The following is a 62,823-nucleotide window of genomic DNA, read 5'->3' as shown; positions in this document are numbered from 1 at the left end:
TGCCAGCCCCTGGGTTAAATGAAGCACAAATGCTTCAAAGACTTACCTTTTCTCTAAGCAATTTTGCATGCTGTCTGCTACCTTGATATTTCTCTTTTGGCTTTCAAATCCCACTGAAAATAAAAAAGTTATAAAATATAACTTCAGATACATCCATAATAACCATTTATTAAAGCTATTAAAAAAAACAAATAAAAACAACACCAAGTATCCACCACACATATGTGATGTGATGTGTTTTAGGTGCGGAGAATCTTAATGAGCACTTTCCCTGGAACAATTAATTTTAATGGGAATCCATTCGCTGACTGACTTCCTCCATGGACATGAATGGGAAGCCCCACTTCTATAGAAGCTTCATATACACACATAGAATTCTGGATCAATATGTCTCTCTGTAATCTAATTCTAAATGCAACCAGATAACCAGCAGTGATAATTGTTGCATCTCCCCAAAGCTCCATGACAAGAACAGTTATGCATGCTGTTAATCCACTTCCAAATTTGGCAGGAAGCCAATGCACTGCACATATAATGATGATATTGGTAACCTATTTTAAAATACAAGGGTATTGGTAATAAGCTTAAAAGCCAAGAAGTATTCTTTACAAGGAAGTGCAAGTGCACAAGTGGGGCTATGCATAGAGGTTGGCTCTGTTCTCTTTCTTGATGGAATCCATGCAGTAATATGGGATAAGGTTAAGTGGGATGCAATGCAAATACATTAGAGAGAAAGCAAATATTGTTTCTCAGTTGGGATTCTGGGCCTAGTGAGGTGCAACTTCAGCACCCACCCTTCCCTCTAATTTCTCCCAGACAAGTGAATGGCTGCCATTCCCTTACATGGAGAAAAAGAAAGCAGAGTATAAGAGACATTGCCCTAGGGCGGGGGTCTGCAACCCGCGGCTCCGGAGCCGCATGCGGCTCTTTTGCACCTTTGCTGCAGCTCTGGGCAGGGCCGGTGCATTTAGCGCCGAAATGTAGGGGGCGCTGCGCCGCGCTGCTGGCCCGCCTGCGCCCACCCACTTCTCTACCTTGCCGGCGGCTGTGCTGCTCATGCATGCCTTGTTTCGTGCCAGCGCAGGCGCAGCAGCAGACCGCAGCAGCTTCCCTCCTTGGCGCCTGTCCCAGTGCTTGTGTTTGACTGCTGCGATTCGACGAGGCGCGACAACTCGACGAGGTAAGGAGGCAGCTGCGGGCTGGGCCAGGGGCGGCGGGCGAGGGGGAAGCCCTCTTTTTAAAAAGTGGAAGGGCCCGGCTCCAGGACACGTGGCAGTCTGGGAAGGAAAAGGAAGCCCGGCTGTTCAGCTAAGGGCGGCCCAACAGGATGAGATGGGCGCGGGGAAAAGCTCAGGGGATGACCGGTCCTGGGCTCTGTTTCGGGGGGCGCAGGAGACTTCCCTTAAGCAGCATGGCGAAAGGGGCCCGAGCATGGGCGTACCGACGGGGGGGGGGCAGTGGCCCCCCCTAGAAGCGGGAGTCCCATGGACTAAAAGAAGGGTTTTATCCATTCTGAAGGAATGTTTTCCCGCGCCTGCAGGGGGGACGTGATCAGCCCCCTGCTTCAGCCCCTCTCAGCTGCCTTGCCCAGCCCCTCTGCTGGCCAATAGTGATTGGGGCAGTGTGCATGCTGTGTGCTTTTGCATAAGTTTGCTAAACTTTTAGGGTTGCATTTGTGCTGTTCATGGGGCGGAAGTATTCTGGGGGGTTGGATTTCCCCTTCTAGATTTGCCCCTGCAGCGTCAGGCGTTCGGACGGTTCCTTTAATACAGTGCTTGTTGTTTGGCTGGGAGGGGGAGCGTTTCGTGATATTTTGCCATTTTGCCTTCATTACCTGCTCTTCATTACCTGTCTAAATTGTGCTATGAGCTTCTGGGTGTTTATATTTTTGTGGGCCGCAATGGTTTTGCGGCTCCCAGTTTTTTTTCTCTTTTCGGAAACGGGTCCAAGTAGCTCTTTTTGTCTTAAAGGTTGCAGACCCCTGCCCTAGGGGATGACATTGTCTCTACCAATAGGACCCTATGGTGAGTGCAGTGTGTCTCTGTGTATCCCCTTCAATATATAGGTCCTCGAGAGGTTCCTTTGATATACAGGCCCTCATATGAAGCACTCATATTAACAAAAGGACATTTTGCTAATTGTATCATTGGGCTCCTTAAATATGAGAAGGCCTCTACATTGTAATTACTTATTCCATCATAGACATTTACCTGTATTTCCAACGTTTTTAGCCTTCTCTTGCTGTTCAGAAAACATTACAGGCTTTCGTTCTTGAATACAGTAATATCCTGGCTGATTAATGGACTCCTGGGTGCTTACATTTAAGCTCTGGCTGTTTGGGAAGAAAATCTGCTCTGGAGCTGTGAAAATGCCTCTGAGGTCTCTTTCAGGAGGGCACCTGTGAGCACAACTTGACATCTGGTGCATTTCTTCCATTTCGTAAGGACTATGCATTCTGGATATTTCATTTGCATTGGCTGAATCTGTAAACAGCTGGTCGATGATGCTTTTGTTACCAAAAAAATGGCTGGAATCGGCAGAAGGAGCCGTTGGAAAGTGTTGTTTCTCCTCTTCAAACAAAGCTGCTATGGGCCGAGAGCTTTCACCAGCAGTAGCTTCTAATATGTTATTCACAAACCCAAACAATGGCTCTTCATTGCGATGGTTTCTGAAATTTGTGTCATCGCTGACCTTGGGAGACTTGCCAAGTGGGTTGTTATAGTCTGGACTTTGTGGGGATGGGATGGGGGAAATGAAAAGGTGAGCACTTAAACAGCTAAGCAACATATAATCTGCTGACATATATTACTAGTATAAATACGTGCATGTTCTTCACTTCAATCATTCTTTCTCTCTCTCTCCCTCTCTGGAATTACCCTTTTTTTTAGAATCCATTATACTTTAAGCATGTTATATCTCGATTATGAAGAGAAACTGGGACCTTGTTTTAGTCTTTTCAGAATCATATGAAACATCTTATTTTAAGCAGTTGTGACTAACTAGTTCAACCACTATATGTCACTGCTGCTCCACTGCAGTAAACTTGTCAGTAGCAGGAGGAGAGGCATAAAGCACTTCTGCATGAAAAGCACAGGGAAAGATGTTAGCAATATGCAATACTGCTATCATGTATACTGTGATAGAATTCTGAAAGCATGTTCGGACCCATAATGACTCTCAGAATACTATCATGCCAAACTTAACAATACATTTTAAATGTATTGTTAAAAATAGGCTGTGTGTTTGCTGAGAGCCACAGTTGTCTACAATCCTATTTGTGCAAGTATGGCTTAATGAGACAAAAGAAGGTAATAATTGTCACGCTGTGTCATTTCAATAGTCCATTTGGCTTTGTTCCCTGTTCTGTTTATGTAATTTATTAGAGCATTCTGATCCTCTTTCGTCATAAGCTAATTCATAAATTAAGCACAGTGATTAATGCAAGAACCTGCAAAAGAAGACTATCTACATTAAACTGAAGGATCATGTAGATGTTTGAGATGCATGGTGTAGGGATCACAAATCTGATGTTTGGTTGCTTATCTGATGTGCCTTACCACCAATGTTGTAATGATCTTATATTGGATCATCCTTTTGCGTATGGGCTTAAGTTTGTACTCAAAAATATCAAGGCCCCAGCCATGCAATCTGTACATGACAAAATTAGAATGTATAGATTGGGCAGCTGTACCCTGCAGGCAATGGGCTCTATGAGCGCAGGCCCTTCTGCAAATATGACAATCCATCATGTGATGCTAGGACTGGAGTTGTGTGCGAGGAGAATCGTGATTCTGATATGCTCACCATGCCTAGTCTCAAATGTCTGCACAAAGCTTCAGCAATACCACAATAAATGTTGTGAAAACAACTCTAGAACCTGAATTCTCAGAACAACAAAGAACTGAATTCTCTGTATATGAAAAACAGAAAGCACGGGAAGCCCAGTACAGTAATATCTTAGAACAAGTTTTATCTTCAAGATGCAAAAAAAGAAAAAAAAGAGTAATATAATTATGCACTTCAGAAGCCATTATATTTTTAAGCAGATAAAAATTCACTCTGCATTATATTTTATTTGCAATATAAAGCCTGTCCCTACCTATTCAACTGCTGGAAATATAGACCAGAAGCTGTGTCTACATCTGGGTTACTGAAATTCCTTTGCCCGCAGGCAGCCTTTGAAAACCAAGGTTCTTCACACATAGTTTTTGCTGGCTGAGAAGACTGTGGGCACTGTCAACAGATTATAAGAACACTTTGTAGCAGACACAGTATGTCCTTGGACACTTGCTTAACTTCTAAAACCCTGGGAACTCTCAGTTTTTTCTGATAGACAATCAAATGAGCCTTGAGACTTTCTACTAGTATGCACTGATTTACTTTGTGAAATGTGTGCTTATGAATCTTATTTTAAAATACTGTTTATGGGTTTATATGCCACCACTAGCACTATTTTGGGAAAGACAACTGTTAACCAAAACTATGCAATAAATGTAAATCACTAGGGCACAAATTTTTATTGTACAAGTTCTCACAGGAATTGTAGCAAGAGCCAGTTGGTGGATGCAAAATATTATGCTGTAACTAGCATAGAGCCAACAGCGACACAACTGAGCGTAACATAAAAAGCTTGGTAGGCATGTTATAAGCATAACTTACTTGGGACTGAATGTTCTGCTTTTCCGATAGATATTTTCTTCTGTTTTCTAATACCTCCTGTTGTATCCTATTATGACAGGGGGATTTTTTAAAATAATAATAATAATAATAAATTTATTTATACCCCGGCCAGGACCGGGCTCAGGGCGGCTAACATCAAATTATATGATATATTAAAAACATAAATCAAACAATTGATTAAAGTACAGCTTAAAATCAGGAGCAGGATAAAATCAGATGGCAACCCACAGATTATAACTATAGGGGTTGAGAGTATTGAGTGCTCACCAGGCCCAACTGTTTGTGCTGGTCTTATATGAGCCAGTGGAAAGGGTCAGGGAGGCCACTTACATACAGGGTCTTATAAAAAAAGAAGAGGGGGTGGGGGTCAGACTGGCCCCCGACCAAAGGCCTGGTGTAACAGCTCTGTCTTGCAGGCTCTGCAGAAAGATGTCAAATCCCGCAGGGCCCTGGTCTCTTGTGACAGAGCGTTTCACCAGGCTGGGGCCAGGGCTGAAAAGGCCCTTGCCCTGGTCAAGGCCAGACTAACCTCCTTGAGGCCCGGGACCTGCAAGGTGTTATCTTTGTGGGAAATTTTGCATATTTTCAGAGGTACTGCGATTTGCATCTTCATCAGACTGAGTAAGGGGCATTTGGTATTCTTAGGTTTTCTTGATGCTGATTCGGGAAAAATTAAAACTCTTACAATGTAATCCTATGCCTATCTACTCATGGCCTTAGTGACAAATTTCAGGTGTATAGAAGCAAAAAGAGGCCTTTGGTCTCCTCAAGGACCTTGAGTCAAAGATAACTTGTATACTGTGGCATAAACTTTCATGTCCCAGACTCCACTTTGTCAAATGGAGAACAAAGGATAGTAATTATAAGACCAAAAGGCCAAGCAATTGTGCCCTCCATCTTTCCCAAAATCAGGGTCTTTTCCAGGGAGTCTTCTCTTCTCATGAGGTGGCCAAAGTACTGCAGCCTCAGCTTCAGGATCTGTCCTTCCAGTGAGCACTCAGGGCTGATTTCCTTCAGAATGGATAGGTTTGATCTTCTTGCAGTCCATGGGACTCTCAAGAGTCTCCTCCAGCACCATAATTCAAAAGCATCAATTATTCGGCGATCAGCCTTTTTTATGGTCCAGTTCTCACTTCCATACATTACTACTGGGAAAACCATAGCTTTAACTATACGGACCTTTGTCGGCAAGGTGATGTCTCTGCTTTTTAAGATGCTGTCTAGGTTTGTCATTGCTTTTCTCCCCAAAAGCAGGCGTCTTCTAATTTCGTGACTGCTGTCACCATCTGCAGTGATCATGGAACCCAAGAAAGTAAAATCTCTCACTGCCTCCATTTCTTCCCCTTCTATTTGCCAGGAGGTGATGGGACCAGTGGCCATGATCTTAGGTTTTTTGATGTTGAGCTTCAGACCATATTTTGCGCTCTCCTCTTTCACCCTCATTAAAATGTTCTTTAATTCCTCCTCACTTTCTGCCATCAAGGTTGTATCATCAGCCTTTCTGAGGTTGTTGATATTTCTTCCAGCAATCTTAATTCCGCTTTGGGATTTTTACAGTCCAGTCTTTTGCATGATGAATTCTGCATGTAAGTTAAATAAGCAGGGAGACAATATACAGCCTTGTCGTACTCCTTTCCCAATTTTGAACCAATCAGTTATTCCATATCCAGTTCTAACCATAGCTTCTTGTCCTACATACAGATTTCTCAGGAGACAGATGAGGTGATCAGGCACTCCCATTTCTCTAAGAACTTGCCATAGTTTGCTGTGGTCGACACAGTCAAATGCTTTTGCATAGTCAATGAAGCAGAAGACAGATACAATTAATCAAAATATTAAAATTCAAAATATTATATTGGGATGTACCTGTGCTCAGTGTCATCTTGGTATAGTTTAGACTGTCTATGTTGTGGTGACTCAGGAAGTTCTACATTGTGCCTTCTCAGTGGGAATTTTACTCCTCTGTTAATATCCACATGAACTGCTTTTCGAACATTTTCTGTAATGAAAATACTTAAAAGATTAACAGTCCTTTGAGTGAATTAAAGAGGGACATCCAATGTTTTGGTAAGAGTGCAGGACCCAAACACTGTAAGGTTACAACTTTTTCAGCATTATGGTTTCATTTTTAGTTAGCAAGACATTCAATTAACACAAAAAGGTTGTGATTCAGATTTGATGAAGTAGGAGTAAATTTGATGGAGTGAATGTTGGAGAACTTAGCCACATTTTTCTTATGGTCATGCTTTTAATGGTAAAAATTTGACAATTAAATTTGCAGTTAAACTCACCAGAACAATCTTTCTTGGTAGATATCTGATTAACAACACACAGATTGAGGAGATCTAAGCTGACAGCTGAGCTTTTAAGGGGAGAAATTCCCAACAGCTTCATCTTTGATTTCAGCTTTTCTTTTTCGAAAAAGTCCTATTATATTAAGAATGACAGAAAAATGTCATAACAATGTACACTTTCTTGCTAAAGAAACAGGCCCTTAGTCATAATATATCCCACCTCAAGGCTCAAGGTGGCAAACAATTACAAACTGCCTTTTTAAAAAAGGAACTTTCCCTCAATCATTCCACAAAGATCCTCAAAACAGCTAGTGCCATTGGCAGCAAAAGAGAAGAGTTAGTTAGTGGTTGCGAAGGAATTCAGCCTGAAAGTAGAACCTTGAAAAGGACACTGACAATATGAACCAAAAAAAACCACATGATTTGGGAATGGCTGACTTGCATGGGTTTTTACTTCCTTATTTCCAATCATGGTGCATTTCTGTCTATAAGCAGAAAAATTGGAGTGTTTGAACACTGTGAATGGCTTCATAATATCACATCTACCTCTCTGAAAAAGTAATCTGTTTCCAGACTTCAATGATGCAAATACTCTCTTCTCTGTTGTTGTCGTTTTCTGGCAAGCCCTTTTTCACATTTGCACCTGCCTCCTAATTCAGTGTAATTCCTCCTTACCTTCTGCTTTCTTTTCTCCTTGGTGAGCACGATTCTTTTACTTGAAAGATTGAAAAGAAACATGAATCTGTGTTTACATTTGTAATATACAGAAATAATAAATGATTGCAGACATTTAGGAGACATTTACATACTGCATGTTTAATACTCTTCTGCTATTTACCAGGTCATCAGCTATAGCTAACCTGCACTAATCAGTTGAATGCTTCAATTCTTAAGTGCCTTTTAATCCAAAATTTTAAAACAACTAGCCAATAATAGACTTCTCTTTGCTGGAGGGGAAATAAATAAAATAAATATAAATACTTAAATTCTACATTTTGATCAAAGGACTTGAGCACAACAGCGCTCTGCCTACTTGTGATTCCCAGCAACTTGACATTCCAACAGTGGAGGCAGAACATAGCCATTTCTAATATTATCCTCTGTGGATTTCCTAGGGCCTCATCTGAGTAAATAATTTTTCTTTAAAAAAAGCAATTTGTGTCTTTCCAATGCACATATAAAGAGGTGTGGGATCTTCTTACAACAAAAATGTGCATTGGTGTGTGGAGTTAAACCCACATCTTATATGCAGAGGGCGGCCTACCGCATGGTCGAAGTGTGGTGAAAATTGTAACGATTTCCCATTCCCAGACTACAGATGCCTCAACATAGAATCACAGAAGTATTGGAAGGGACCCTATGGGTCATCTAGCCCAACCCCTGACAATGCAGGAAGATGTCTGTAGCAAAAACTTCTATCACAATTATAATATTATTCTTTATCTCTCTCTCTTCACCCTCAGTCATGTGAGCCTTGACCTGAAGCAGTGAAGCCCTGAGTCAGCTTTTATCATCTGAATGAAAACTAGGCCTTAATCAAGGCCTATGTGGTTCTAGGTCCACAAAGATTGAGGTTCTGGAAAACTTGGGTCATGGAATGAATTTGTCATCTTGGGCACATCCACTTCTGTCATCCTCAAATGCCCGATTGTGAATTACAAACAGTACAACTTCTTGAACTGGCAAACACAACGCTCATTGGAACTAACTTTTAAAAATCAAGCGTTCTAATGAATAGGGAGCGATGCTGTCCTTTTGCACCTGGCCTGCACTGATCTGTTCCAATATGGCTGCCATCTTCTCCCCAAATAGCAGGCAAAAATTCAAAGTCCTCTCCCTCCCACTGTAAGACCAACCACCTCAAAAATAAAAGCTTCATTGTTTATCCATCGTGGTACTTACTTTGGTGGCCCTACAGCCCCCAGAACCACAGTAAGTGTCATGTAACGATTTAAATAAACCTAAACCTACATTTGAGGAAGCGTGACATAATGATTTAAGGAAATCTACACTTGCAAATCTGCATTTGAGGAACTTAATACACGCCCAGCTGTCTTGCAGCAATTCTTTCACAAAACCTTTGTCTTGTTGGTCAGAGGCCTTCATTTCTGCTGCAAGCCGGCGGCTGTTTGCCTTAGCAGTTATGAGGCCCTTTCGGCTGCACTCACCGGGAGCCACCAACCCAGTTCATTTTCTCTCCCAAGAAAATAGAGCGGCCTATGGATGATTTATTTATTTTATATTATTATTATTTTTAAAAAAACACCCTTCTAGATAGGCCTTGCAGGAAGGCAACTGGCTCTTGCAATGAGCCCCTCAGGCGAAGGCCAGACTCCTCTGCGTCTCTGTTCCCCTCAAGGCCTCCCTGGAGCTCTCAGAAGGAGCAAAGTCAGAGGCAGCTTTTCTCCAGCAGTTAAATAAGGAATAGAAACCAGAAAGATTATTATTATTATTTTAAAAAAGCAGGGGGCAGATAAGTTTGTAACCAATAGGCTTGAGGAGCTGGGGTAGAATTAGACAATGGCCTAAGTTCTCATCCCGTCTGTTTTAACATCCACACAGAACATTGCGTGCCCCCCCCCTGTATGTGTGTTCATGGCCATACATGATTTAAACATGTTGGGGTTTTTTTTTTGGGGGGGGGTGTGTGCTTGCACTGTGAGAAAGAAATAGAACCTCCACCAGTTTTCACCCCAGCATATAGAGTAAAACCGCAAAATAAACCAGACCCTCCAAACGTGCCTATTTCTCAGGGACAGTCTGGGATTCACAGAAGCCAGTTTCCGATTTTCCGATTTGATCCTGGAATGTCCTGCCTTTTCCTTAGAACATCCCTATTTTCATCGGAGAAATGTTGGAGGGCATGGAATGATGTGAGATACAGTACAAGTAACTTTAGAAGACATATGAAGGCAGCCCTGTACAGGGAAGTTTTTTTAAAAAATGTTTTATTATGATTTTATATGTGTTGGAAGCTGCCTAGAGTGGCTGGGGCAACCCAGTCAGATGGCTGGTGTATAAATAATAACATTATATCATCATCATCATCATGACTTTTTTTCAGCTGGAACTCAGTCCTGACATCTCTCAGGTGGGTGCTGTTGCCATTATAAAAGAACAAGGAAGGCGTTCATGGTGAGTTCCGGCACTTTTTCTAGAAAAATAGCACTTGTTGTTGTTGAAGAGGACGTCCCTATTTTCATCGGATAAATGTTGGAGGATGTGAAATTAACCTTCTACCACAGTTCATATTTGTAGGGGAATAATTTAGTAGTCTGGTCACCCTGCTGCTGCCAAGGGCTATAATGTTGTCTTGTTCTCAGGGACTGGGTCTACCGAAAAGTTGTAGAAAGTTAAACACAAACACAAAGTCACAACTACAGTACTGTGAAGTTGGCAGGTTTAAAAACAGCTTGTCGGGAGAAAAAATGGTTCATAACTTGAGGGTTGCATGTTCCACATTGGATTAGTTACCCTTTAACAACCTTAAACCGCCATGTCATGGTCACAGTAGGAATTATGATCTGCTTTCTCCGCTGTTGGGTGTGAAACCAGAAAGGTGTTGATTTTGGAACAAAGCAGAATACAGACGTGGATGTGATCTTGTGTATATGGTGTGGAATATTTGGTACTGAAAGCATTGTTTTCCCCATGCACCTTAGTTAGCTCTATTGCTTTTGCTGTGATATCATTAGCAGGTGCCTTTCATCAGCAACCCAGCTCATTGCCCTTGGGTCCTCAATTAAAACTACAACTGCAGATGAGCCCAAAGCCTTTACTGAACACTGTAAAAGCAGCAACAGGTTTCTGCACAAACACTATGGCTGCCGCTTGTAGCAGATTTGCTTTTAAAAAGTTGAGCACAGCAAAGATGGAAACATATTTGGGGAGCAATAAATGAGATTCCATTCTCTTTTATTATGGGTAACCTATTTATTTGCTTTATGTATTAAGATTTTCTTCCCTTCCTCCAAGCTTTGGGATTGGATGCATGCCAGCCACACAGCCAGTTTTGCCCTTCAAGCCTGGCAAATACTTTTTGAAAAGTTTCCCTAATTGCCCCCTTTCCTGTGTTCAGTTTCTAAAATGAGAGGAGCCAGGGATCATATCTGCTTGGCATCTGGTCACCACCTTACCTCAGATCGTGGGGGGGAAGCATCTAAATAGGACCTCATTGCCAGGTCATGTGTACAGGATTGCAGCCTTGGTCAGGTATATTCCCTTCTAGTCCTTAAAAAGGGCCATTAAACCCATCCATTTGGTTGGTCAGTAAATATATATATATTTCATGCTTGGCTAATGTGCTGTGTTTTGTGAAATGTGTTATAATTATAGTGCTATGTATTTATATATAATTAAATATGGGTGCTAATTCACTTGGTGTGATTTTAAAATATTGCATGCTGAGAGATGTTGCATATCCTGCTGATACGGTCAGCTTCGTGTAATGCGTCATTTCTGGAGTGCCCTGAGCTTCTTATTATATATGGGTGGTGATATTTGACATGATTTCAGAATACTGCATGCTGCCTCAAGTTGGTAGAGAAGTGGAATATAAATGGTTAAATGAAAAAGCAGAATAAACGAAGCTTGCTGCTGCACAGACTGTGCTCCATCGGGCTTCACTTTGGTTTGCAGTTACCATACATCTAACTTTGGGCTTCCTGACTCATCGCAGAACTCTGCTTTCAGTTAGTTCTCCAACTTGCCCTCTTGCTACTGTAATGGCAGTGCTCCAGAAGTCTTCCAACCACCACATTATTTGGTCCACATGGTTTGGCTCCAAAAACCACCCATGCCCTCCCCATTAAATGGCTGTTCCATTCTGAACCATATCATTTGTTTAAAAACAGTTACAATTAAAATCTCCAAACTGTATTTTTAAAAGACACAAACACACACGTATATTTCTGGATGTATATGTATATTTCTGGATGTTTGTGTGTCTAACAGTGAAATTAGATCATAGTGACCTCCATAAACTGTTAACAACCTGTCTGCATAAATTTCATTTATTTCATTTGACACTTTGGGGCCACTCAACACAGACAGATAAACCAACCAGAAGCCGTTTTTAAAGGGGGTGCATGAGCTTTCAGATCACACTCATATGCATTACATTGTTTATGAGAAATGATCGCCACATTTGTTGTGTGTGTGTGTGTGTGTATCTGCAATGTGTACACCTGCCCCTTAATTACAGGGATGTGGAGATGATTGGTGCCATATTTCGGGGTGAACCTGCAAGGATGGCATGCATATGTGATGGCCTCTCAGTCATAGGTGTACAGAAAAGCTGGATAGCGTTGACCAGAACCCAGGCCATGAAACATGAGCAGTATTTCAGCTGCTTCCCAGTATGCGTTGGTCCTCAAAGGAAGAAAACTAGATAGGACATGAATGGTTATTGTAAAAGAAAAAAAGATGTTTCAAGCCTCTTGTTGCAAAATGGATCGTTGTGTTGGTGCTTACAAGTATTTTAATTCAGATTTTTTTTAAGTGGTATGCTGGATGTTTTCCTTGTGTGTAACTTAGGGGCCACATTTGACAGTCGGCCAAGCCAGCAGCAGAAAGAAAAAGTCCACGGAAAGGAGAACTGCAGCTTGAGCTCATTGACACGGGCACCATGTTGGCAGCCCATTGGTTTGCAACCTAAAACACTAAAAAGTGGGGAAAGTTCCACGATTAATGTGGTTAGGATCACAGCCTTCATGAGACAAGTCAGCATCAAAACAGTGCCATAAAAGTTGGGCTTACAGAAAGTGAAAACCGCAAGCCTTAAACTGTACTCTTTCTAGCTTACAAACGAGAATAGATGTTTATATATGTACGTTATTTAAATCAATGTCAGGATGAGGGCAGCAATAACCACACAGGGTTTTTTCAGATGATAATTACAGTGCTGTGGTCTTCTTAGCCCTTTGTCTTTCAGTTCAGCACTTAGCGCATGAGGAAGGTTCTGCTAGCCAAGTGCTGCTGTCAGTGGAGTGCATCCTTCCACCCTGTCAGAGAGCCCTAACATTATTTTGTCCTTTTGAGGTCGCCACCTTCTTTCTGATGCAGCACCTGTGCCTTTAGCAGAAGCAGAAAACAAAACTTTTCTCAACATGCAATTGCATCAATATGGTACAAAGGCCCTGTCCCCCTCATCTCCAAAGCAGCAAACCTATTTTCCATTGCTCAAGGGTCTGTCTGAGAACGGTACAGAAATGACTAGAGAGCATTTATCCTTAGTTGTTGTTGTTGTTCAGTCGTTCAGTCGTGTCCGACTCTTCGTGACTCCATGGACCAGAGCACGCCAGGCACCCCTATCCTCCACTGCCTCCCGCAGTTTGGCCAAACTCATACCAGTCGCTTCGAGAACACTGTCCAACCACCTTATCCTCTGTCGTCCCCTTCTCCTTGTGCCCTCCATCTTTCCCAACATCAGGGTCTTTTCCAGGGAGTCTTCTCTTCTCATGAAGTGGCCAAAGTACTGGAGCCTCAACTTCAGGATCTGCCCTTCCAGTGAGCACTCAGGGCCGATTTCTTTAAGGATGGATAAGTTTGATCTTCTTGCAGTCTATGGGACTCTCAAGAGTCTCCTCCAGCACCATAATTCAAAAGCATAAATTCTTCGGCGATCAGTCTTCTTTATGGTCTTCTTATCCTTCTTATCTTATGGTCTTCTTATCCTTAGTAGGTCATCTGAAAAACTGCCTTCTTCCCTTCAGACCCCCACTTAGGTGTTAAGATCAGCAGAGGGAAGCCTATTGGTTGTTCCATCACTCTCTGAACCTTGGGGGTTGGCAGCCCAGGAGAGGGCATTCTCTGTGTTAGCCCTTAAATTGTGGAACTCCCTCCCCACAGAGGTATGTCTGGAATCTTCATTATACAGCTTTCAGAAGATGCTGAAGACTTCTCTTTCACCTGGCCTTTTGACACCTGAGATGTATATTTTAGGACCCACCTTATTGGAAATTATTTAAAACTGCTTTTAACAATGTGTTTTAATCACTGTAATCCGCCTTGGGACCTTAGGGTGAAGCATGGGTATTAATAATAGCAATGATAATATTTTTATGTGACTAAGAATAGTTTGTATATGCAGATTCATTAACGGAATTCTCAAGTAACCTGCCCAGTCCCCGTCCCAGAGATAACTTCGTTTTGTTTTTTTTAAGTTGATTCCAAGTTTTGCATCTCTGATGCAAGGCTCATTCAAATATGCAAGGCGGCACTATGCGCGAGGAACTTGCATGTGCGAACCCCTCCTTTTCAAAGCGTGGATGTGAGCAGGAACATTTCTCAGCTTTCACTGCCTTGGCTCGCAATGCAACCCTTTTGGGAAGGCTGCAACTGGGCAGAAGCAACGGGGAGAGAGAGAGGGGCAAGTTTTTGCAGGCTGGGCTACAGATCGATCTCGGAAATCCTGTGATGGGCGGAACCCCTCCTTCCATCCCCTCTGTTCCACACCTTACCCCAGGGCAGGAGCATGTGCGGTGGCAGCAGATCCCGAAAGGAACGCCCCGAGATCACCGCATGCCACCACTGAGAGAGAGATGACAGCAGATGCTTCGACGCTAGACCAACCCGGCAGCGGAAAGGATTTCCGCTGCTCGGATTCGGAATCCCACTTTTAACCGAGAGCGCTGCTGTGGAGGACCAGAAGGAAAGCGACGCCGCTCGGCCGGCCGAGGATTTCCCAGTCCTCGGCGACCAATGAGCGGGGGGGCGGGGCGGGGGGCGTGGTTTGCTGCGGCGGGGTGGGAAATGATTCGCCGGTCGTGGAAGGGAAAAGCTCGGCTGCCGGCGGATCCGGAGTCATTCCGCCTAGGTCGCCAGCGCGATCGGCGGCGTGGAGGGAGGGGGGAAAGTGGGCCACGTGAAGATGGGTCGCCCCAGGCCTCGATGAGCGGCTGCCGTCCCTCGGCCCCTCCCTCTGGGTGGGTATCATAAATAAAGCCAGGCAGGAGGAGAGGCACAAAGCCGCCTCCCCGGGAAAAATGCCCCCCGGGCGCGAGAAATGGAGCCGCTCGAGCGCCGCGAAGAGGGCGGCGTGCTTTCTGGCTGCGGTGTACGGGCTGAAGATCCTCTGCCCGCTCGTCCGCAGGCGGCTCCGGCAGGCTGGCTGCAAAAAGGACCCGCAGCAGAGGCAGGTCGCCAGCAGCAGCAGCAGCCGGGCTGACGGAGGGGATCTTCCGAAGGAGGTGGCGGAGCTGCTGCATTGCCCGGGTCTCCCCGCCGCCAGAGCGTCCTCGGCGGCCAATGCGAATTTTTCCGGCAGCTGCTGGCGCTGCGCAAGATCCTCTTCCCAAGGCGGTGAGCGCGGAGAGCGGCTGGCTGTGCCGCACTCGGCGGCGCTGGTGTCGCGGGACCTTCCTCTCCATCTACGTGGCCGGCCTGGACGGCAAGATCGTCAAGAGCATCGTGGAGAAGCGGCCGCGCAGCTTCGCCTGGAAGCTGATCAAGTGGCTGGCCATCGCCATCCCGGCCACGTTCGTCAACAGCGCCATCCGCTACCTGGAGGGCAAGCTGGCGCTGGCTTTCCGCACCCGCCTGGTGGATCACGCCTACGAGACCTACTTCGCCGACCAGACCTACTACAAGGTGATCAACATGGACAGCCGGCTAGCTAACCCGGACCAGTCGCTCACCGAGGACATAGCGATGTTCTCGCAGTCGGTGGCGCACCTGTACTCCAACCTGACCAAGCCCATCCTGGACGTGGTGCTCACCTCGTACACCCTCATCCAGACGGCCAGGTCCAGGGGGGCCAGCCCCATCGGGCCCACGCTTCTGGCCGGGCTCGTGGTGTACGCCACCGCCAAGGTGCTCAAAGCCTGCTCGCCCAGATTTGGCAAGCTGGTGGCCGAGGAGGCCCATCGCAAGGGCTACCTGCGCTACGTCCACTCTCGGATCATCGCCAACGTGGAGGAGATCGCCTTCTACAGGGGGCCACAAGGTAAGAGGAGGAGGAGGAGGAGACACAAGGAGCTGGGTGACATCGGAGACAGGAGAGACCTCTGAGCTGTAGTACTTGGCAATCTCCTGCTGCTCCCTCCTCCTCCTCTGCTGCTGCTGCCCCCATCCCTGGGAGAGTTTAATTCCTATGGCACCCAGACCTGTTTACAATATAGGTTCCTGCAGGCTTAGTAAAGGAGCCTTGTTTTTCTCCTTTATCTGGAAAAGGCCAGAGCAAGTACTGGCAATAGTAGCTTAACAATCATTAGCTCTCTCCCTTTAATACATGCTAAGTAGGCCTACTCTTTCTTCCTACAAAAGGGTGGGTTTCCCTTCTGTTGCAGCCACAGTGGCTGCAGAACCTGAGGTTTGGGATTAATTAATACAGAATAAAAAGGATCCACGGACTTGTCTACACACTCCCATGTGAACCCCATTTCCTACTCTTTCTCTCCCAGCTGTTTGGATGCTAGTGCAGGCCTATGCATGACTACTCAGAAGTAAATCCATCGTATTCAGTAGGCTTACTCCCGTGTAAGGGTGCCAAAGGCTGCAATCCCTAAACCTCACTGGTGAGTAAGCGCCATTGAACTTGGAGGGACTCACTCCTGAGAAAACACATGTGAGGGCTAAACATAAAATGGGCTTTGTTTTCATTCATTTCTTATAGACTATTCTTCATATTCTTTCAGATGTACTGGTTGCAAGGAAATAATTTCCCCTCCCCCTTCTTTCCCACCCTGATCAATGCAGCACTTTCACTTGGCAGCCTGGGGAAAACTTTGCTCTTTCAATGTGGACAGCAATACAACCTTTGCCATTGATCTGTGTAGCTGAGCAGAGATGCAGCGCTGCAAAGTCTTTAAATAGCTCAGGCCAAAGTGTTGTGGGTGCTTTAACAACTAAAGTTACATAAAATGAGTATTTAAAAAAACCAAGGTGGCAAATATATTCAATGCACATCTTAAAAAATTGTTTTAATGTGGGGACAGCGTTTCCCACCTTAAAAAACAGATTCTTCTATGTCACTAACCTGGACTTGGGTCCTGCTTGCACCAGAGCTTCTTATGGTGTCACAGTTGGTCCTTTAGCTTAGGTGGAAATGGAGAAGAAGTTGTCTTCCTCGGAGAGCCTCCTTTCACGGCTGTGCTGATGAACCAGGAACTAGCCTAGACAGAGAGCTGGTGCAAGAACAATGCAGGCCTGATTCATACCAGCTGTACCTCCAACTTCTCCCAAAACATTGCTTTCTCTTAGTGGGTTAGGAGAGCTGAAAAAAAATTAAAATCTGGCAACCAATGTGCCCCTTTGGTTTCAGATAATGCATGGGTAAACGAGACTAGAAAACTCAGAACAAACTAAGCCTCCTAGAACAAAATAATACATCAAGAAGCTTAGTTTGGTCAGAATTGAGTAAACGCTTCCAGACTTAATGCTGAATACATTACTTCTGGTAAATGAACCACCATAGACACTGGAAGGCTGTGAAAATTTGTGTCCCAGGCTTTTTTAGACTCATCTAGCGTGGGTGGCGCTGTGTTCTAAACCACAGAGCCTAGGGCTTGCTGATCAGAAGGTCGGTGGTTCGAATCCCCGCGACGGGGGTGAGCTCCTGTTGCTCGGTCCTTGCTCCTGCTCACCTAGCAGTTCAAAAGCACGTCAAAGTGCAAAACATAAATAGTTATCAGCTCCGGCGGGAAGGTAAACAGCGTTTCCGTGCGCTGCTCTGGTTCGCCAGAAGCGGCTTTGTCATGCTGGCCACATGACCCGGAAGCTGTACGCCGGCTCCCTCGGCCAGTAATGCGATATGAGCGCTGCAACCCCAGAGTTGGACATGACTGGACCTAATGGTCAGGGGTCCCTTACCTTTACCTTACCCATGTACTATCTGAAACCAAAGGGGCGCATTGTTTGCCAGATGTGAATATATTGGCATTATTTTCAGTTCTCCTACCCTACTATCTAGAATAGAAGGTTTTCTGGCTATAGCCTTCCTAACCTCTTAAGGCTATTGCAGGAAATGATTGATATGCAGCCATGGGCAAGTTTAGCTGTCAGCTGTTTGAGGAATTCGCAGTTGACTTGCAACACGTGGACGTGTGCTCGGTGCCCACTCAGCTGCTTGGAGTGGGGAAATGTGGCTCTGCTGGCGATAAGTGCTTTGATGTGGCACTTGTATATGCAGCCATCACAGTTTTGTACCAGTTTTAGCAGTCCTCTTGTAACTTGCAGTGATTGTCTGTGTGGGCCTAACGTGGAGGCAGTGGTTCATATGGTCAGAGCCTCCACACAAGCCAATGAGGAACCCATGCACCCCACAGCTGATTGCATGTGAGCCAATGGGAGTCTGAGTCATAGAATCATAGAGTTGGAAGAGACCACAAGGGCCATCCTAGTCCAACCCCCTGCCAAGCAGGAAACACCATCAAAGCATTCCTGACAGATGGCTGTCAAGCCTCTGCTTAAAGACCTCCAAAGAAGGAGAGTCCTCCACACTCCTTGGTAGCAAATTCCACTGTCGAACAGCTCTCACTGTCAGGAAGTTCTTCCTAATGTTTAGGTGGAATCTTCTTTCTTGTAGTTTGAATCCATTGCTCCGTGTCCGCTTCTCTGGAGCAGCAGAAAACAACCTTTCACCCTCCTCTATATGACATCCTTTTATATATTTGAACATGGCTATCATATCACCCCTTAACCTTCTCTTCTCCAGGCTAAACATACCCAGCTCCCTAAGCCGTTCCCATAAGGCATTTTTTCCAGGCCTTTGACCTTTGATCATGCTCATTCAGAGGAAAACAGAAAGAACAGTTGATCACAGGAATATTTTATCTGAGTGTATAGCAGAACCTATAGAAGGGTTAATCCTCTGAAAAAACGCCGGACTGCTCATTTTCACATTCAGTATCTGTCAGGTACCTCAGCCCATATCAGTTATGCACTTAAATAGAGCATTTCCCCACAAAAACAGAGTTGAGAATTCCCAAGGATGTCCAGCAAAGGATGTTTCGCCATACTTCAAAGGTCACAGCTCCAGGCAGAAGCACACAAACATCCCACTAATTTTGATTATTATATGCAGCTTTTAATAATCAAGTTGACTGAATCAAAGCTCCTAGAAAGGCACTCAATTCTCTGACCTAAGTAAGACTTGCAGGTCTGAGTCTAAAAGCAGCACCAAAGCCGTTAAGTTATAATTTGCTTTTAAGTTATTTAGTGCTTGTTTTGGCTCCTGGTTTGTATTTTGATGGAGTGGAAAAATAACAACGCAATGTTTCGTTTTAATTTGAAGATGGGTATTTGCTAAAATCACCATTCATTTGCAAACAGCAATTCTGATTCATAAATATCTGTACTCGTTATAAAAGTATATATCATCATCCAAGCTGTAAGTGATTGAATTGATGCTAGCATTAACTGGCCAGATGTTCAGCTGGTATATGTTGGTAGAGATTCCTTAGCCAAGCAAAAATGAAGAGGGCTGCAGGATGTTTAAAGGATTAGCACTTATTCCAAAGCCAGAGAGTGTACCTTGTTCCATAACATTACAGCTTCAAAGGATGCCATAGGATAGTGCAAAGATCTACACTGAACTTGATGGAGAAGCTGTAGAATGGGTACAGTTGTAATGAGCCACCATTTTATGTGACTGAGGAGATGGAGCTTAGTGGTAGAACATATATGGTGTCTCACATTCAACCCTCTCACATTTCTATATGGATCTGGAAGCAGGGCTGGGATGAACTTCTGTCTAAAACCCTGGAAGTCTCCTGCCATCAGAGTAGGCAGTGTTGGGCTATAGGTACAGTCCTCATGGAACTGGGGTAGGTTGAAGGTTGCTGTTGGGTGTACACACCTTGATTTGCTGCTATGTAACATGTGAAACAACCTGGATCAGGTGTCTTGAACCAACAGGTCTACCTATGTGACCATATTAGTATAAAGTGTGGTGTAGTGGATAAGAGCGGTAGACTCGTAATCTGGGGAACCGGGTTCCGCGTCTCTAGTTCCTCCACATGCAGCTTGCTTGGGTCTTTGAAGTCTCTCAGCCCCACTCACCCACAGATGTTTGTTGTGGGGAGGAAGGGAAAGGAGAATGTTAACCGCTTGAGACTCCTTCAGGTAGTGAAAAGCGGGATATCAAATCCAACATCTTCTTTCTTCTTCTTCTTCTTTCTTTCTATACTTTCGGGTGGTTCCAGAGGGGAACACAAAGTGGAAGCATGAGTGAATAACCATCTCTTGCCATGCTTATTATCATATCTTACACTGAAAGCCTGGGAATTAACATATCTCCATTGGGGGCTGTTGCCCATTAGGATTGGTAGGAGAGAAGGCAGTAAGTAAAACCAGAGGTCAATTAATTCTAGTTTTGTTTCCATCCTCCTCCCTGCTGAGTTCTGCAAGAGCAACTCTGAGGCTAAGGTGGATGAAGCTGACAAAGCAGTGCTACCTCTCTGGACTGGTTGTAAGAATTTGGGCAAGCAGGTGGGGATTGGTTGAGGGCAGGCCGAAGTTGGTGAAGCAGTGCTTTGTTTGTCTTAATGGACCAGTCCTCTGCTGCATATCTCACTTCCAAGAAGATATGTCCAAGCTACCCTGTTTGGGTTGTTGAGTTGATCGAAACCACATATACCAACTGAGACTCTGCCTAACAGTATTATTTATTTATTTATGTTATTTAAATCACTCTGGGCAGCTCTCAACAGAATAATAAAAAACACAATCAAACATTAAAAAGGATTACCTTCAGATGTCTTCTAAAAGTCAGATAGTTGTTTATTTCCTTGACATCTGATGGGAGGGCGTTCCACAGGGCAAGTGCCCACTACGAGAAGGCCCTCTGCCTGGTTCCCCGTAGCTTCACTTCTCGCAGTGGAGGGGAACCGCCAGAAGGCCCTCAGAGCCGGACCTCAGTGTCCGGGGCAGAATGATGGGGGTGGAGATGCTCCTTCAGGTATACTGGCTGAGGCCATTAAGGGCTTTAAACGTCAGCACCAACACTTTGAATTGTGCTCAGAAATGTACTGGGAGCCAATGTAGGTCTTTCAGGACTGGTGTTCATTTCACTATGGTGTACTAAAAGCGAGGTAAGAATATGAGTCCTCTTTCTAGTTCCCTGGTATTGCTGGCTTCTATCTGTCTAGGCTTATCTGTTTGAAGTGCATACATATTCACATGTACCATGCTCTTATCAGTATCTGAATTTTTAAACTGTAGGTAGAAATGAACCAGCTACAGAAAAGTTACAAAGCTCTAGCGGACCAAATGAACCTCATTTTGTCCAAACGCTTGTGGTACATCATGCTGGAGCAGTTCCTGATGAAGTATGTCTGGAGCAGCAGCGGTTTGATTATGGTGGCCGTACCTATCATCACTGCGACGGGATTTGCAGATGGCGGTAATAACATTTTATTGAACGTGAAACGTTTTGTGTGGCGGTTCTGTCCCAGTGGGATTATCTGGAGGAATCGGCCAGAAAGATGTCTACATATTCTTAGCTGCAGCAACCCCGTGTCTGCCCAGCATTGTGTGGCTAGCTTGAACAACTCTAGGAAAAACTAAGTTACAGCTGGCTTAGCCAAAAACCTTTTGTTGCCTTGGGCAGAATAGTAAATGGTGCCCCCAGGCTCAAGTCAAGGTGCTTAGTGCCCAAGGTAGGTCAAATTACCTTGGTGCCCGAGGCAGAAAATCCACCAGCACGTCTTCTTGGCAGTAAATGCACAATAAAACTAAAAGATGCCACTACAGTTTTGTTGCCCTTTAAATAAAGGTGGGTCCAGCTATTGCTATTACACACTGCAATTTTTGTTCTTTTTCATTGTTTCTGATAACTGTTTTAGCACACCATGCAGGGCCTTTTCTGCACTTGTAAGCAGTCTCAGAAAGAAAGAGAAAATGAGATGAATTCTAGCCAGTTCATACCATGTAATCAATACTTTAAACTGATTGTGGAAACACTATTTATTATATGCAGCTTTTAGTTACCGCTTCTATAAACAGTGGAGATATGCAAATGGGGTCTGAAGCAAACTACAGTGGTGCCCACTAGACGAAAATAATTCGTTCTACGAAAATTTTCGTTCTAGCGGGTTTTTCGTCTTGCGGAGCGGCAATGACAGCCGCGCCTCCGCAAAACGAAGAAAGAAGAAAAAAAAGACGAAAATTCTTTAGTCTTGGCAAGGCAGCCCATAGACTTTTTCGTCTAGCGGGGCAGCCTTCCGCTAGACAAATGCCTTCGTCTAGCGAGTTTTCGTCTAGCGAGGCATCGTCTAGCTGGGCACACTGTACAGTGGTGCCTCCGATTACAAACACTTCGGGTACAGACTCCGCTAACCCCGGAAGTAGTACCTCGGGTTAAGAACTTTACCTCAGGATGAGAACAGAAATCGCACGGCGGCAGCGGGAGGCCCCATTAGCTGAAGTGGTACCTCAGGTTAAGAACGGTTTCAGGTTAAGAACAGACCTCCAGAACGAATTAAGTTCTTAACACCGAGGTACCACTGTATTGAATGGGAAGCCCTGACATGTTCAGGATACTCCACGAATTATTCTACCTCTTTCCTCCCCACCCAACGCCTCAAAGAGGCTTGACTTGGGATGCACAAATCTCTGAATTTCAGTTTCACTCCCTTTTGTCATTTTTCCAGACTCTTCACATTTCCATGTCAGTTTGGCGTTTTTTAAAAAAGTTAAGGTTTCCCCCCCCCAACAACGCAAACATAATGACAAAATAAAATGATTTCCACAAAGTACATTTCTTTATTCAACTATGCATTATTGTAATATTCTCAAATCGGGGGGAGGGGGCGCTGTTTTTTTAAAAAATAACAAGAACATATGTTTAATAGCTGTTCTAGTCAAACAAGCAAATGAAGGTCAAGCCTGAGAGGAATTTGTTCTCTCGGCACATGCTCTGAAGGGAACATAACACAGGGACTTTGCTGAAAGTAATTAGTTATTTGCCAGTGCCTGGGAACACCACCTTTAATTCTGTGGAAAAAGCTGGTGAATATAAATGATGATGATGATGATGATGATGATGATGATAATAATAATTAACACTTCATTATTTCTACCCCGCCCATTTGGCTGGGTTTCCCTAGCCACTCTGGGTGGCTTCCAACAAAAGATTAAAAATACATTTAAAACTTCCCTAATGAAACAAATTGTTAAGTGTTCTAGTAATGATCAGTGATTAATGGTAGAGGTGAAGAAATTATTCAGGATTTACAGTACAAATCCTATGTGACTCTAATCCGCCCCTGAGCTCAGTGGAGCTTGCCCTCCCAATTTCAGGCCTGGCTATGGGATAGACACAGCCATGGTTGTCTTGGTGGATGACTTCCACTGAGGGCTGGATGAGGAAGTTCAGTCAGATTGGTTCTCCTGAACCTCTAAGGAACTTTGCATATCACCAGCCATTGTATCTTTCTGGAGCATTTTGCTGGGTTGGCCGTTGATGTACGGTGTGCCACAAGATTCCATTGTGTGCCCCGTCCATTTTAACATCTGCATGGAAAAAAATGAGGGAAGTACAGTCATGCCTTGGTTCTCAAACGCCTTGGTACTTGTACGTTTTGACTTCTGAACGCCAAAAACCTGCAAGTAAGTGTTCTGGTTTTTGAATGTTTTTCGGAAGCCAAATATCCAATGTGGCCTCTGCTTGAGTGCAGGGAGCTCCTGCAGCCAATCGGAAGCTGCGTCTTGGTTTTGGAACGGTTTTGGGAGTTGAACAGACTCCCGGAACGGAGTGTGTTCGAGAACTAAGGTTCCACTGTAATGCAGAGGTTTTGGCTGAAGTGAGTGAAAATTTTGTTTCCATCTGCTTCTCCAAGGAAGGTGATGCTCTGTAGCTATATGGCTGCCTTTAAAGATAATTTGGAACCTTCCAGCAGTGAAAAATATGGCTGCCCATGTGACTTAGACGTGTTTATTGCTTTTAAATGTTGCTAGTGTTATTTGTTATTTGTTCTTCAATTTTAGAGTTATGTTTTTGAATAATCAATATGCAGTATCAATAACAGTAAACTTCAGTGTCACCTTGGGAGGCTTTTTACCTGAAAAGGCAGCTTATAAATATTAAATAGATATATACAGCGTGTACAAGAATGAAGCCTTAGCTTCCTAAGGCTTCTTTGGCTTCCTAAATTCTACTTTGATGACAGGTTTGTTTGTTTTTTCACACACACATAATAGAATTTGCCCTTGAGTCAATTGCACTATGGATTATGTTGTTATTTAATGATACAGTAGTACCTTGGGTTATATACGCTTCAGGTTACATACGCTTCAGGTTACATACTCCGCTAACCCAGAAATAACACTTCAGGATAAGAACAGAAATCGTGCTCTGGCGGGAGGCCCCATTAGCCAAAGTGGTGCTTCAGGTTAAGAACAGTTTCAGGTTAAGAACGGACCTCCAGAACGAATTAAGCACGTAACCAGAGGTACCACTGTAAATGATTGTATTCTCCTCTGGGATCATTTTGTATGTTGAAAACAGGGACAGAATGAGCAAACAAACGAGTGAAATGTTTTTAAGACGTACAAACAGGAATCATGGGGCACTGGGTGACAAATCACTGGGTAATGTCAAAGTCAAAGACAATTGTTGCCATTTGTTTGCTCATGTTGTTCTATTTGTATTTATTTTTATATAAAAAATTCTGTCCCATCCTTCTGGTCCCTATGGCACTACTCAGGGTGGCTTGCAACAATTTAAAACCGTACTGTCCTTTAGAAAAACACATGTGTTTTTGAAATCCACATAATCGTGAATCCCTTCCTGAAATTTCAGTTTTATATTGTAAACTGCCCTGTGATCCTTGAATGAAGAGCTGTATAGAAACTTAATAAATAATAATAATAAATCAATCAATTAAAGTTCAGTGAAAATACTACAGAAGCAGATACTTGAACCACACCTTTAAAATAACAACTAGAGAGTGGCTTTTTTTTACCCCTGCATGGTTTTTGGTGCACCTGAAAAGCCCTATCTCATGCCACAATCAGTTGTGCTCCACACTAAGAGGAGTGGAGGGAGCAGGTAAATTGATATAGCAGAATGTATTCCTTTGGGTATTTTGGATCCGAGGCCTTTGGGTCAAACCTTTATGACCCAATAGCTACATGGTCTTCTGAGCACTCCTCCAAGGGCTACATGCCAATGGCCCCCAAAAAGTGTGTAATAAAAAAGCGCACAAACACACACACACACACACACACACACACCGTGTTGGGCTGTGGAATTTGGATCCTTGGCCCTAGATGGCAATTGTAGCACAATTTTGACCGAACACAATTTTCCTGACATCCTTTCCCCTTGCCAACTGCATCAGAAATCTGTGCCAGGTACTTCACGATGTGACCCAAATGAGATTGGTAGGACGGCATTTGTTTTTGCAGCTGCTGCCGCCAAACTGCCAAGGGTTTTCAGGGCCTGTATCAGACTTCCGGCTTACGCATTTGCCACCTGATTTTAGGGTTTTAAATGTAGCTATCAATGCTTTGGATTATGCTGAGATGCAAATATGAAATCAAGTTGCCGCAGTCTCTCCAAAACTGTTCTTCCAAAACCGGAATTACTCAAATGCTCTTGTATTTTTGATGACTGCAATAGTGGGGAGACTTTAGGCAGATGCTGCAGTTTCCTTTCCTTCAGTGTGCTGGCAGGAGAAGGAATATTTGTCAAGGTCTCCTTGACACGCTGCTGCTGCCACAGGACCGTTCTTTGAGTCAGGATTTGGCAACTGCATTTGACTGATTCTGATTTAACTACACAAATTTTGCCCACATCTCCTTTCCTTATAGAGAAGTTTCTCTTCAGTGGAGTTAGAATATGCTTCAAGTAGGTTTGCTCTAATTAAGCTTTCTTGCTTGCTTGCTTTAGAATTAGAAGACGGTCAGAAACAAGGGATGGTCAGTGAGAGGACGGAAACCTTCACCACTTCCAGAAATTTATTGGCCTCTGGAGCAGATGCCATTGAAAGGATTATGTCTTCTTACAAAGAGGTACTGGATGAAATACGCTTGACAGCAGAAATTATAACTGGGTTTTTTTGGGGGGGGGGGTGGAATTGTAAACGTAGTCTAAAATGGAATTGTGTATACCCATTTGTGGGAGGGTGGGAACAGGAAATCCGGACAAGATTCACAGGGAAGCTTCAAAACTTCCTCGATATAGTCACTATTAAATACCAAGGTTGTGTGTTTTCAGAGCATTTGTTGTGGCTACTTTTGAATACAGCCATACCTTGGATCCCAAACGCCCTGGAACTCAGATGTTTTGGCTCCCAAACGCCGCAAACCCGGAAGTGATTGTTCCAGTTTGTGAACGTTCTTTTGGAACCCAAACGTCCGATGGAGCTTCCACGGCTTCTGATTGGCTGCAGGAGCTTCCTGCAGCCAATGAGAAGCCACGATTGGTTTCCGAACGTTTTGGAAGTCGAATGGACTTCCGGAATGGATTCTGTTTGACTTCCAAGGTACGACTGTATTTGTTATAATGACCACAGATGCAAGTCTTCCTAAGGAATAAATAGGCTTGAATCCCAGGTTGCTTCTCTGTTCACATAAAGTGATTTTCACCAACTTCCCCCTCCATCAGCAGCTTCCTGCAGCATATTCCACACTATTCTCAAAAGTCCTCCAACCCACTCAGCCACCACCAGCAGGGGGATGGGAGATGGGGAACTCCTGTTAAGTGAATGCAAATAGTTGGGGGGATGCATGTTGCCTGGAGTTTTTGAAATATTGCTTTGTACATTCAATTACGAAGGAAGGCTGGGATCCAAATTAAGGAGACTGTCATCAGGGGAAGGGTGAGTTGCTACCACAGCCACTGTATACAGTGGTGTAGCATCAGTTGCTGGTGCCCAGGGTGGGTGGGTGTGGGTGCTGGGCTGGGAGGGTGTCAGCCCACCCAACACCGCTGGAGCAACCTCATCTTCACCAGAGCAAAGCGGGGCCATGCTGAGCCACCTGCCCGCCTGCACAGGGGGAGCCCAGCCGGCCGACATGGCAATACCCCATTGCGCCAGCAGACGTTCTTGTAGTGAGCTCCCGTTGCTCAGTCCTAGCTCCTGCCCACCTAGCAGTTCAAAAGCACGTCAAAGTGCAAGTAGATAAATAGGTATCGTTCCGGCGGGAAGGTAAACGGCGTTTCCGTGCGCTGCCCTGGTTCGCCAGAAGCAGCTTTGTCATGCTGGCCACATGACCCGGAAGCTGTACGCTGGCTCCCTCGGCCAGTAACGCGAGATGAGCGCCGCAACCCCAGAGTCGGACACGACTGGACCTAATGGTCAGGGGTCCCTTTACCTTTACTCCATACAGGCAACGTTTTAATGTAAGTTTGATTTGCAATCTACAAGTCCAAACTTAAGCACCAGAGACAGTTAAAAACTGTGTGTTTATTTCCCAAGTTGGTTTGTATTTCTACAAGTTCTTGCTGTGAAACAGATGTCCACTTTATTTATTTATTTATTCATTCATTCATTCATTATGAAACCAATACTATGCACTGTAATACTAGAGCTACACATGCAGGTTTACAAGTACAAATCTGTTGAATTGTGTGGAAAGTTCCAAAACCAAGCTCCTTGTCTTTTGCCAGGACTATTTTTGAACCCGGGTAGCTTGGGCTAAAAGACAACTCAACCCTGCATCTCGAACTGTCATCATTTCTGACATGTTTGAGATGGTTACCTGTCATGATTTTTAAACTGTATTTATTCGTTGGCTCTGGGCTCCTTCTGGAAGGAGAGGCAAGAGGAAAATGTAATCAATAATAATAATCTTAATATTCAGTACAAACTTTTCAAACAAATGCCAACACCTAGAGTTATTTGTGACTTTTTTCCACCAGGATGTTGCAGGGTGTTCATCCAAGTATACATGGGAACGCACATTTCATTGAGAACTGTGCAGTGTAGGGTTATATAGTTCAGAGGACAAGTGAGCAAGCAGGGACATTATAGACACCTGATAGCACTATGATATCAGGTGACTCGTTTTTCCTTTCCAGTGTGGTGGGCTGTTCTAGAATGGAAAATCCTAGTATGGCTCAGCAGGTAAAGGGACCCCTGACCATTCAGTCCAGTTGAAGACGACTCTGGGGTTGTGGCACTCATCTCGCTTTACTGGCCGAGGGAGCCAACGTACAGCTTCCGGGTCATGTGGCCAGCATGACAAAGCTGCTTCTGGCGAACCAGAGCAGTGCACAGAAATGCCTTTTACCTTCCCGCCGGAGCGGTACCTATTTATCTACTTGCACTTTGTGCTTTCGAACTGCTAGGTTGGCAGGAGCGGGGACCGAGCAACAGGAGCTCACCCCATCACGGGGATTCAAACCGCCGACCTTCTGATCGGCAAGCCCTAGGCTCTGTGGTTTAACGCACAGCGCCACCTGCGTCCTCTCTGCTCAGACATAGAACCCTCAAATTGTAGAGCTGGAGGGACCCTGAGGATAATCTAAGCCAGGGGTCGGCAAGGCTTACCTTGCCTGGGACTGTTCACTGCCGTGGAGCCCACTCCATGGGCCGCTTGTGGCCCATGGGCCTTAGGTTGCCGACCCCTGATCTGAGCCAAGCCCCCTGCAAGGCAGGAATATGCAGCAGTCCCATAAAGGGATTGAACCTGCAGCCAATCTTGATCAATTCTTCATCAGCCAGACTTGTAAGAATTAATGTGAGAAGGATGTAGTCAGTGACTACAGTATCATACGAGCACTGATCCAGAGTATATTTTCTACAGCGTTTATATTTGCTTACATGTAAGATTGGCTTGTTAAGAAATTGAACTGCATCCTTCTCATATTAAGTCACATTAAGTCTGGCTGATGAAGAATTGATCAAGGTTGGCTGATGAAGCATTGAACAAAACAGATTGGCTATCTGGAAACTATATTCCGGCGATATTTGGTGACAGATTATGTATATATATCGAACTTTTGAATTCTGGCCATATTTGGTGTCAGATTATGTATATATCAAACTTTTGAATTATTCTACCACGACTGGTGAAAAAGATTGTTATTGACCATCGTGTTGTGTTATATTGTTCAGCTTGCCTATATTGCAACACATGGGTTTGTTTACAGCCTTGGTGTTATCAGCACTATGCTCTAACCAGCTGAGCTTATCCTGGATTTAAAACTTGATTGGCACCAATTTCAGGCTTCACTTTCCGCTGGGATCAACTGAGATTGGCTTGGAAACTCGGTAGGGCTGCCAATCTCAGCAAGCTTGAAGTCACTGCCTATTTGCTGATATCTTATTATCTTAGCCGAGTGACTGTGGCAGGACCTTTCTGTAATGTTTTAATGTCACTTCCGGTGATGATGGCAGAGGCTTCTCCTCCCTACATGAACCCCCGATCCCCTCCTGTGTTTTAATTGGCACCTAGGAAGACATGGTGGCAGCTAGTGGAGGAGTCCCAGCCCCAGCTGCTTTAATAGAAAGCACCATGGGGAGAACAGGACAGGAAACCTCTGCCCTCACAAAAGCTGGCATTTTAAATGTGTGTGTCGCATTTTAAGATGCTGTTGCTTCCGGCCACTTATTATTAATCGTCGTCATCATTCTTACCCTGACCATCTTGCTGGGCTGACCCAACCACGCTGGGCAGCTTCCAACACATATAAGAACATACCGTATTGGCCTGAATATAAGCCTCACTTTTTTCCCAACTTCCGACCATAAAAAGTTAAAGTGCGGCTTAAATTTGCAACCTTACAAAAATGGGCTTTTTACGATATCACTGCTGAAACAACATACAATAAAATGGAACGGGTGTGAGTGCCATCGGAGTTTTAAGGGAGCGGCTTATATTTGGCCCAATACGGTAATAAAACATCGAACATTAAAAACTTCCCGATACAGGGCTGCCTTCAGGTGTCTTCTAAAAGTTGCTTTTTAACGTATTTTTCGCTCCATAAGACGCACTTTTTTCCTCCTAAAAGGTAAGGGGAAATACCTGTACGTCTTATGGAGCGAATGGTGGTCCCTGGAGCTGAATTGCCCAGGGGCCAAAAGCAGATTGTGTTTTTTATTTTACAAAGTGAAAAGGGAGTGTTGAAAGGACCCTGCTCAGCAGCTTATCAGCAAGAGATCGGGAGAGAGAGATAAGAGTCCCGACTCCCTTTCAGCCCTGCACTCCTTTGTTGAATGTGCTGCAGAGGGAGGTTGTTTGTTTCCACAGGACATGTGACTGGCTGATTAGATTATCTGTCTGGAAACAGTAGAAATGGCTCCCTTTCCTTAAGATTTTTCAGAAATGTGAGTTAAACCCCATAAAAATGGGGCTTTTCCTCTTTGCTTTTCCCCCTTTGCAGAAAAAGCTGCAAAACTTTTAGCTGATCCTCAAAAAAGGCATTTTGCCTTTGCAAAAACAGCTGCAAAACTTTTAGCTGATCCTCAAAAAAAAACCAAAAAAAAACAGCAGGGCTTTTAGAGGAGGAAAACCAGAAAAATATTTTTTTTTCTTGTTTCCTCCTCTAAAAATGAGGTGCGCCCTATGGTCCAGTGCGTCCTATGGAGCGCAAAATACGGTACCTCCTTGACATCTGATGGGAGGATATTACTGCTGAGAAGCACCCCCCCCCCCAGCCTGGTTCCCTGCAACTTTACTTCTTGCCGTGAGGGAGCTGCCAGAAGGCCCTCGGAACTGGACCTCAGTGTCCAGGCTGAATGACAGTGGTGGAGATGCTGCTTCTGGAGCAAAGGCTGTTTTAGGGCTTTAAAGGTCAGCTCCAACACTTTGAATTGTCCTTGGAAACACATTGGGAACCAGTGTAGAGCCTTTAGGCCTGGTGCTATACAGTGGTACCTCAGGTTACAAACGCTTTGGGTTACAAACACTTCAGGTTACAAATTATGCTAACCCAGAAGTAGTACCTCAGGTTGAGAACTTTTCCCCAGGATGAGAACGGAAATCGTGCGGTGGCAGCAGGAGGCCCCATTAGCGAAAGCGTGCCTCAGGTTAAGAATGGTTTCGGGTTAAGAACGGACCTCTGGAACGAATTAAGTTCATAACCTGAGGTACCATTGTATATGGCCCCGGTGGCTGCTCCCAATCACCAGTCTAGCTGCTGCATTCTGGATTACCTGGTAATTGTAGTTTCTGGGTCACCTTCAAAGGTAGCCCCACGTAGAGCGCATTGCAGTAGTCCAAGCGGGAGATAACCAGAGCATGTACCACTCTGGCGAGACAGTTACAACGCCCCTGCTCCCACCCAAACTGGTAAACCAGTTTGGACACACACACACACAAAGGTTAGCAGCCCCGTTTCGGCACAGAGAGCTCAGTACCAGGGATGAAGCCCAAAACTTCTGCCAGCCCTCAATTAATTTATGGAATTTACTCTGAGAAGACCTGCTGATGCCCACAAGCTTTAGATAGCTTTGGAAAGTGGGAGGGGAGACAGTGATAGCTAGCTGTAAGCTCTGGGTTCAGATACACTATGCCTTTGAATGGCAGTTGGTGGGAGCAGAAGCAGGAGACAACCATTGCTTCAAGCCTGTGTGGGCTTCCTGGTGGCATCTGGTTGGCCACAGTAGGAAACTGAGTTCTGGGCTAAATTGATTTTTGCCTTGATCCATCATGGTTGTTCTGATGTTCTGAATGTGCTTTCTAGCCCAACGAATATTTCTCTTTCTTAACTGGTCTTGCTGGTCCAGATGTTTTGGCCTACTTCCTTTCTGCCAGCAGATGGAGACGGCACATGACAGTTTAGGGTTGTCATAATTTGTTGATTGGGAACGTGCCAGCTTTCAGAAACTTTCCCCATCGCAAACCCCATAAATTTGGGTGTGGTTTCCTACCTTTTTGGAAGACATGCTGAGCCAGGGCCAAAGGCATTGGAATAATTTCAGCCGCCATCTATAACAGAGGCATCGCGGAAGACTCAGATAAGGGAGTGAGGGCCTGAGTAGAATGAGTCAACATTATTATTCTGGTGAGGGTGGATGGGATTTGCATTCAAACATTTTCCTACACACAAAAATCCAGGCAACTTTCTGCTGTGAAATTGGGGGGGGGGCGCTTCCACTTGGATGTTCAGTGTTGAATCAGGAGGTTTGGTTCACTTGTGTTTAATGGGGTTTTCACGCAACACTGTCATCCAATCCCTGTCATTCACCGTCTGCCCTGTGAGGAGAAATAAGAGGCCGAGGGAAGGAGGCACAGAGAACACCAGGCCTGCTCCAGCCAGACTGCTCCTGCCTCTCCTGAGCCAGTGTGGTGTAGTGGTTAAGAGCAGTAGACTTGTAATCTGGTGAACCGGGTTCGCGTCTCCGCTCCTCCACATGCAGCTGCTGGGTGACCTTGGGCTAGTCACACTTCTTTGAAGTCTCTCAGCCCCACTCACCTCACAGAGTGTTTGTTGTGGGGGAGGAAGGGAAAGGAGAATGTTAGCCGCTTTGAGACTCCTTTGGGTAGTGATAAAGCGGGATATCAAATGGAAACTCTTCTTCTTCTTCCTGGGCAAATGGGTATCCATTGGGATACTGTGAGGAGGAGGAAGGATGTGCAGGAAGCAAACACAGACACCAATAGGGCCTGTTCTAGCAGGACTGTTGCCTCCCCACAGCCAACTTTAAATGTTATCTCATTTGTTTTAGTCCATAAAAATTGTAAATTGACTTAGGCAGAAATACATAAATACAAATTAATTATTATTATTATTAATTGTTATTATTTATTTCACTTGTGGAGCTTCTGTCTCTTCTCAGACCGCAAGAAGCAGTCTTTTAAAAAGAGAATGGAAGAATAGCACCGTTTTCACAATGTAGATGCCTTTAGCACTACTTGTCAATCTTTTTTTAAATAGTGGGGTTTAGACATGGGCAGGAACAGATCGGGGAAGGGAATTTATCTCTGCTTAACACTCATTATAACCCTTGTGGTGGGTACCATTTTATGACCCCATTTTTGTTTTGTTAAAGTCAATCTTTCATTTATCATTCAAATGCTTTTCTAGTTAAAGAGAGGTGTATAAAATCGTAATGCTATGGAATTCGACTTGTGCAGCAGTATAGGATTAGAGCAGCATGTTGTTGTAGCGCTCGAAATCTCTTTTCGTTTTCTTTTAAAGCCAGAAAGATCCTACAGCCGTTTTTAAAAATCAATTGCAAAATAAAAGCAGGGATGTAAAATGGTTACAGTGGATGTGTGCTGTGCTGAATCTGGCTGCACCTACAGCAGCAATGGCATGTCCAGAACATTGCAGGATGTACACATTTAAAAAATCACAGTACGGTTGAAAGTGTGTGCAATAGTAGTCTGAATGTCATTGTGTTTGACCTGATATGTGAGCATGCATGAGTGTGTGAGCATGCACACATGCATGTAGATCAGGGGTCAGCAAACTTCGTCAGCAGGGGGCTAGTCTACTGTCCCTCAGACCTTGTTGGCGGCCGGACTATATTTTGGAAAAAAATATCTGAATGAATTTCTCTGCCCCACAGATAACCCAGAGATGCATTTTAAATAAAAGCACACATTCTACTCATGTAAAAACACCAGGCAACCCCCACACATTACCCAGAAATGCATTTTAAATAAAAGGGCACATTCTACTCATGTAAAAACACTCTGATTCCCGGACCGTCCGCAGGCCAGATTTAGAAGGCGATTGGGCTGGATCTGGCCCCCGGGCCTTAGTTTGCCTACCGATGATGTAGATCAGGGGTCAGCAAACTTTTTCAGCAGGGGCCGGTCCACTGTCCCTCAGACTTTGTGGGGGGGCGGACTATATTTTGGGGAAAAATAGGAATTCCTATGCCCCACAAATAACCCAGAGATGCATTTTAAATAAAAGGACACATTCTACTCATGTAAAAACACGTGATTCCCAGACCGTCCACAGGCCGGATTTAGAAGGCAATTGGATCGCATCCGGCTCCCGGGCCTTAGTTTGGGGACCCCTGATGTAGATGAATCAGGGAGTCCACAACAGACCATTAATTCAGTTTTCGTTCACATGCAAAATTCCTCCTTCAAATAACATCTCAAGCAAATGTTTCCGGGATGGAAGGGGGGAATAAATCGGTAAACAGGCATCAAACCCTACTTTTAAATCAAACAGTCCTGACACTTGCCTAGAATTTAATGTTTATGAGTGCATCTGAAAGCCACCCAAGGAAAGTGTGCTGCTTTGACAGGCAAGTCACGAGATGCTAGTTGAAGCCAAGTGAACGGCGTTGCCTTTCTCTAAGAAGTTGGCAGCAGAAATGAAAAAGAAAAGGTTACTACTTACTCTTTCCTTGAGGTTGTTATTTATTGGTCCACAAATCACTTACAGACAGCTTAAAGCTGCTGAGGTTTCTCCTACCCCTGCCATCCAGTGATTTTCAGGTGGTGATGTCTTCATCATATCCTACAACCGCTAAGAAGCTGAACTTCTATAGGAAGCTCCTATCTTTAGGAATAAATATCTGAATGCCCATAATTGGATTCATTGCTTTCATGGAATTATCTTGTTCCCCTTGAATAACAGAACACAATACACATAACATGGTAGTATACTTGGTAGAGTAAAAGCACTTGCTACAATAATTTGTCGGCACAGTTTTGTTTTTAATCTTTGCAATCGTTTATCGTTTTGCAGGTCACCGAGTTAGCAGGCTACACGGCTCGTGTGTACAACATGTTTTCAGTCTTCGATGAAGTGAAGAGGGGCATTTACAAAAGGACAGCTGTTTCTCAAGAATGTGAAAGCAACAATAAGAAAAGACATAGAACAGAGCAGCATATCTGCGGCCCATTGGAAATCAAGGGTAATGAATGATGCGTTTTCATTTTTTTTTTAAGATTCCTCTTTAACAGCATGCAATTTGAAATTGAAACCCTGGAACAGCTATTTAAACAAAAGTAAAGGTAAAGGTAAAAGTAAAAGTAAAGGTCTAAACCACAGAGCCTAGGGCTTGCCGATCAGAAGGTCGGCGTTTCGAATCCCCGCGACGGGGGGAGCTCCCGTTTCTCGGTCCCTGCTCCTGCCCACCTAGCACTTCAAAAGCACGTCAAAGTGCAGGTAGATAAATAAGTACCGCTCTGGTGGGAAGGTAAACGGCGTTTCCGTGCACTGCTCTGGTTCGCCAGAAGCGGCTTAGTCATGCTGGCCACATGACCCGGAAGCTGCACGCCGGCTCCCTCGGCCAGTAAAGCGAGATGAGCGCCGCAACCCCAGAGTCATCCGTGACTGGACCTAACAATCAGGGGTACCTTTACCTTTTAAGGTAAAGGGACCCCACAAAACTATCCAATTCCAATTAAACTCTTTATTGCACTAGCCATAGGCCATGGCATCATTCAGAAGGAGAACAAAAAATAACAACAATAACCATAAAAATCACCGGGCACCACACATACGATAAAACCACAGTCACGGCTACTAAAATTATTTGTTGCAGTAAATAGAATAAAATAGCAGAATATTCTCAGGTAAGATGTGCCAAATTAAATATCCGAATCCCCTTTGCAGTTGACCGCTATTTTATCTAGTTCTTTCCTCCTGATCTTCTTAGCTGCCAGCGCATAGAGTGCTGCTTTATAAGTAACAAAGTCGTCAGTGTCACTCAGCAGCCATTTCACCCTTTCCACCCTATTCAAATATGTTCCATTTGTAAACAGGGGTTTTATAAATCGGTCTCTTGGGTCTATATATAGCGGGCACTGCAATAAATAATGGCACAGGTCCTCGACGCAGGGCTGTCCAGACACAGTCTCTCTTTGTAATGTACTTTGCTGTACTGTCCATCCAACACCCCCGAGGGCATCGATTGGAATCGTAGTTCTGTAAAAGCGTTAATGAAACTATGCACTTAGTTCGTTAGATCCTGGTCCCAGCTATGCATATTCCACATCCAATTCTTGGTTTTTATAAACTGTTTTCTGTGAGATGCTAAGGGCTGGCCTCAGCATTTTAAAAAAAGAAGAAGCAAGCAACATGGTACCTGGTTCCTTTGGCTGCACCATTTCAGATGGAAGGTGACATATCTGAATTCTCCCCCACTTCAAAATCCCCCCTGCACATGGAAACAGGAAGATAATTCTAGTTCAGTATTCTCCATGATAGAATGAAAAATGTGGCAGTGCATTACAAACTTTCACTTTTCCACCTTGATACAATCCCAGGAATTGTATCAGTAAATTTGCATGAAGGTCTTCTGCTAATGGAATTCCAATATTTTCATTCAGCTCTCCCTTTCTCTGCTTTCCTCTGCATGCCTCTTACTTCTCATGGTGCGCCATGTTGCTTGCCTTGCAGTAGCCCTCTCTAAAGAAATTTTTGTAACTCATCATCAAATACTTATTTATTTCCTGGCTTATCAAGAAAACCTCCCTCCCTAATATCTCCCTTCTCTTTAACAAACCTTAGTAAATACTCTTTTCTTGTTCATTGCTTCCAATGCATACTCCCCTCCCCCCCGGCTGATTTTTGACCGCCCCTCATTCTGTCTATTAACATGTATATTATTTTGGGGATCATCTTGCTCTCAGGATTGTTAAATGGTGGCTTTTAAGGTGCTGCCTGAAATATGTATTGAATTCCACAGCATCCTAGGATAGGATTGGAGGACTTACTCAAACTAAGAGAACTTACTGAAAAGTAATTTCTGGTTCTGCAGTGAGGTTTCAGATCTTTTCCTAAATTGTAACCACATTTTCTGAGGATAGTTCTCCCAGCTCTCTTTCAAAGTTCATGGGTTGAAAATTACAGCCTTTCTATGTAGGATGGAGACTGTAAAGGAGACGATATCGACTTTAGATACCGTATTTTCCGGCGTATAAGACGACTGGGCGTATAAGACGACCCCCAACTTTTCCAGTTAAAATATAGAGTTTGAGATATACTTGACCGCAGATTCTCCACCCGGCGTATAAGACGACCCCCGACTTTTGAGAAGATTTCCCTGGATTAAAAAGTAGTCTTATACGCCAGAATATACAGTACTTCGAACTACATCTCCCATAGGTATTTTACCATATACAGTTATGTCTCCTTCACTTCTCATGATCAAAAGTGTGTAATAAATCAGTTATATAGCCCACTACTGTATTTATTGTAATCTGCAATTATAGTGGCATACAACAGGGAAGGTCATTCTATAAATACATTGTCAAAAGTGTGGCTATAATATGCTGCTGCTGCTGTAGTTGTTCCCTGGTTACAAATCTGGATTATTTAAAAGCATATCTGAACTCTTGTTAATCTTCACAGAAATGCTGCCAGACTTTATAATGAATCTATTGTTTATTTTACATTAGGAACAATAGTTGAATAGTTTTCAACTCTTTGGAACAGTTTTAAGTCTTTGAGAAAAGGTATTGCATTCATTCAGTGATACATTCTTGCGACGGAGAAGGGTTTCAGTATTTAGGCTGGACGTGTGGATTCATATAAGTTAAAAAAAAGTCAAATGGCTCTGCCTTTCTTATTACCTTCTGAACAGTTTCTGCTCATCTGTAGCGAAGCGTGCTTTGGATATCAAATTACGATGCTAAACCAGTGAATTCAGAAGCTAGAGGCTGGTTTCAGTGTGATGTTTAAGATCAGATTCACAGAGAGAAACAGCCGTGAGACTGCTGTTTAGCATTAGGTAAGGCAGTGCCCTTCACATCCAGTCAAAAGGAGACAGGCTAACCTTTCTGTGGCCCAGCACACAACCCCGTATTCCAGCTAAAGGCCGGAAAAGCGTTCATGCTCCATCTGCTGGGACTTAAAAGAAATAACCATGCATTGTGCTTTAATGCTGTTTAATCACCCCTAATACCATTCATTCTCTCTAATGCTAAGTGAAGGTGAAGCCAATGAATGCTTTGCAGACTTAGAAGAGCCTGAAAGGAGAAGGGTGGGTTCAGACGTTGTGCTATATAGGAGCTGTCAGGATATGTCCTACACATGAGTAGGACCTTGGCAGAGACACATGCCCGACTGGCATGTTCCCTCCCTCCTGGGCGATCGTTCGGGAGCTTCAAAAGCATTCCTCAGCCCGAACATCACAGCGACTGATGCCAGAAGACATCAGCACACTTAGGGATCCGCAGAGGTTTGCGCAGTTGCGCAACAGAACTCAGCAACTCAGCATTTAGGCTAATCTACTTTATTTACATATAAACACACACAGAGCTCTGAAACATGGCTGCCCCCCTCTCTCTGTCATCAGACAGCAAAGAGAAAGAACAAAGGACAACAGTCCCACTTCAGGGAACACAGTAAGACAAACATCCCGTGTACGTCAGATCCCATTCCTGTGGAATCAAAACACACACCGTCATGTGACAGACAACAATCCCATGACTGCACACGGGGAATGAATCTCAACAGGAGCCCCCCCTCCAAGAGTTTTAACGTGTAATGGCAAGAAACCACACAGAGCAAGGGTAGCAAAGGATGGAAAGGATACTGTTTCCATCAGCCCCAGCCACGTGGCCAGTGGTTAAGGGTGATGAGTACAACTGCATTTGGAGGGCATCACATTGACTATCCCTGACAGAGGCAAGAGGATTGTTGCCTCCCTCCAGCAACTGCTTGGGAATAGAGGGAAGTGACTGGAGTTTCAGAGCTTCAGTTGCTCCTGGCCAGAGGCTACAGATGGCTGGTCTCTGTGGGGTTTAGAGCTAACGCAATATAAGGTTTTTAAAATGGGCATCATGCGACAAATGTTCCCGTGCATCTAGCCCAGTGTTTTTCAACCACTGTTCCGCGGCACACTAGTGTGCCGCGAGATGTTGCCTGGTGTGCCGTGGGAAAAATTGAAAAATTACTTTATATATAGTCAATATAGGCACAGAGTTAAATTTTTTAACATTTGCTAATGGTGGTGTGCCTCGTGATTTTTTTCATGAAACAAGTGTGCCTTTGCCCAAAAAAGGTTGAAAAACACTGATCTAGCCTCCCATGCAGAGGCTTAGGGGAGATGGAGAAGTTGCCAACTGCTTGTAAAGGGGCCTTTAACGGCTGTTGATACTACATACCGTATTTTTCCGTGTATTGGATGAGGTTTTTTGACACAAAAATCATCTCAAAAAACCGAGGTCGTCTAATACACGGATAGTGGCATGGGGGGGACGGACGCCGCTGCGCGCAGGGAGCGATCCGGGGGCTCTGGCTAGTGGCATGCAGCTTCCCCTGATGCCGCTGCACATGGGAAGTACTCCCTGGATCGTTTCCCACATGCAGCAGCATCGGGGGAAGTTGCCCTCCGGCCAACCAGCTGGAGCGCAACCTCCCTCGATGCTGCTGCACGAGGGAAACACTCCCTACCTGCATGTGGGAAATTATCCAGGGAGTGTTTCCTGCCCGCAGCTGCGTGGGGGGAGAAGCTCAAAAACTTTGGGCCATCTCCCCTCATTTTCTTAAAATTGAGTCCCCCCAAATATACATGGGGGCGTCTAATAGACGGGAAAGTGCGGTAATACATGTTTGCTGTTCTTCTACTTGGTGTATGAGTGACATCCGTGAGGTTTGTTAAGATGACAAAGACTGAAGATAACAGCCAGCCATCACCGAAAGTGTGGTGTTTCTCAATGGAGGCGTTTCACAGGGAGGTCGTCCACCAATGATCAATGCATGCATAAGCATCCATTGACCTGAGGATGCATGAATAAGCCCTCCTAAGACTGACAGCTTTTTGTCTGTCTGCCTGTACATGTGTGTGCTTCACTAACATGTTGTATTTTTTGTTTGTTTGTTTGTTTTACTTGTAGGAAGAGTAATAGATGTTGATCATGGAATTATCTGTGAAAATGTTCCTATTATTACCCCAAATGGAGATGTGGTGGCTTCAAGGCTAAACTTCAAAGTAAGACGATGTGCAAGAATCTTCCGACTGTGGCCACCACAGTTTGCACAAATGCAGCATGCAGTTCATGTACCTTCTGTGAATTAATTGGACAACAATAAGCAAAGCAGACATAGTGACTCAATGCTAGAAGCAGATGCTTACAGTTTCTCTAACGTTAGTAAGCAGGGAGACAGGATTCCCCTTCTCATGCAGCGACCCGCACATTAAATCAATGTGCAGGAGAGAACAGGCAACTGTTGGTTTTGTCCTTGTCCATTGCAAAGAACATGAGAAAAGACTATATATGCATAGAAACTATTACACATCTAGGATCAGTACTTGTGGTAAGGAGCCCTGGCCATGTATGTATGTTAGTACAGTCCTTTCTCTTGCCCCACCCAATGAGTGGATCATAGAATCGTAGAGTTGGAAGGGACACCAAGGGTCATCTAGTCTAACCCGCTGGAAAGCAGAAATCTGTTGCCCAACGTGGGCCTCAAACCCATCATCCTGAGATTAAGAGTTCCGTGCTGTACTGACTAAGCTATTGGGAATGGGGTCACTGGCATACAGGCCCTTGGCTTAAGGACAAGGCCAGCTGCTGCAGTCCTGCCACCCTCAATGCATTGATTTAAATGTGTGGACTGGGGTGTGCAAAGAGGGCTAGACAGTGAGGGTGGCCTTTTTGCATTATCATGCCATTTCCAGGTTAATAACGACAGCTGGAACGTTCAGAGCACCTAAGGGCTACTCTTGGGTTCCATTGCTACCGTTAGATGTCCAATCTTTGCTTCCTAAGTAGACAAGTGGTGCTGCTGCTTGCCTTAAAAACATTATCAAGTCAAGAAAAGAGTATTAAAGTTGGGTGAGTGTTCTACTGCTGAGACAGCCTTAAGACTTCAGAATCCGTGATGCTGAGGGCCAGGAAGATGGAAAGCATGCTTGATAGAAAGCTGGAAGTATTAACAGAACCTACTGGGTTTGTTTTTTTTTTTGTTTTTTTAGTTACTGAAAAGAATTTTAACTAGCTTGTTTATACTTCTTTAATCTATCCCATCCTACTGGGCCGGATGGTAGCATACATTCCATACATATATTATTTCTCAGCACACTTAAAGCACACAGATTCCCCCAAAGAATCTGTAGAAGGATTGTTTGTGCCAGAAATTGTAGCTCTGTTGAGGGATGAACTAGAGTCCCCAGGATTCAGGTGGGCGTGTGGGTGTGCTTGATGTGGATGTGACCCCTTCATTTAGTTTTACAGCAGAAAGTTAGTTTTTCTTCGCTTTCATCCAGACAACTTTACTGAAAATTATTATTATTATTATTATTATTATTATTATTATTATTATTATTATTATTATTTGTACCCTACTCATCCCTGACTGAGTTGCCCCAGCCACTTTGGGCAGCAGCTTCCAACACATAAAAAAATGTTATAAAACATTAAACATTTAAAAACTTCCCCATACAGGGCTGCCTTCAGATGTCTTCTAAAGGTTGTATAGTTACTTATCTCCTTGACATCTGATGGGAGGGCGTTCCACAGGGTGGGTGCCAGTACCTAAAAGGCAAGTGGCCAGATTCTACATAAGGCAAGGTGTCAGCCTCTACTTTACACAGTAATTGCAAAAAAACAAAACACTATGGGGATTTCCCCCATATACTGTGGGAGAAGAAATGTGTTCTGAAATTCTCACTTCTCCAAAAGTGTTAATAGCAGGGGTCAGCAACCTTTTTCAGCCTTCGGCCGGTCCACCGTCCCTCAGCAATGTGGTGGGCTGGACTATTTTTTTTTGGGGGGGGGGGAATGAACGAATTCTTATGCCCCACAAATAACCCAGAGATGCATTTTAAATATAAGCACACATTCTACTCATGTAAAAACACCAGGCAGGCCCCACAAATAACCCAGAGATGTATTTTAAATACCAGTAAAAGGACACATTCTACACATTGTAAAAACACGCTGATTCCCAGAATATCCATGGGCCAGATTGAGAAGGCGATTGAGCCGCATCCGGCCTCCGGGGCTTAGGTTGGTGACCCCTGGTTAATAGCATAGCACATCTAAAGAGACTGGGCCCTGAGATTCACGATCTCTCTTTTTGCAGTCTGTAAACAAGGATTGTATATCAGTAAACTGATCCTGTTCCTCTAAAAAGTCAGTAGGAGCCTTCAGGATTTGAAGCATAGCTCATTTCCAGCCTAAGCTCTCAAACGGACCTTGAGTTTTAAGGAACTAAGCAAATGTGCAGGCTACGGAATTGCAAATTTCAGAGCAGAATCTAAAAAAAATATAATTAAATTAGAACCTGGTCAGTAGGGAGGGAATTTATCTTTGTGCTTCTGGGTTCTTGATACTGTTTCCTGATCGTGACACATAAGTGCTTCAGCACCGATATGCACCCAAGAGTTATTCATTTCAATACATCATCTGCATGCATTAATTTACGCGTGTTGTGTAGTTCCATCCGCTGAGATGAAGCAGGACCCACCTGAGCAGAGGACATCACAAATGGCAGAGAATCAGCAATGGAATTGGACTATGTGATTTTCCAGATAGCCCATTATTTTTCCTAGAGGATCCTTTTAGGGACTTCCTCCACAGTAAAGAAGAGAAGCATGTAGCCTCTCTCCCTACATATGCATATATTCATGTGATATCATTGTTCCACGCTTCTTTCTCATGGGGGTGGTGGGGTGAGTCATATGTAATAATGATAATAATAATAATAATAATAATAATAATAATAATAATAATAATAATAATGATAATAATAATGTACCCACTACTTCACCAAGTGGGTAGCATTGCATGGCTGCATATGCAAATCAGCTGTTGGCCCGTTGATGTGATAAACTTTTTCAGCCACAGCTGATCATGTAGATGCCGTGAGCCAGCAATACTTTATACCTGGCAAATTAGTAGGTTTCTAGAACTTTTAGTACTAGGAAATCACACCAGGGAATCTTTCACACTCCCCAGAACATCTTAGTGGGCAATTCCCAGTAGGGAATGTGTGCTAATATTGCAACCATGTGGCCAGGGCTGATCACGTGGGTCTTCCTCGCCTGATCAGCACTTCCCTAGGAATCATAGATTTGTAGAATTGCAGAGTTGGAAGGGACCACGAGGATCAGCTAGTCCAACCCCTTGGCAATACAGGAATCTTTCAGCCAATGTGGGGCTCGAACCCACGACCCTGAGATTAAGAGTCTCCTGCTCTACTGACTGCGCTATTCCTCATTTGGCAGTAGGGGAATATATATCAGGTGGGAATAACCCAAGCAATTGGCAGTACCACACAATGATAATGCTTTACACACAATGGTATGAGATTGTGGCATAGGGTATCAGTTCCCACTTCTCTCTCTCTCTCTCTCTGTGTGTGTGTGTGTGTGTGTGTGTAATTAGTTTTTTGGGGGGAGGGGGGTGTCTTATACTTTATTAGCACTATAATGTTTATGATTGTTGTAGCTGTACATGGTCTCTTTAAAAAGAGACACTTTCTAAGTGCAGATGGGGTAAAAAATCTGACGAAAAATTTCCATGTTTATATATAGCTTTACTTCCTCCGCTCTGATATTCATTTAGATATAAATATAAGCGTATGCATTTTTACTAAAGACAAATTGCTGACATAGAATGAGATCCTAGATTTCCCATATTAATTTCACTGCATAATGACCGCAAAACTCGACACATTGTGAAAAGCAAATGTTAAGATTTTGACCTTAGTGTGGTCAAGTCACCCGAGGAAAGGTTTTGTCCTAAAACTGTAGACTCTGTCTAAGAAATATTGGGACTCTCGTTGATTATGGCATATGTTGCATGGGCGTGTTTTTCACACACCTGTTTTTGCAGAAGCCAAATGTTCCTACTTAGTAAAAAATAAACTGCAGTCAGTTTATAGCCAATAGAGGAAGCACGCGGGAATAAAACACACGCTATGAACTATATATATACAGGTGAAACTCAAAAAATTAGAATAGCGTGGAAAAGTCCATTTATGTAAGCAAATGTTTTCATTAGCTACTGGAGTTTAATATATGAGATAGACTCATGACATGCAAAGCGAGTTATGTCAAGCCTTTGCTTGTTATAATTGTGATGATTATGGCGTGCAGCTGATGAAAACCCCAAAGTTGAAATTGTTAATTTGGGGTTCTCATCAGCTGTACGTCATAATCATCACAATTATAACAAATAAGGGCTTGACATATCTCGCTTTGCATGTCATGAGTCTATCTCATATATTCATTTCACCTTTTAAGTTGAATTACTGAAAGAAATGAACCTTTCCACGATATTATAATTTTTCGAGTTTCACCTGTATGGAGCCACTGTTCTTGGTTATGGTAAATGGGGCTCCACATTTATGCTTCGGTTGCTTTTTTCCTGCCCAAGCCACACTGGGAGCACAGAAGGCTAGTCGAAGAGTGTCTTTTATGCACATGATTATCAGCAATCCACACAATTGACCTTTTTAATATGTTTGGGGGGGGGGAAATTGCATCAGGAAGGCAGTGAAGAAGAATGCTGCATTGGCTTTATTTGTGGTGTGTGGTACTCCGTGCCCAGTTTGCACTTAATGCTAAACTGTGGTTTCACATTCCAGCTTGCATCACTCTCCCTCCTCGCCTCGCAACAAGAAAGAGATGGGAAGCTTCTGCTTCCATGTTAGATTAACCACAGTTTAGCATGTTGCCTAAACCCTAAACTGTGGTTTGTCATAACTATGGTTGCTTGAAACAAGCCTACTTCCTAAGCTGTAGTTTGAAGTTCAGACAGAAAACTATAGTTTGTTGAGACGCATTGTCATAACTCTAAGCTTTGGTTAATGTTGCATCCAAGTCAGTCCTGTGTTAGATTGTTGGTGGAAATAATTGCTTTCTCAAAGGTTATTGTGCTTCTCATCACTTGTAGGTGGAAGAAGGTATGCATCTTCTAATCACTGGACCTAATGGTTGTGGCAAGAGTTCTCTCTTCAGGATTCTAAGTGGTTTGTGGCCTGTCTATGAAGGAGTTCTTTATAAGCCACCTCCTCAGCATATGTTCTACATTCCTCAGAGGTTTGTGATTTTACTTGTATCTGTTTTTGCAGAACTATATATATATATATATTTATAAATTACAAGTGTTTCCTGCTTTTTGAACATATAGTGCTCAAGGCAACTCAAAGGAACAAAACAATTAAAAACAATTAACCAATATAAAATTATCAGAGGTCTACGAGTGTCAGCTGGGCTTCTTTGATTTCTGGGATTTACGGGGGGGGGGGGTGTGGCGGCAGGTATTGATTTTAGAAAAACGAGAGAAAGGCCATAGTAAACAATTGTTGACAGACTTTTTAAAAGGCTACACTAGCTTCCACTAGAGTGACACTAGGGATGCTTCTCAATCCCTAAACAGGAAAAATCAAAAGGGGGATTATTGAAATTTTCACATTGGTGTGTTAGGTGGGATGATACAGGAAAAGAGGGGACTTACTCATCACCAGATATAGACACAGGGTAAGCACCAATCTGAAGAGCAACTAGGATGGTCCAACAGCAGAATATTGCTCTATCTTGACAAAAGAAAGTGGGACTTTTAAAGATGTTTGGATCTTGTGCAATAGCTTGATTAAAAACTGCCCACTCCTAACATGAAAAGCACATTAGCTCTTACCTAGCTGCTAAAAGCAATGGAAGAGTTGGCAGTGTTGCTTTCCATGAGATTCAGTCATGAATAACTTGAAGTGGGGACAATAAGCGTGAACGACTAGGAGGCTTTTCTGTGTGAGTATCTTTCAAGGGAAAGGGGCTACTGGTGGTGTGGGGGGAACCTTTGGACCTTCAGATGCTGCTAACTACAACTCCCATCAGCCCCAACAAGCATGGCCAGTGGCCAGGAGTGATGGGAGATGTAGTTCAGCGACATCTGGAGGGCCAAGGGCTCACCACAACTGGGCTAGTGCAGGAAAACATCTATGGATTTATGTCATTTATTTATGCCACCCTTCTTCCCAAAGTCGCCCAGGGCAGCCAACATCAAAAACGTCAAAACAACACATTTTTAAATGTAACAAAAACCTATTTAAAACATTTTGAAGCCACCTAAGAACATTTTTAAAAAATAGAATATCTAAAAGCTTACTCGTTTCAAGTTGTCTTGACCTGTATCTTTTAGCCATCAAATGCCTGGGTAAACAGGAATGTTTTTAAACTTCTCCTGAAAGTCAATAATGAAGGAGACATTGCAGCCATTGTCTGCTTGAATCTTACTCAGCACAGTTTGCAAATGCCACTATTTGTATTGGATTTCTCTGAATTAGTAGACCAGCCCTTTAAGGCAACATGCTGTGTTGCCTTCCTAATTAAATGTAGCCCTAGCTGAATCTACTCAGACAGGGATTGTCTTGATTCCATATGGTTTAATTGAGAATTTTGCTTGCCTTAGTCCATAATGACTCTCCATTTATAAGTGAATACACAGATAGCCTGAGGAATTGTTTTTGTATCATTGTGCCTACTGATACAGCATGGGATACGGCCCAGAAATGTGACAATACATTTTACCGTTATAAAATGTATAGGAGTAACCTGGGCAAGTCTCCAAGAGGGAATGTTAGCTTTAGAGATTAACTGTCATTTTCTCCCCTACCGTCCCAGGCATTCTGGCCGTCTGCTAATTAGAACCAGGGCTTAGAGTTAGAGAAATCCCAGACAGGGATTATATTTCCTAAAATACTTTGCACAACGTCAAAGTTGATATTTATAATGCCCCTTGCCTGAGAGGTTTTGAATGACGGAGGATTTGGTCAAAGTTAAGGAACACATATTTACACTTGCATCCTAAGGTGGTGTGTAAATGTCACTTAATAACTTTTTAAAAACCTTTTTTTTAAATAATAAAAACTATGTAGATTACATCCAAAGCAAGCATTTTGTACATAATTTGGCTTTTTTTCATTTAATTGGTATTGCAGATTATTTTAATACTTGTTGCCCCAGCAACTCTGGGCAGCTTCCAACACATATTAAAACATAATAAAACATCAAACATTAATAATAAGAGTCTGACACAATTCCAAAAATTAAAAAATAACTTTAAAATAAACAACTTATCTCAAATAAAGCAAGATTCAACAATCCATTAGAATCTAATAGTAAACAGTAAAATTAAATATCAGCAAATAGCTTTCGCTTGTCAATTACAATAAAGAATTACTAAATTACAATCGATAAAAGCAACGGCGAGTCACAATGCATAAAATGCCACAAACCATGCAAAACCACGTAAAAGGATGAACTTGAGAATCAAGGACACGCAACTTAATAAAATTATTATTTTTAAATATCCCTGAACTCCTCTCTTCCTAGCTGCTTCTGCTATTCTTCAAGGAGCTCAGCTTTTCAGGGTCCTTCCTCTCCCCATGTTATAGATAAAGATCAGCCCAGTGTGGTAGATTAAGCTATGATAGGATCAAGGAGCTTCATGGATGGATTGCAGATTTGAGTATCCAGTACTCAAGACTCAGGGCTAGCAATATGACACACACACACCCCAGAGCTTTTTGAACCTAGCTTCCATCTTCACTGACCCTGGGCCTGATGGGTGTTTTATTCCAACATCTAGAAAGGACCACATTGGGTGCCCCCCCCCACTCTAACCATTCCTCCCTACTGAGTTGTATGGTGCAGTAGAATATTTCAATTCTTTATGCACAGCCCTTTCTTCAGAATTCCCTGACTCCGAATACTGTCTTCATATGCTTAGCAGGAAACATAACTATAAACTGATTCAGCTACCCACACCCCATTTCAAATATCTACATGTCTTGCATCTACCCACTGAATTATTTCCCCCCCCCCCCGGTCGCCGTATCTTAGGAACGTGACACTTCTTTCCCACCTTCTTTTTGTAGGCCTTTGGTTGCACATATTTGCATAGTTTTTCATGTCAGCCTATCCCATCTAAGTTCTGCATGTAGTTTAGAATGGTTTCACATACTGTATTGGCCTGACTATAAGCCGCACCCGAATATAAGCCGCACCTTTAAAATTCAAGGGGGGGGGGGAGAATAAAAAAGACAATACCCAAATTTAAGCCGCTCCCTTAAAATTCCACAGGCACTCACACCCCTTCTGTTTTACTGTATATCTGTTTCAGCAGCAATATCATAAAAGCCCATTTTGGTAAGGTCGCGAATCTAAGCCACACTTTAACTTTTCACGGTCGAAATTTGGGGGGAAAGTGAGGCTTATATTCAGGCCAATACAATAAGTGCTTCTGTCTTACTGTTGTTGTTGTTCAGTCATGTCCGACTCTTCGTGACCCCATGGACCAGAGCACGCCAGGCACGCCTATCCTTCACTGCCTCTCGCAGTTTGGCCAAACTCATGTTGGTAGCTTCGAGAACACTGTCCAACCATCTCATCCTCTGTCGCCCCCTTCTCCTTGTGCCCTCCATCTTTCCCAACATCAGGGTCTTTTCCAGGGAGTCTTCTCTTCTCATGAGGTGGCCAAAGTACTGGAGCCTCAACTTCAGGATCTGCCCTTCCAGTGAGCACTCAGGGCCGATTTCCTTGAGAATGGATAGGTTTGATCTTCTTGCAGTCCATGGGACTCTCAAGAGTCTCCTCCAGCACCATAATTCAAAAGCATCAATTCTTCGGCGACCAGCCTTCTTGATGGTCCAGCTCTCACTTCCATACATTACTACTGGGAATACCATAGCTTTAACTATACGGACCTTTGTCGGCATAGTCTTACTGTAGATTTGGCCAGTTTTCCTGATGTGCCTCCCAGCTTGAAACAGATACTGACATCTATTTGTTAGGGTGGCAGTTGTTCAAATACTTGTATGTAAATAATAATAGCAATAATGATCATGTCAGCAGCAGCTCTTCATCAGTGTGATCCCTAGTGGTGATATAACAAGAAAGTTGACGGCCTTTTTTACTTGCTGATGTCACGGTCATGCATTACATTCAGGCCATGTGTTCTTCTAGTCTTTTCCCCAACTCTACAGCTCCTCCATTTGGCACCTGAGCCTTACAAAGAAAGCGTCGTAAAGGGCAGGAAGTATCTCGGCAGCTGCTTGAGATTCCACAGCGCTGACTTTATGGTGATTGACAGCGAGCTCCCTGCCGCGTCTCCCCAGTGGGTTTGAATCCCTGACGGAGGCAGTTTCTGATTTGCGCAGCTGCAAGGGAGCCAATAAAAATTTCATGAAATCAAGGAGCGTTGCTTAACCTGGCTCATCATTCAATCACACAGCTTCCTTTCCAGATTAAGGATTTGTGCTCTTTCTGCGGTTCGGTTGTTTATTGTGCAATAATATATTTCTGCCTGCGACGGCAGCTTCTAATTATGCATCGTGCTGGCAAAGCTCTACGATCCGTGCCCCGTAAACTATGTTAGCGGGTGTAAGGTAATTATGCTCAGGCTTGGTAATTGAGCTCCTTGAAATATTTAGCAGGCGCTCTTGGATACTGGAGAGGAAAGCTTACTGTTGGCTATTTTAGGCTCAGATCAATTATTTATATCTGGGGAGAGTTGTGGAAACTGCAGCTTGCCCTAAAACACCCTTGAACTTATTTCAATGGAGTGGGAGAATGCTATAGAGAGAAGATGCTCTTCGTTAAACATCCCACCAGATGTGTATATTTTAGCAGTTCCTCCACATCCATCGTCATGATGGGCAAATGTATATAACAGAACTTAACTTCGAACAGGGCAAATCTACGGTACAAATTTATTTTATTTTATTACAGTAATATTTTATTCTTTATTCCATATAGAAAGTTACATTTGATACTCAACAATCATATTCCAATTCAACAGAACTAGTGACTTCCTTCTCGCCGAACATCAATGTTTATAACCCAAATTACATATAACTGCGTTTTAAAGTTCCGCCTTATCTAATTTCACCCTCTCTAATATGTATCTTAGGGACATGGGTGGCGCTGTGGTCTAAACCACAGAGCCTAGGGCTTGCCGATCAGAAGGTCGGCGGTTCGAATCCCCACGACGGGGTGAGCTCCTGTTGTTTGGTCCCTGCTCCTGCCAACCTAGCAGTTCGAAAGCACGTCATAGTGCAAGTAGATAAATAGGTACTGCTCCAGCAGGAAGGTAAACGGTGTTTCCATGCGCTGCTCTAGTTTGCCAGAAGCGGCTTAGTCACGCTGGCCACATGACCCGGAAGCTGTCTGCGGACAAACGCCGGCTCCCTCGGCCTATAGAGCGAGATGAGTGCGCAACCCCAGAGTCGTCCGTGACTGGACCTAATGGTCAGGGGTACCTTTACCTTTAACTTTAACATGTATCTTATTGTGTTCTGCTATTTTCTTACACTTCAGACCCCACTGTTGCCTCCGCATATGGGAAATAACTTTTTCTATAGACTAGAAAGAGTTCCCAGTCTTCTTTAAAAGATTCTAAAGTTGTATGTTTTATCAGTGCTATCAGTTTTCTAATATGCTATCTCTGTATATTACATTTATCAACCATTCTTCCCTTGAGGGTATTCATGTCTTCCATTTTGGTTCATATAGAATCCTTGCTGCTGTAGTCACATACATAAAAACCATTGAGTACAAATTTACAGTGCATATATAAAAACCATTAGTACAAATTTACAGTGCATCATCAGAATCGCAGTTTGTTAAAGGTGCTGAGGATTCTTGGTTACAGACCCCTCCCAAAGTTCCCAGGAGATGGTTATTTAACCCACCGAAGTCTTCGGTATAAGATACGCCCTTAGTACATTCTTAAGAATGTAACTTTTTTTTTTGGTCAGGCCACATCCTGACTCTGATTTCTGTACTGAGTCAGTGTCATTTGATGTGTCACATGTGATAGTCATGTGACGTGTGTCCATGGAGAAGGAAGCATTTTTCAGAGCACTGGGTGCCAGTATTCAGTGAAATGCAGCTTTCTTTTTAAATGCCCAGAGCAAGTGAATTTCTTTAGTAAGCCACAGCAAAAGACTGCAGTTCCCCCTTAAGCTCATCTCGCATGTGCATATTGATCCTGAATCCTTCTACAACTGCTGTGCTCATCATATATTTCATTTAGTTATTTATTTAAAGGAAATTTCTAAACCTTTTAGCCCTTTAAAAACCTCTAAGTGGTGTACACTATGTCTAGTATAAAAACAATATCCATTAAAACAAATAACATTTAAAAAGCAATAAAACAACCTTAAAACATATGCAAGTGTATAAAAGCAAGTGAAACAGAGATTCAGGGGATTCTCACACATAAAACAGGGTCCTTTGCTCAAATGCCTTATAATATTATATAGCCTCTGTCCAAATACATTGTAATATTTGCTCTCTTATTTCTGAGTAGCCATCATATAATGTCAAGCAAATATTCACTGGTGCTCTGACTCTTTCCTGATATGTCACAGATGATCTGAAATACAAGCCTTGGAGTTACAGTTAATAATGTTTGTCGTGTTTACGTAGGTACTGCATCTGATGCCGGGAAAATGTATTTCTAGTATCTACTATAAAAGGAGACTTAATTTTTCATGTGAAAACAAACATTGTGGAAATGTGAACCAAATATTCTTACAATGTGTTTAGGATGAACCTTCAACTTCTCATAAATCAACAACAAACCAATTACTCTTTCTGCTCAAAAATAATCTTATTTCTTTGGTGATCACTCGTAGCTAAGTAAGATTGTCTTCCATAAACACAGTTTTAACAATGAGTCCACAAGTGACTGTGGAGGCCAATTCTGGATCCACACGTCCTTCCACAGTGGGGACATTGGTTTCCGGGCGGGAGTTGATCACGGTGTGGATTTGCCAAGTTTGCCTTCCTCTTAGCACGTTTCTCCCTTGTTCTTGTGTACCCTGGTCATAAATATTTGTAGTACTGTAGATTCTTTGCTTGTAAACCTGGTGAAATGTTGCTGTATTTGCCTGTTTGTGGCACAGACAGTATTAGAGTCCGGCAGGCTGCCCACTTTTCCATGTCTGCCATTATCTGAATGTGCCAGAGGACCTTCTCAAGGCTGAGCACCTGTCAGAGTGAAGGTGGAACCATAAAGTTGTGCCAGGAGGTCAGAGCCGGGAAGTCAAGTCAGGAGTCAGTACTGAGGAACAAGGCTAGGAATGAAAGCTTGAAAGAAAGAGTAAATCCAAAATGTGCCAGAGCTGGGAATGCTTTTGCTGCCTGCGCAAGTTTTAGCCCAGGCATAGGCAGCCTTGGACCTCCAGATGTTTTGGGACTACAACTCCCATGATCCTTAGCTAACAGGACCAGTGGTCAGGGATGATGGGAATTGTAGTCCCAAAACATCTGGAGGGCAGAGGTTGCCTATGCCTGTTCTAGCCCAAGGAGGAAGGCCACACACACATATTCTGTTTTACAATTTAAAATACTCATTTAAACATCCTTAGAATATCGACGACTTCCCTTCTTCCCTTTCCATGGTTCATTTTGCATATCATAAATCCCTGCATATTTTACAAAAGCTAAACCATTCAGTATTCCATTATTACATCCATCAAAAATTACCTACACTGTTTAATTTATCTTAATGCTGCCAACGTTTTCAGGTGTACACAATTCCCCCCCCATATATTCAATAAACATTTTCCAATCTTCTCTAAACGTATGTTCTTCTTGTTCTCTTACTCTACATGTGAAGTCTGTAAGCTGTGCATATTCTGTCAGCTCTGGTTGCCATTCTTCTTTGGTTGGGATCCCACTCGTTTTCCATTTTTGGGCTAAGAAACCACGGGCCGCAGTAGTGGCATACATAAATAACCATTTTTGACACGTGGGAGGAGGAAGGCTTTTGTAGCTCTTCCTGTCTAGGAGGATTCGGTGGCCAGCCTGGGTGGGTAGAACCAGTCAAGCACCTGAGAACTAATACATCCCTGGCTTAAAAAATGTTGCGAACTGCAGTCCTAGTGGCTCACCATAGAGAGCAGCAAAGAGCTGAAGGTTCCCTGCTTAAGTCCTGGGAGCTCCTGGTAAACGTATACAAATAATCCGTTGTCTTGGAAAATGGGGTGTGGGGCATCCTACTCACTGTTAGATGTGGGCAACGTTAATTTCGAAAAATCTTTTCAAGCTTTTGAATAACCGAGGCGCAAAAATGAGAGTTCCACGGTGTATCTGTAAGAAATTGAACAGGAAAATGTATTCCTACTTTGATAAATGCTATTGTGTGTCCAGGCAAGGTGACTTTTGTGCGAGGGATAATGTGTGGTTCTTCTTTATCAGGCAGGTTGTTCTTGAGCCACAGTGATCCATGTCGCTGCACTGCAATCTGTTCTGCAAACAAGGCATTGTTCTCTAGAGTATGTTTACTAAAACAGTCACCCTCAAATAATTACAGTATTTAGAAACACTGCATTTAAAGCATTATGCACTGTTCAAAGAACCCTAAACAGCAGGGTTGAGATGTGACTCCCCGGGAGGCGGCTAATTATTCTCTCTGCTGCTTTACAGACCTTACATGTCCATTGGAACGCTGCGGGATCAAGTGATCTATCCTGACTCCGTGGACGACATGCGCGAGAAGGGCTACCAAGACCAGGATCTGGAGTGCATCCTACAGATAGTTCATTTGAATCACATAGTGCAAAGAGAAGGAGGTAAACACTTGAGGTCTCCTATTTCAAATCTAGCAAGTTCTGGGCTGCCCAATAATGTCAAGGGCTCTGTGGTCTAAACCACAGAGCCTAGGGCTTGCTGATCGGAAGGTCGGTGGTTCAGATCCCCGCGATGGCGTGAGCTTCCGTTGCTCGGTCCCTGCTCCTGCCAACCTAGCAATTCGAAAGCACGTCAAAGTGCAAGTAGATAAATAGGTACTGCTCCGGCGGGAAGGTAAACGGCGTTTCTGTGCTCTGCTCTGGTTTGCCAGAAGCGGCTTAGTCATGCTGGCCACCTGACCTGGAAGCTGTCTGCGGACAAATGCTGGCTCCCTCGGCCTATAGAGCAAGATGAGTGCACAACCCCAGAGTCGTCCGTGACTGGACCTAACGGTCAGGGGTGCCTTTACCTTTTTTTAAAAAGTAAAGGACCCCTGGACAGTTAAGTCCAGTCAAAAGGGACCATGGGGTTGCGGTGCTCATCTCGCTTCCAGGCCAAGGGAACCGGCCTTTGTCCACAGACAGCTTTCCGGGTCATGTGGACAGCTTCTGGCGCAACAGGACACCGTGACGGAAACCAGAGCGCACGGAAACGCCGTTTACCTTCCTGCTGGAGCAGTATCTATTTATCTACTTGCACTGGCATGCTTTCGAACTGCTAGGTTGGCAGGAGCTGGGACAGAGCAACGGACCGCTGACCTTCCGATCAGCAACTCCAAGAGGCTCAGTGGTTTAGACCACAGCGCCACCCATGTCCCAGTAATGTCAGACCCAACGTGCACACTTAGAGGGGAGGAGGAAGAGGTGTGTTGGGAGAACTCAGGATCTGCCTTCAGCCTGGAAAGGTTTCTGACTTTGCAAGTAATTAATAGCAATATAGTTGTGGCTGGGTTTTTTCCCCCAAACCTGATGTCATGCTTAGCACCATTGCCAGATCCCCCAGTGAAGGTGGGAGGGGAGATGCTGCAGGACCACAGATAGTTCCAAGGAACTGTCTGTAGGAACTTGCTGTAGTTGAGCTGAGTCTGCTTTCAGCTTTTAAGCCCATGCCCAGTCTACCTCTCTCAGACTGCGGCCCTTGTGCAGCTCATCCGCACTGGACATATGTTTATAATCCAAATTTATAAAAAATAGCAAAAGTACAGTATAGTATATGTCCATTTGTTACTTAAAGCTGCTCTCTGAACTCCAGTTACCTGGAAATAAGCTCCTTAGAATTCAGCAGGACTTTCGTCTGAGTAGACATGGTTAGGATTGTACTCTAAAGCTGACCTTTTAAAGGCAAAAATGGAAAAAAAGAAAGAAAAGGAAGTTTAAATCGGAGAGTAAAATATACCTGTTCTCTTTGTGTGCCTTTGAAAGGGTGGGATGCTGTTACAGACTGGAAGGATGTCCTGTCCGGAGGAGAAAAGCAGAGAATGGGGATGGCTCGGATGTTTTACCACAAGTAAGTAATTTTTTCCCAAGTATGGATAGGATGGACATAGGTAGATTGTATTGGTATCAGCGGTTCCAAGGCAGAATAAAGCACATGGTGCTGTAGAGGGCCCAATCCAAAATGCTGGTATTGACCTATAAAACCTCAAGACCTTAAGAGCCACCTCTCTCCATACAAACTAACCTGGACCCTGCACTCGTCATTTGAGGCCCTTTTCTATGTCCCCCTTCCGTGAATGGTTTGGAGGGTGGCAACACAAGACTCCAGGTTGCTTTGAAATTAAGGGACAGTCCGTGCAGATATCGTCAAGTACATGGTGGGGGAATTAGCTCAGAAGAGACATCATTTGGGTTGAAGAGATCTCTGCACCAGCTGCTCCCTGGGGGCATCAAGAAAAATACTTGATTCAGACCTCCGCCTTTCCATAGTCCATATAATCCTTGGTAGCATCTTGGAAGATCATCTTCAACTTTTTCGGAGAGGATTGCTGAAATCAGTTTTACAGTCTGAAGGATCCCCATTTGCTCTGCTCATAGTGATCATGAGAGCAAATTGCATTTCACGTCAATTAAGTCCATTTCAAGTTCAAATGTGGAACGCTCTCATGGGTGCACACACCTTGAGCTACCTTGAATTTCTAATATGCGGGTGTCCGATGTAACTTTTCCTTTAGCTTGCAAAAGCTATCTTGGGCAGCCTACCACATAAAATGGGGAAAATTGCATTCGGTATATAGCTAAGATGATTGCTCTGAATCCAAAATTTCAGAGCATGTGGGGAGAATCCAGTGCACACTTGAATGCAAGTGTGATTCACATAAGAATGTGCATCCTTGTTCACCTAAATCATGCCTCCTAATAGTTTCAAAAAGTGAATGAATAACTTTGTTTTCCTGCTTTACAAGGCCCAAATATGCATTGCTGGATGAGTGTACAAGTGCTGTCAGCATCGATGTCGAAGGAAAGATATTCCAGGCTGCTAAGGGGGCTGGCATATCCCTGCTTTCAATAACACACAGACCATCTCTTTGGTGAGTCTTTATGTAGGAGTTTGTTTTTTTAAACCTTGTTACCAGATAATGTATGTAGGTTTCATCAGGTACTGTATTCGCCTCACAATTATGTGGCATTCCCAATCACAGGAAGACTCTTGAAGCAAACAGCACATATTGTTGGCACCTGTCTGTCTCAAGAGACTATGAAGTGCACCTCGAAGGGTGAAGTCAAACCAGTGTGTTAGCAGCACTGAAGTGACCTCCCTGTGGTGCAAGCCTGGGCAGTGTGTCTGGAGGTCCTGGGCTGCCCAGGCAACAAGACCCTCTTCTCGGCTTCGCTGATGTGGTCTAACGGAAAGCAGAGCAATATATTTTGGTACTAGGTGGGCTGCAGGAGTTGCCAGAAGGAAGCGTACAAGGCGCCATCCGACCGTCATAGAGACTCCACTTCAGATTTTTGTAGGGTTTGCTCCTTAGCCTTTTCTTCTCCCAAAGATATCCTGCAAGGCAGTGAAGGGTTAGGGCTTCCTGTTACTGCCTGTGCCAGGAATGGAGGTCTCCCTCGACACCACAGGGAGAGACAGACGGAGATAAACAAAGAATGGTGGGGGAAACTCTTTCTTTGAATTCCTCTCTGGGTGGGAGAGGAACGGGCCCAGAAGCAGAGGATATCCTGCTGATTGGGCTTTAACTGAAGTAAAGTACAGGCGCATGCTACGGGCAATGAGACGACAAACTGCGGAACATCTTGGCTACAAGGATTTAAAGGTTGGAATTGAGATAAGGTTTCATTCGGTGCCACAGACATTGTTTTTCAAAGTTTTTCTTCTACATTTCTGATTTGGCAGCCCTTCTCAGAATGCAAGGTTAAAATATAATATAGAAAGTGAAGGCAGAAGAAACTGGATTAATAACATAAAATTTAACATCAAACTGGAACTGCAGGTGCTCCTGTGAATGTTTGGGATTTTGTTGCTGGGTTTCTCAGTGTTTCTTTTCTTCTCCTGCAGGAAGTACCATACACACTTGCTACAGTTTGATGGGGAAGGACGCTGGCGCTTTGAACAATTGGACAATGCTATCCGCTTAACCCTCAGTGAGGAGAAACAAAGACTAGAATCCCAGCTTGCAGGAATGCCAAAAATGCAGCAGAGACTGAACGAACTTTGCAAAATCTTAGGGGAAGATTCTGTGCTGAAAACAATGGACAAAGAAGAATAAATGTTTTTAGTTAATTTCCCCACCCCAATTTTTTAAAAGTTAACGATGCACTTTGATTTTTGAGACACAATGGTTTGCATGCACCTGATTAGTGTAGCCTGTAAGGAATTGGCCACAAACTCAATGCTTGAGATAACTGTCAACTTTATAATGTTAAGGAAGAAAGTGGTTCAAACTAAGGCTGTCCTGAATTTTACTGAGTTCTGCTTTTCATTGTGGAAAAACAAAAGTTATGGGAAGGTGTATGAAATGGCTCTTGCAAAATCTTCTACCTTCCTAATATGCTGCTGGTTTGATGCAATTTTTAGGGCTTTGTTTCCCCCCGACTGGTTTCAGGCACAGCACCACAGAGCAAATCAGATTTGAAGATGTGACAACATGCTCTGAGTGCTGGGGGGGGGGGCAAAAGAGGCAACTGGATTTAACTCCCAGTTCAGAGAAGGGTTGTGACACAGTGGGAGAGCACATGGGTTGCATGTAAACCTCCTATGTTCAATCCCCAGCATCTCCTGGTAGAGACCTAGCCCTGAAGGCCCACATCCAGTCAGTGTAGGCAATATTGAGCTACATGGACCAATGGTCTGACTCGACGTAGGGCAGCTTCTTGTATTCCCTAGATTTTTTGCTGCCAGCTAGTTCACGTTGTGCATTCTGATGCTTGGCAGTTTGGGATAGAATGAGAATGTAGGAATGCTGAAGATTTACATCCAGAGGCAGATCTAATCGATGAAAATCTACATTTGGATGTGAATTAGTTGCGGATATAAATTTTGGATGCCATCCATCCATTTTGCAATGGATGTGCATGTGTATCCAAATGGTTGCCCACGTTATGTCCTAACTATGTATTCAGCTACAGTGGTGCCCCGCTAGACGAAAATAATTCGTTCTACAAGTGTCTTCGTAGAGCGAATTTTTCGTCTAGCGAAGCAGCAATGCAGAGCAGAGGTTTTTGCAACGAATTTTTTTTTTCGTCTTGCGAGGCAGCCCCATTGACATTTTCGTATTGCGGGGCAGCCTTCCGCTAGCGAATGCCGTTCGTCTAGCGAGTTTTTCGTCTAGCGAGGCATTCGTCTAGCGGGGCAACACTGTATCTTTATATTTATAAAAGACTGGCTCCTGGGTTGAGTGGGCTTTGGGCAAAGTGCTGTTGTGCGAGCACTCCTTTGTCATGGTGCCCCCCTAACATTTCTGGATTTTGGGGGGTCAGGAGGGCAAAGAGCCTAAATGCCCCAGAAAACCTGTTTCCATGACATTGTTGGAAACAGGGATGGCATTGTTATGGGATTATTTTTTAGAGCCCAGAACAGTAGTCAACTGTGGTATGGGGCCTAGTAGATTCTCTAAGGAGCCCCCAGGTGAATCTTAAGCCTGCAGAGCTTGTTCGGGGAAGATCCAGGACTTCCCCCCCAGCCAGAACTCACCTGAACTCAGTTCCGGCACCTCTCAGGTGGGCACCCTTGCCATTATATAAGAGAACAGGGGAGGGGAGGTGTTCGTGGTGAGTTCCGGCACCTCTTTTTCTAGAAAAATAGCACCGGGAAGACCCTAGTAGCAACCACCATGGGAGCACTGACATTACTTTGCAAAAAGGTGCAGAAAATTCACTGGGAAAGTAGGTCTTGTGTCATGGTGGTGTGTGGCATGATAGAACTGTTTGCAAAACACGTTCCTCCTTTTCAGCTCAGCACTAGTTTGAACCCCAGAAAATTATAAAGAAATGCACTGTATATATATCAGTCATTATACCTTCCAAGCTCACGGTGCTCCTAGGAAGCTCCTTGTGTGGTTGGATTACCCTGACAGATTCTTGCTTCAAAGCCAGGAGGTAGAAGAATATGATCTCCCACCATCCTGCCATGCGCATATGATATGCCTGGTGTGTTGTGCAGGCATGGAGCGACAGAAGGGGCAGGGCTTGGTGAGTATCCAGGTGCATAGGGGGAGAGGGGGAGGGGAATATAACATATATGGAGGGGGGAATCATTTTTTATTTAAAAAAAAAACGTAAAAAATGATATTTGCAAATAATAACAACACATGCATGTCAGCAGCTGTGCTTTCCTGGGAAGCAACAAAATGACAGGCAGCTTAGAAGATAAGGCCTTTTCATTCTTTGCTCGAAATGGCAAGTACGTCGCAAAGAAGAAATTTGGAGGGTGTTTTCTACTCCTTAACGCTGGGAGGCATGCATCTGCGCTCTGTAACGCAATGGGCACTTGTATCTACCTCTCACTTTCCCTCAAAGGAATTCAAGGTGATAATACAACGAGTTTATTCCATTTATTTCCACAAAACAACAGGCTGCTGCTTCCCTTGTTGCAGTTGATGCCCTTGCTCCTGTTATAGTTGTCACTGGAATAGCAATAGAGGGAGACCGTTTTTAACTGTTTCAAGGTGACCTGCCACCCACAATGGGCCGTTTGGGGTGTACCAGCCCACATGCACAGAAAGTTAGCATATACACCAATGCAAAGTTCACTGGGTACTCTTTTAGCAGGGTTATGGGGATTTCCGATTCCTGTATAGCATTTTGGAGAGATTGGTCTATCCTTGAAAGTAACCTGCCATTTTCCGACTGGGTTCTGTGGCTTCCTAGGGTGCATTCCTTGATCCCGTTTCCAACTTCCAGGCACCTGAATTGAATGCCCATTGCTTGTTGGTTCTTCCACTGACAAGGTATAGGAATTTGCCTTCTACCAGGTTAAGACTGTGTGTCCATTCAGCCCCATATTGTCTACACTGACGCGCAGCAGCTGTCTACTAGAGTCTCAGGCAAACGTATTTCACATTACCTGCTACCTCATGCTTTCGGTTGGAGGTGCCAGGGATTGAATTTGGGACCTTTTGCATGCCAAGCATGTGTCCTGCCACTGGCCCTTGCTCCCTCCTGCATGTTAAAATTATTAACTGTGCATCTTAGTGCAGAAGTGGATGATCTGATTCTAACCCTGCTGTATTGGAGCAGACAGAGTGTTTAACAATTTCAAAATCCCAGCAATTGAAAAGTAATGGCTTGTTTTTCTTTGATAATGGAATTTATTAATAAACCAATATGGGAGAAAAGATAAGAAAAGGCACTTCCAGACTGTCACTATTTTTGAAAACATACCAGCCAATTCAGGTAGTGCAATTATAGTTGATTTGGCGTTTTTCCACAACAAACTTGCTCCCCCCTCAAAACAGACTCTTGGTGAGAAGGAATGCGATGAGAAAATGCACTGGGAAATGTGGGCTAACAATTGCTCGACATGGTATCATCTAACCTCCCTGCAAACAAATCAGGGTGAATGCTGAATAAACAGGCTGTCTGGGAGAAACCTAAGATCATAATGCTAATTTTGATATGTAGTCGCAGACCAGCAAGTGTTTCATAATAAGAATTCAGCAACCAGCTTTTAGTTGACGGCGTTATTGGGCCCTGTTCAGAAGTCACAACTTATGGATAGCATTAATTGGCTCAGTGTTATATTTCAACGTATTTAACCATAGTTTTAATTGTTTATAATTTTTGTAAAAAAAAATAAAAAATACTTTCCTCTCTTAAGCTTTACTGAAGGTCCAATGGACTGTGTGATGGGAAATAAGGGACAGGGCTTTTACAGTCACACCCCCAGACTTTGGAATTCCCTGTCCAGAGAAAGCTATCTCCCCCTTTTCTTAATCTTTCCTTGATGATCTTCTTAATGATTTTGGTGAACTTTTTGCCACTGTTCTTAAGGGTTTTTGCTGCTCTGTTTCTTCTAAGTAACGATGCTTTAGCGTTTTGTCATATCTGGATTGTGCTTTTTTTAATCTGTTGTATTTCCTTTTGTCTGCAGCTTTGAACTTTTTGGAATGGTGGGATATAAATGGCTCGAATCAAATAAAGAAATTAAACGCAAAAAGTAAAATAACAAAAAATAAATAAATCAAGAGTGAATTGTAGTTTGCCTTTAAACTAGTGGTTGAAATTAGCTCAGGTCCATTTCTACTCCAAAAGCAAACTTCAGTAAGAAGTAACTCTTTAAGGTTCAGATATAATGTTGAACCGTGGCTAACACTAACCAAGGAAGGCACATGCAAGAAAGAGGGGGGATGTGTGAGTTTATAGGGTGCCGCCAAACAACAAACCATGGTTTAGTGATTCAAGTAGCCTGACACCCCTGCCTTACCACTAAAGAGAGTTAAAGTGTAACCAAAAGAAAAAGAAATTGGGGGGTGCTAAGCTGTGGTGCCTGTTGTGTAAAATCAAACAAATATCTTTTTTTCTTGATTGTATTCTTTTCACTCCCTCTTTGCCTGAGCAGGAGCTCTACTTCCTCCTTTAATTTTGCTTTTCTCAAAATTTGACAGCAAGTTTTAGCTGACATATTCCAAAGCTGATGGAAGGCACTCCGTCACTGAGGCCACCTGAGTCTCAAGTGGCGACAAAGGATCCAGAAGTACTCCGAAGCTACATATTCACTCCTTCAGGTGGAGTTTAACCTCATCAAGACCAGGCAACCTCCCATTCTTCCAGTTTGGGGAACCACCCACTAGCAGTGCCTCAGCCTTAACTGGACTGAGCTTTGGTTTTGTCATGGCAACCTTGCCTTTGGAGTCACTATGAGGCAGCAGCAGGAACGTTTCTCGGTTTTCAAAGCATTTTATTGCACTAAATATTTACAGAGCTACCAAGCGTGTCTTCATACTTTGGGTACAAACATCTCAACTGCTTCCTTCCGGCTCCCGCGTTTTCCAACACAATAATCTCCGGGTGTTCCGGAAGTGACGAGAAAACTTTTTCCGCTCTCTTTTCCTTTCCCCCCTCTGTTTATTACTGACATCCGCACCCCCCCTTTCTTCTGGCGATAGTTCTAAGAAAATGTTTTCATCATCGGACGTATCTGTGGAGATTACTGGGGCCGGTTCTCGATAGGCCGTTTCCCTCACTGTTCCTCCCCCCACACTCCCTTCCCGATCCAGGCTTGTCTCCCTGACAGGTTTGTTGGCTCTCATCCAGTCCATTACGAAGGCAAGACTATGGTATGCTCTAGGATCCTTTGCAGTGCCATATGGGATGCTGATTCAACCAATTTCATATTGTTCCCAGCATTTTGCACAAGGACTTGGGGTGCATGCATTCATATCATGCATGCTACTTCTCTGGCATCTGTAACCATAGTAGCTAGGATTCTAATAACTGCAAGCAAAGTTCCACTCTTGAAACGGAGCTTTTCTGCTTTGTCTTTTCTTTGCTTGCATCTGAAGGTTGGGAAACCATCTGGAATTATGTTTGATGTGGCAGGGGGCAGGGGCGTAGTGAGGGGGGCGTAGGGGGCGGTCCACCCCATGTGCCGCCCTGGGGGTGACACTTGGGGCGGGGCCCCGCCCCCACAACCGGTGCCTCCAAAGCTGAGCCGAAAACATTGCTCGGCGCATGGTGGCGGTCGGCTTGCTTGGCCGGCCACTGGCGGCTGCTTCCCTTTCCTTTTTTTCCTAAGGGCTTTTTTCGGCCCTGGGCGGAGCTGTGGCGCGGAGTCAAAGGGCGGACCAGCGAGGCGTCACGCTTGTGGCTCTGCATGCCGCCCCTCACTGGCCCACTCCTTGCCTCTGCGGCTCCGCCCGGGGCCGAAAAAAGCCCTTGGGGGGGGGAAGGCAAGGGAAGCAGCCACCGGCCGAGTGAGCAAGCGGCTGCTTTCCTTTCCTTTTTTTCTAAGGGCTTTTTTCAGCCCTGGGCGGAGCTGCGGCGCAGAGGCGTCATGCTTGTGGCTGGCATGATGCCCCTCCTTGCTGTCCCGCCCCTTGCCTCTGCCCAGGCTAGTGCCGAAAAAGCCCTTTTTTAAAAAAGGGACGGAAAGCAGCCGCTGGCAGTGCATTGTGCATCATGACGCAC

The 62,823-nt window shown here is 44.0% G+C and overlaps 3 protein-coding genes across 3 annotated transcripts in view; 1 reads left to right on the top strand and 2 right to left on the bottom strand.

The window, feature by feature from the left end:
• The window catches only part of LOC117054275 (uncharacterized protein C12orf40-like), a 9,898-nt gene extending 5,668 nt beyond the window's left edge, over positions 1–4,230 (bottom strand). Inside the window, exons 1-3 of the mRNA XM_033162953.1 lie at positions 4,100–4,230; positions 2,211–2,728; positions 47–113 (exon numbers count right to left, since the gene is read on the bottom strand). Of these exons, the coding sequence (XP_033018844.1) occupies positions 47–113; positions 2,211–2,728; positions 4,100–4,203 (689 nt within the window). The 5' untranslated portion in view covers positions 4,204–4,230. The remainder of the gene's footprint in view (positions 1–46; positions 114–2,210; positions 2,729–4,099) is intronic.
• Positions 4,231–4,529: 299 nt separating this feature from the next.
• Positions 4,530–7,733, bottom strand: LOC117054278 (uncharacterized protein C12orf40-like). The gene is made up of 4 exons (XM_033162959.1): positions 7,650–7,733; positions 6,972–7,107; positions 6,547–6,679; positions 4,530–4,726 (listed from the first exon to the last, which is right to left on the bottom strand). Exons 1-4 carry the CDS (start codon positions 7,710–7,712, stop codon positions 4,585–4,587), a joined length of 474 nt encoding a protein of 157 aa, XP_033018850.1. The 5' UTR covers positions 7,713–7,733; the 3' UTR covers positions 4,530–4,584.
• Positions 7,734–14,860: 7,127 nt separating this feature from the next.
• On the top strand, positions 14,861–57,145 carry ABCD2 (ATP binding cassette subfamily D member 2). The gene is given in 13 exon segments (XM_033162938.1): positions 14,861–15,224; positions 15,227–15,271; positions 15,274–15,905; positions 15,907–15,918; positions 21,135–21,315; positions 25,807–25,928; positions 34,522–34,690; positions 39,624–39,718; positions 44,631–44,776; positions 53,171–53,316; positions 54,676–54,760; positions 55,656–55,781; positions 56,756–57,145. Coding segments are annotated over 13 exon segments (2,235 nt in total). The 5' UTR covers positions 14,861–14,959; the 3' UTR covers positions 56,967–57,145.
• The last annotated feature ends 5,678 nt before the right edge of the window (positions 57,146–62,823 follow it).

The sequence above is a fragment of the Lacerta agilis genome, chromosome 10 (genome assembly GCF_009819535.1).
Source record: "Lacerta agilis isolate rLacAgi1 chromosome 10, rLacAgi1.pri, whole genome shotgun sequence".
NCBI classification, from domain to species: Eukaryota; Metazoa; Chordata; class Lepidosauria; order Squamata; family Lacertidae; genus Lacerta; species Lacerta agilis.
The sequence above is the reverse complement of the archived record's forward strand: the minus strand, read 5'-3'. Positions and strand labels throughout refer to the sequence as shown.

Coding starts and splice junctions, on each gene's coding strand:
- LOC117054278 (XM_033162959.1), bottom strand. CDS start 7,712: ATGTTTCTTTTCAATCTTTCAAGTAAAAGAATCGTGCTCACCAAGGAG. Junction 6,680..6,971: donor TACCAAGAAAGATTGTTCTG/GTGAGTTTAACT, acceptor TTTTCATTACAG/AAAATGTTCGAAAAGCAGTT. Junction 4,727..6,546: donor CAAGATGACACTGAGCACAG/GTACATCCCAAT, acceptor CTGTCATAATAG/GATACAACAGGAGGTATTAG.